The following is a 72089-nucleotide window of genomic DNA, read 5'->3' as shown; positions in this document are numbered from 1 at the left end:
AAGTACTGTCTTAATATAATAAGATTGTGACAATGCCAGACCTTGAGGAGTCTTATGGATCTTAATTCCCAGAATTAAATCAGCAACTCCCAAGTCTTTCATATCAAACTTGCTATTGAGCATACGCTTAGTAGCATTTATGTTGGCAATGTCATTACTCATTATCAGCATATCATCCACATATAGGCAAATAATGACTATGTGATTTGGAACATTTTTAATGTACACACATTTATCATATTCATTTATCTTAAAACCATTTGACAACATTGTTTGGTCAAATTTCGCATGCCATTGTTTGGGTGCTTATTTTAGTCCGTAAAGAGACTTAACAAGTCTACATACCTTCTTTTCTTTACCTGGAACCACAAACCCTTCAGGTTGTTCCATGTAAATTTCTTCCTCCAACTTTCCATTTAAGAAGGCAGTCTTAACATCCATTTGATGAATTTCAAGACCATACACTGTAGCTAATGCTACTAACATCCGTATGGACGTAATTCTTGTAACTGGAGAGTATGTATCAAAGTAGTCTAGACCTTCTCGTTGTCTATACCCTTTGACTACGAGCCTTGCCTTGAATTTATCAATAGTGCCATCATCTTTGATTTTTCTCTTAAAAATCCATTTAGAACCCAAAGGTTTATTTCCAGGAGGTAGATCAACCAATTCCCATGTATGGTTGTTCAATATGGATTCTATTTCACTATTGACTACCTCTTTCCAAAACAATGATTCCGAAGAAGTCATAGCTTCTTTAAATGTTTGAGGCTCATTCTCCAATAAGAAAGTCACAAAATCTGGTCCAAATGAAGTAGACGTTCTTTGATGTTTACTACGTCTTGGATTCTCCTGATTACATGTACTTTCTTTTGTTTCTTCCCGAGGTCGTTTAGATCCTTCACCAAACGACTTACATTCCTTTTTATACGGATATATATTTTCAAAGAACTCAGCATTATCTGATTCTATAACCGTATTATTATGAATGTCGGGATTTTCTGATTTATGGACCAGAAATCGGTATGCTTTACTATTTGTCGCATATCCTATGAAAACACAATCAACGGTTTTCGGTCATATCTTTACCCTTTTGGGTTTAGGAACTTGCACTTTTGCCAAACACCCCCACACTTTAAAATAATTCAAGTTGGGCTTCCTTCCTTTCCATTTTTCATATGGAATGGATTGTGTTTTGCTATGGGGCACTCGATTTAATATTCGATTAGCCGTAAGAATGGCTTCCCCCATAAGTTCTGTGGCAAACCAGAACTTATCAACAACGCATTCATCATCTCCTTTAATGTGCGATTCTTTCTTTCCGCAATCCCATTAGATTGGGGCGTGTAAGGGGCCGTTGTTTGATGAATAATTCCATATTCTAAACATATTTCTTCAAAAGGAGATTCATATTCACCACCCCTATCACTTCTTATCATTTTTACTTTCTTGTTAAGTTGCGTTTCAACTTCATTTTTGTATTGCCTAAATGCGTCTATTGCTTCATCTTTACTATTCAGTAAGTAAACATAGCAATATCGAGTACAATCGTCAATAAAAGTTATGAAATACTTCTTTCCACCGCGAGATGGTATTGACTTCATGTCACAAATATCTGTGTGAATTAAGTCTAAAGGATTTGAATTCCTTTCAACTGACTTATAAGGATGTTTAACATACTTAGATTCCACACATGTTTGACATTTTGATTTTTCGCATTCAAACTTGGGCAGTACTTCCAAGTTAATCATTTTCCGCAAGGTTTTATAATTGACATGACCCAAACGTACATTCCATAAATCATTTGACTCAAGTAAGTAAGAAGAAGCTGAAATATTATTATTATTTTCAACAACCATTACATTTAGGTTGAAAAGGCCCTCGGTGAGGTAACCTTTTCCCACAAATATTTCATTCTTACTAATTACAACCTTGTTGGACACAAAAACGCACTTAAAACCGTGCTTAACAAGAAGTCCAGTAGAGACTAAATTCTTTCTCATTTCGGGAACATGGAGGACATTGTTCAAAGTCATGACCTTGCCAGAAGACATTTTCAGAAATATCTTCCCATATCCTTCAACTTTTGCTGTTGAAGCATTTCCAATATAAATTGTCTCTCCGGGTTCAGCAAGAGCATAGGTAGCAAAAGACTCTCTAACTGCACAAACATGGCGAGTGGCTCCTGAATCAAACCACCACAGTTTAGGATTTCCTACCAAGTTACATTCAGAAAGCATGGCACACAAGTTATCAACATCATCATGGTTTACTACCATATTTGCTTGACCTCTTTTCTTGTCTTTCTTCGGAGAATGACACTCCGTAGACTTGTGTCCGGTTTTCCCACAGTTGTAGCAGTTTCCACTGAACCGCTTCTTGCTTGGGTTGTATTTTGGACCAGAAGCCTTCTTCCTCTTTTTGTTAGCTTCAACAATATTTGCTCCCATTATTGTTGAATTTCCACGGCCTCTCCTTTCAGCAGCTTTATTATCCTCTTCGATTCTCAACCGAACAATGAGATCTTCAAAGGACATTTCCTTTCGTTTGTGTTTCAAATAATTTTTGAAGTCCTTCCACAATGGAGGCAACTTCTCAATCATTGCTGCTACTTGGAATGCTTCGTTGATGACAAGACCTTCAGCAAGTAGATCATGAATAATCACTTGCAATTCCTGGACTTGGGTAATAACAGATTTGCTATCTACCATTTTGTAGTCCAAAAATTTTGCGGCAACGAATTTCTTCATCCCGGCATCTTCAGTTTTATATTTCTTTTCAAGCGCATTCCACAATTCTTTTGACGTCTCCACGCTATTGTATACATTATACAGATTATCATCCAGTCCGCTAAGAATATAATTCTTGCATAAAAAATCAGAATGCTTCCACGCTTCAATCACGAGAAAGCGTTCATTATCTGGAGTTTTATCTGGCAGATCAGGAACATCTTCCTTGATGAACTTCTGTAGACATAACGTAGTTAAGTAGAAGAACATCTTCTGCTGCCAGCGCTTGAAATCAATCCCGAAAAATTTTCCGGGTTTTTCTGCCGGTGCCAACGCCGGTGTTCGGCTTGTCGATGCGGTGGCAGTTACCATCGGCACAGCTTGGTTTTTGCTTTCAGTCATTATTTTTTACTGTAAAAAAATGACACAAACAAACGTTTAATACACGTTTTCAAACTGGAGTAAAAATTACGTAGATTTTAATATCCAACAAAACGCCACTAAGGCTTAACTCTCCAAAACGGGAGTACACAAAACCACAAAGGTTTTAGTTTGCAGAATAATAAGAATAACACAAATACAGAAATAAATATTAAATTCCTTAAGATTGTTATTCCCGCCAATATTGCTGTATTTGTAAATAATAATTCTGCAAAATATAAGTTAACGTTATGAAACAATAATAAATTCGAGCCCACTGAATTCACAGTGTTTCCTTAAGGAATTTAATCCCCTCCTAGTACCCAAGGTAATGGATTATTTCCTCTCAGGATAGAATGAATAACGCACTGGTGTAGCGGTACTTCAAACCCCAGTGTTTCAGCGAACACAAAGTTTGGTAGCAAATCACACTTACAGTTGCTTTGTTTGAAGTTAAAAACAATGCAGAACGAAGGAGTATATACTCAGAAAATCGTATGGAAATGCTGAGAGGAAGGAGTGCAATGTATAGCCAATTTGTTGAGCGAATTGTATGTTGAGTGTTGAGTGTCTTTCTTCAACATCTGCTGCACATATATATAGCAGCAAAATATTGAAGAAGACCAAACGTCCACCCTCCATGGTGGAGCAAGCATTACATGTTTGTGGAGCAAGCACTTCATGTTTGTGGAGCAAGCACATTCATGGTGGGAAGACCATTATCCGGCTGCCAAATGATCAATAAACGGATTGAAAAATATCCGTTACAAATACGGATAATCTTACGTTAATATTTACTATTAACAAATAAATTTGGTCCAAAAAATTAATCAATCAATCGATCATTTGACCAAATCCAAATCCAAATCCAAATCCAAATCCGAAGCCGAAGCCGAAGCCGTAGCCGTAGCCGTAGCCGAGCCGAGCCGAGCGAGCGAGCGAGCGACGACGACGGCGCGAGGCTTGCTTTCTTCTTAACTCTTTAAGAGCTACAAGAAGAGCAATTATATATATACCCACCAAAAATGTCTTCCTCTTCCAATATGGGACAATGTCTCATTGTTAAGAGGGGAAACTTAAAATTTTACTCAAAATTTTATTTTTCCTCCATTTCCCATTCACCCTCATTTTAAGAATATTCATCTTAAAATAATTAAGAATATTCATCTTAAAATAAAACCTCAACAAGAATATGTACGAGTTAATGAGGGGTGATTTCCCAAAAGTGCAATGGAAGAAGCTAGTTTGTAATAACTTCGGATCTCCTAAATGGATATTCATCTTGAGATTGGCAGCTCATAGTAGATTGGTAACAAGAGATAGGTTGATGAATTGGGGGATAATTGGTAATCAGGAATGTCCGCTATGTGCTGCTCAGCCAGAAACTATTGCACATCTCTTCTTTAAATGTGACATCTCTACATATATATGGAACCAGTTACTGAAATGGATGAACATTAATAGGATAGCTATGACATGACCAAATGAGCTCAGCTGGGCAGAAACTTATGCCAAAAGCAGAAATTTATAGAATGACATTAGCAGCTTGTGTATACCCCATTTGGATTGAGAGGAATCGAAAAATATTTCAAGCCAAGCAATCAGATTCTAAGGGCATCATCAGGAAAATCATCCAAGAAGTTATCTACAGAGGATCACTGAGGACAGGCTTGCTGCAGAACTTGAAAGGCTCAATTTTTACTCTTGATTTTATAAAATTAGTAACAGAGAGTATTGGTAGGTCAGATGTATAAGGTGCCAAACTGCTAGTTGGGAGATCTCCATATGCAGTTTTTTTCCTTCTTGTAATGATTTACTATTGGTAATAAAAGTTTTTATTTACCCAAAAAAATAACTTACATTGATATGCAAAGGAAATTACAGTGATGAAATTAACATAGAATTGCAGGGAGTAACAACTAAAAGAAGAAGAAGGAGATGAGAAGTAGAATTACAGAGATATAGATGAGAAGAGAATATTTTCAATAACTTCTCCCTAACGTTTCCTAATCCACTACTCTGCCTTATATAACCAACTCCTATAACTGCATTACCCACGTCCCACTACATAATCACGTAACTTTGAAGGCATTTGTCTCAATCGTTTGCCCCTTCCCGTATTGTCCTCAATAGCATCCTTCGTGGACTCCACATCAGCACCCAACTCGACAGCTCCGTCAACAAGTTTATTTTGTGATTCTGGATTCATAACATTACCCCCATCTCCAATGAGAACATTGTCCTCAAGGTTCAGCCCTGTAGATCTTTCATTATCCACAAAATCAGTCAAGTGAAGTGGCGCGTAATCTGATTATTTGGTTGCTCTGAACATTTCCTAAGAAGTGATATACGAAATACTAGATGGAATTTTGCAGCTACTGACAATTTTAATTTGTATGCCACTTCTCTAATTATTCTGAGAATACGAAATGGACCAAAGTACTTTCTTCCAAGTTTGTGCTGTCTTTGAAGTCGAATTGATGCTTGTCTGTATGGTTTGAGCTTTACAAAGACCCAATCTCCTACCTCAAAGTGAGGTTTAGTTCTTTGTTTATCTGTTAGCGCCTTTATTCTTCGCTGAGCTTTAGCCAAATTTTATTTAAGTATATCCAACACCTCGTCCCTTTGGATTAAAAATTATTCAACAAGATCACTACTGCTGCTGCCCAAAATATATCTAGCAATTGTTGGTGGTTCTCTTCCATAAAGAGCTTGAAAAGGAGTCATGCCAGCTGATGTTTGAAGTGATGTATTGTACCAGTACTCAGCCCATGGCAGCATGGACACCCATTCTAAAGGACTATCTGCCACAAAACATCGAAGGTATTGTTCGACACACTTATTTAGAGCATCAGATTGTCCATTGGTTTGCGGGTGATAAGTTGTAATCTGATAATACCAACCACAAAAGCCTCATCAACTGTACCGGCAGAAAAAGTGGACGGTAAAGGTATAAAATGCCCGAACTTTGTGAGCCGGTCAACCACTGTCATTATGTGATTTTTCCCTTGGAACTAGGTAAGGAAGTAATAAAGTCCATCGTTATATCCTCAAATACCATATCCGGGATTGGTAGAAGTTGTAAGAGACATGCGGGGTGATGATGAATGTCTTTCATTTTGCTGGAAGATCTAACAAATGGACACAAAAGACTGCACATCTTTCTTCATGTTTCTCTAGTAAAAATTAGAGGCCACACGATGATAGGTCCTAGCAACCCCAGCATGTCCACTAACTGTAGAAGCATGGAATTCATGTAACAGTTGCTGACGAAGTGGTGAATCTGCAGGAATTACCAAACGTCCCTTATAAAAGAGCAACCCCTCTTTGAAAACATAATCACTGCGCAACTCGAGATGTTGGTAAAGTTGTTGCTGAATTTCCAGTAATTCGGGATGGCTTAGGTCTTCTAATAGCAGTCTCACTACAACATTGTATGCACTCCATAAGAAAGTGGTTTGGCACCTATCGTGGCTAATGAGCGGGAAGTGAAACCAAAAGTAATGGTCAAAATCATATGAGTTGCACAAAAGAAAAAAAAATAAATAAAAAAAATATCTGGCATGTGTGGGCACTAAGATAAGCCAAGTATTCATGTAACAAGTGGCAGAATGACTAGGAAAGGCAATTGCTCTCATTTAAGAAAAGTTGAGAAAGAGCAAAAGGAATTATTCGATAAATGATCCAGAGTTAGTTACGTTATGAACGCACTTAAGATTTTGGAGTATTGCCCATACATCATATATGTTGACAATCATACAGTCGTAAAAGACTCTGGTACAAGTTAAAAGAAAGAATTGAGTCCAGGTCATAGACAAAGGATTGAATTGATTAGAAGATTGTATACTGAATATTCCAAAGAATCCATGAAGGGCTAAAGTAATACCATGAGCCGCAGATCGGAAGATAGCTTAAGCCTACATAAAGGCTGATCAGAAGAAAGAGGAAACTAAAGAGTTACATCAACGAAGTAAATCAGGAGTTTGATTAGTGGACCCAGAAAATTATAGAAATCGTGATTTAGAATATTGCAGAATTAGTCTTAATATCATAAGCACAAGAGAGATAGTATAACAATCATATGCTATAACGGCTCCACGATAAATCCAGATAGAAGAGTACCAGCCTCATAAGAAGTCAGTATGAAGCTCTTACAGAATCATGTAAAGAGGTGCAAGTATTATAATAGAAGTTCAAGTTGTGGATGTGAGTTATACCTAGGTGAAAGGGAGGTCATGAAAGAGATAGAAGATATGATGCGAGACTTTAAAGTTAGTAAGGTAAAGGTAAATAACGTACGAGATACTCAAATACAAAAGGTTGTGAATAGTTCATACTTCGGATAGAAGGCTAAAAGCGCGGAGATTCAATATCTAGGAATGATAGCGGCATCGTCAGTGACATATCTTCAATCCTATGGTTTCTAGGTACCGAGAAATCTAGCCAAGAGTGTAAAGAAAAGTAGGAGACGATGTGATGTCTCGCTTGATGTTCCAGAATAGTATAAGGAAATCTATGGTGCAAGCAAGTTGAAGAGAGGTTACGAGTAGTATAAATAGATATGTATCGGTCGCAAGCTAAAGTATAGTAAAGCGACAAGGTTTTATGACAGGAGTAAGGATAAGAAAGGGCGAGTGGGGAGGTGACAAGAAATGTATAAGTCCTCAGGATTAAGCCCATGAAAACAAGAGAGAAAATGGTTTCTACAAGTTATAGAAATCTGAGTATAGCCTGAATAAACTCAAAGGAGTCTAATACTAGTAGCATTTAGCAGAGATGGAATGCTACCCTGCTAGTAGAATGAGGGTGTAATTGTGATAGATAAAGGATGATGTTTGGGCCTTCGATTGAGTAACGATTTCATGAAATGTACAGGATTAAAATACCCACGCAAGGTAAATCACATGGGGATACTATGAAATAGGGTTATGGAAGTATAGTATTGCCCCTAGGCGCTAATTACTCCAGATGTCCCCGATGAGACGTGAGCCCTAGTGGCAGTGTTACATAAGAGATCAAGTTATCAGTGGTATATTGTAGATTAATATTGATGTGAATCAATAATGGATGGACAAAAGTCACAAAGTATGAGATGAGATTAGGTCGTCATTCTTAAGATGAACAATAATGAGGAAGCATTAAAGGACTTAGATTTATACATATGGGATAAGCAACGAAAGTAACCTGGAATTTGGTAGCAGACCTCAGTAACAATAAATCAAAGTAAGAATTATGGCAGTAAAGTCATACGGATGGATAAACGGATCTATGACAAAAGGTAGCAACAATTGCGAGATTGGAAGAATTCCAACCACAAGTCATGGTGTGAGAAAGAGGCCTAAAGGGGGAATGTCCTGGTCTTTGGGATCCATTCACAAAACAGTTGCCTAGATGGCAAAAGGAGTACCAAAGTATTCAGAAGACATAGGTTATAAAAATGATAAGTGCATCAGCCAACATTCGAGGACGAATGTGCCAAAGGGAGGAATGATGTTACACCCCACGTTTTCGTACGTAAAGGTACGCCATAAGTAAATTGATGAAAGTTTGAAAATGAGATGTTGCATCCCGTATTCTCGTACGTTAAAGTTTCATCATAAGTTAATCGACGTAAATTCAGGAATGAGATTATTTTGGGATTATAAGTATTACGCTATTTCAAACAAGTGATAAGTAAATTCGTGAAGGTGAAAGGGTAAGCGAATTGAAGGAAATAAATTTCGTCAAAGTTTGACATTTTGGGATAAAATATGGCCCGAGCTAAAATACCCGATATTTATGGACTTGTACCATACAAGGTACCACATGACCATGATAGTAAGGTGTATAAGTGTGTTAAAAAAGAGTAGTATTCTAAGTAATTTGAGATAATTTTTAATTATGTAGGTAATTGATTAATTATTGGTTTAATGGGAGATTAACCATATAATTAAGGATTTGTGGATAATTAATAAGTGGGGACAAAGGCCCCCACGTGGCAGCCCATGAAATGGTTAATAAAGCCACCAAGTGACTCATATGATATGAAGAAAGGTGTCTTTTTAAGAAGAATATATGTGGCTCAAAACCTCAAACTGAATATCCACGTATCATTGGGTTACTTTGGTTCTTTGTCTATTCTTCGGGAATTTTCCAAATTTTAACAAGAAATATCAACTAAGTTACAACTCTGGTCTTTCAAGAAAGGGGGTTCATCTTCATTCGGTTCAATTTCAAGCTCTTCTTTAGCATCCTGATAACCTCATTCCCTTATTTATCAAACATCGGATGTTCCTTCATGCAAAACACCTGCGGCAATTCGTCTCCAAAGGATAAATCTGGTGAGTTGTTGAGAATTGGTTTTAAGGATCTTGTATATGATATTTACATATATCACCACCAGAGCTTCAGGCAATGTTATTTGCTTCAGAGACTATCATACGAAGTTACACCGCATAATAGCAACGGGATTTTGCGATTCTAAGGGAGTATGGTGCAATCTTTCTCAATAATATCATACGGATTTTTCCCTACTTCGATCCGCCATTACGTGTTGTCGCAATTGACGTGCGTTAGAGGGATTGTCAAGCGAATCGGTTCAGGTATGTTAAGGCTATCCCTTCTTTCTTTTAGCATGATCTATACGACACAAACGAAACAAGCAAATGCACAAATTTCATATATGACTCTATTCATAGAAATATTAGAGATGCTTATGTTCTTGATTCCCCATGTGTCATATTATTCTATCATCTGTTCATGGGTCTCAGAAAATACGTAACTTGATAAAGTTTATTTCGTGATATTAAACAAAGGCATAATGGTCTTATGACACTCTGAAAGATTTTATTGACGTTCTTCTCATGCATTGCATTCATTTACAATGACTCATGACCAGATGGCGTTATATACGCGTATATATATATATATATATATATATATATATATATATATATATATATATGGGATATGGGAAAAGGTTACGGCGTTATATACGCACCACCACCTGATCAACTGGTATACATTGATGATTTGCCCACAGTGGTCGAAATGATATGATGGGATGCCCTCAGAGGCTTGATGATGTTATGAACGCATATACCTATGCATGGTATGACATTTATATGCATATGTATGACATTATAAAAATAAAACGATTCACAGAGCGATGCAGACATACATGTCGAGTCTATTACTCTATGTTTCTCTCATGTCTATTATTTATTGATTTTCGTTCCCTTCATACTCGGTACATTATTTGTACTGACGTCCCTTTTACCTGGGGATGCTGCGTTTCATGTCTGCAGGTCCCAATAGACAGGTCGAGAGCCCTCCAGGTAGGCTATCAGCTCAGCGGAAGATGTTGGTGCGCTCCATTTGCTTCGGAGTTGCTTGTTTGGTTAATATGATTTAGACGTGTATTGTTTCGTATGGCGGGACTCTGTCCCGACCTTTATAAAAATTTTGTATTCTTAGAGGCTTGTAGACAGATGTCATGTACGTAAAAGATTGTATGGCCTTGTCGACCTATGTTTTGTGTACGAGTGATTATTTTGGTCTTATAGGCCTGTATGTCTTATGTATAAGTTGGTATTACATGTTGTATTCTACTTAGCTCATGACAGCCTTCCGGCTCAGTTATCTATGATAGTATGACATGAAATAATACGTTACGTAGGTACTCGGTTGAGTAAGGTACCGGGTGCCCGTCGCGGCCCATCGATTTGGGTCGTGACACAATTAGCCCTCCTTCACTAGAGTCCGCAAGATGAACTCCCAAACTAGCCAATCGGTAAACCTCCTTGGCCAATGGCCTTTTATATGCCTTCAAGTGAGCCAAACTACCCATAGATTTCTAGCTAAGAGCATCCGCCACAATATTCGTTTTCCCCGGGTGATATAAAATATTGATGTCGTAATCCTTGAGTAACTCAAGCCATCTTCTCTGCCTCAGATTCAGCTTCTTTTGTTTGAAAATATATTGAAGACTCTTGTGGTCCGTGAATACATCCACATGGACCCCATACAAATAATGACGCCAAAGTTTCAATGTAAATACCACCGCCGCAAGTTTCAAGTCATGTGTCGGATAATTCTTTTCATGATTCTTGAGTTGCCTGGAGGCATAAATGATCATCTTGCCATATTGCATTATTAGTGGAACATCTATATCAGATTTCTCTTTCATATGACCTCCTAGGAATTGAGTTCTACAAAAATTTTCTTGATACAGTTACAATCTTATTAGTACTTGCAACTTGTTTTTTCCAAATTTCTCAACAAAAGACATTACTAGGTCAGTTTTCTTATGGGACCATCTGTTTCAAATGAATAACATCTACTAGCTTGCGCGCACACCCTGATAACATCAACCTGCATGGCATTGCCTCAATATGTGAAGTAACATCGTGCTCAGATCTTTCTTAGCCACCCTCTTTCCTCATTATAAGTCTTATAGGATTTTAAGAAACCACTCTACTTCCCTTGTGAACATTCTCACGATTCCTCTTTACTGCTAAACACTTCCCAAAACACATATCGACACCCTTCATATATATATTCAATAAAATAAAAAAAATCATTGGCTCGAACAGGTCCTTTTCTGAAACTTGAGATCCTCCTAAATTCTTCAACGATGACTTCTTGTTTCCCTTGTAAATGTAGGACTTAGTCAACCTGATTCCATCCTCGATGAGTAACTCACCTTATTCCAAGTATTGTAATAACCAATAGTGTTTCCTGGTATTGCAGCCTAACAGCTATCATGTTAAACATGTTTGGTTCGTAACAAGTATTCATCTTCTCTCAGTCTGTTTCAAACATTTCCCCTTTGGTCTAGACAATATGTTGGTACTATGTTTCTTTTGTGACTGGAGCATTCACTCCCATCCCATTTTGCCCTTAATTCATAGTTGACAACCTTATTGTGCCTCACGCTTGTTTGCCTCCCATGAACTCGTAGTATCATTGTGCCTGATTTGTTGAGTTTATCACACCACCACTTCATCACCAGCAGTCTCACTTTCCAATGTAATATGTAGACGTGAACTCCCTCTAAATCTTTTTGTTGATATTCATTGCCACTCAAGCCGGCTACATTACAGTTGATTCTTTATATCTTCTATTAATATGTGTGCTCTAGGCGAGTCCACCATTCTGATACGAACTATTTTGAGATAACCATGGCCATCTAAATTTATAAGTTTTTTCTTCCAATTCTTCTCGCCTCATTCTTACCTAGTTAGTGAATAGATATGTGCTCTTCCATACGCTACGTGGTCTTTTCCCTTAGTTGGGAATTCATCATGCTCGCCTCTCACCACTTGTTGGGATATCCTTGGGAAAGTGTGTTCATCCATGTATCACTTAACACTTCCTTGCTTTTAAGATTCTTAAAAGACTCTCCATCAATTCCCAATTCACTCTTGGGTTATTATAACATCACATTTATCTCTCTCACTCGTTCTATCTTTCTTAAAGCCTTGGAACTTTAGCTAAATCGCAAATTCGTGATTAACTCATTCTAAGTTTTCGTAAGCCTTTCACATTTGATCTGTAGTACTTCTTTGAGTTCCATCGTCCCTGACTTTCTAACAAGTATAAAATCCTTTTGCAAACCTTACTCTTAGTTTCTAGTACCGTTGACCCTGTTATGCATATTGTCACGTACGAAGAATTTACATTTCTTAACCTTCCACATTATTTTCGTATTAGTAGTTTATCATTTGCATATCCTCTCAGAAAATCACGTTACTCCTTACCACTTTTATAGACTAAACATGTCTTCAACAAAATATCCAAACATCATAGCTACATGGCCCTACTCTCGTTTTATTAAACTTAAGTAGCTTCATCATGGCCCTTCCCTCCCCACTTGGGGTGAATGTTTCGCATTTCGACAAAAGTCTTGAATTTAGCAATTTGAGGGTCACATGTTTCACATATCTAGTCCTCCTGCATATGATTGACTATTAGGGAGATTTAAGTCCCCATGGTATTAACCTCATAAGTCCTCTACTCTTATTCAGCCACATAGGCTTAGGATCCAAATCCCTCGTGTCAATATCCTTTTTGGAGTGTAACACCACTTCGCACATTTCTGGAATTTTTATAATATTCATAGTGCTAGGGTATTCTCATTGTGGGTTCACTTAACTCTACTTTCATAACTTCTTGTCTCTCATGAAAGACCTACACATTTATCATTACTCACCAGGCCATACCTTTCTTATATCAGGTGCCTATGTAACAAATTTACATCTTAGAATCATACACATGGTTCCCACACTATTCACATGTACTAGTTAATATTAGGTCTCATTTATCACGTAAATTTCTCTTAGGAGGTGGGTAATCACTTCTAGCACTCTTCTCACATAAAGTATGCTCATGGTACTATATACTTGTCTCATATGGCCATACCATTCATTCAACATAGTATATGTGCCATCTGTTTAATATTCAGACCTTTACCCATTCGTCATGTCACATGACAACATTACTTGGAATAAACCAAAAGAACATTTAAATTTACCTTGAACCTCAACGCACGAGTTAGAGGAAGAACAGTTCCACAATCAGTTTCATCGCACGATTCAGAATATCAAAAAAGGGTATTATTCCTAAATGTCCAAGTGGCATCCAACTTATAGATGTGGTCGACAACACACCGATAATAAGGACTCTACTAGACACGACTCTGAGACATCCTAGTACACATTAAAACCTTAGGCTCTGATACAAAGTTTGTCACGCCCAAAACCGAGGAGCGCGACCGGCGCTCAGCCGAGTAAACCCGGCCGAGCAAGCCTGTTAGATCCTTTTTACCCAATTCACCCATAATCAAGAAAAGACATAATTTCATAAATTATACAGCAAGAAGTTCATACATACGATTCTAAATCATTTGATTAGCCATTGCGCCTTTAAGTCTCAAAATACATATTTCTTCTAGTTCGAATGGAACAAGTGATCAAACACAACATAACTGGTTTAACATTCTCAACACCCATATACAACCCACATAGTGTCTACCGAGCCTCTAAAGATATAAAAGAGAGTAAAGATGGTGCCGGCAATAAGGCCTCGGCTATACCTCAAAAAGGATACATAAAGTATAAAAGATACATGACCACGGGATGAAATAGGGCTCACCGAATCTGCTGAGAAGATGATGATGTACCACTAACTGCGATCAACACTGTCTGCTATGTAACCACCTGCATCCATTTAAAGATGCAGTGCCCCCGGCAAAAGGGACGTTAGTACCGTGGAATAGTACTAGTATGTAAAGCTAAAATACCATCTCAATAGAATGGACAATAATACAACAGGGAAACAGTCATGAGTTCAATAAGAGCTTCAAAACAATACTAAAACATCAAGTAAGGATCACATAAGTTCCCAAGTCAATTTCCATCTTATTAGGTTGGGTAATCTTTAGTAACATATGCCACAATCCAAAATACCACCGTGTTCTTACACGGAGTCCGATCTCGACCCAATCGGGTAGGTAATCTCATTTGAGACATCACCCATATCCACAATTTTAATTATTATTTCCAACACAGTTACCACTATGTGTGCGGCATGGCGTCCGATCACGGCCCGATCGGTAGGCTATCTCACTTGAGACATCAACTATAACCATAATTTTAATTATCTCACATCATAGTTCTTTCATATTCTTCGATTCATTGGCACTAGTAATCATGATTACAAAATCATTCTTGGCACTTGGCCGTATTTCATAATTTCAGTCCCCTTTTTCACATTTAAATATCATTATCATAATCATAATCATTATCAACAACAATAAGGCTTCTCATTCAAGACAGTAAGTTCACATAATACAACAATTTGGAAATCTTAGGCACATATAGGCTTTTCATACAATTTGGCATAACAACCTTTATTTCGATCTTGACATGAAGTCATAACATTTCTAACACATATTCCACATTTTGAATATATCCTCAAATGGCAAGATGACATGATAAAAACATTTAGAATAAATATTGAACATATATATCCTTCGACACAACCACATTAGGAATAGCCAATTCAATAATGATCAAGGTCTTACTTCAATTACATGAACACCGTGAAATTCGATTCTAAGAAGAAGGAGGTTTAGCCATACATATCTCAATTGAGCTTCCTTAAACTCTAAAATGTTTCGAAATTCTTAGCAACTTCAATCTATTGTAGAAATACAACAAATTAAACTAAAATTAGGAGGATGATTATGGTTCTAGCTCATTTGAGCATTTTATCAAACACTAGGTGTACATAAGGTTTCAAGGTCCTTTAATGGAGGATTCCATCATCCCACAGCCCAATCTTTACCATTTTTAGCTCAACAATCTTCCTACACTCTTTGATAACACATGCAAGAAAATAAACAACTCTCATACCCAAGAATTGTCTTGCTAATTTCTCACTTTTAGATAAAATTCAAAATTGAGGGTTAGGCTGTAGAATCTTACCTCTAGTATGAAGACCTAGTGAGTTTTCCTTCTTAATCTTCCAAAACTTGAGCAAGAATTAAAAAACAATTATTGAAGAATACCTTCTCACTCTAGGACACTCTCTCTCACTCTAAAAATATCAGATTTTAGGCCAAAATGACTTAACCCCTCTCAATACCCAGCCTTGGGGTTATTTAATGAGTATCCACGTGCGCGGCCGTGGATTTGGCCGCGCGCCTGAGGCAGAAACTCTCAAATATGCACGGTCGCGCATCTGGTCGCGCATATAACACATGTTCAGTAAAATGGACATAACTTTATGTATACATATCTAAATGACAAACGGTTTAATGCGTTGGAAACTAGATTCAAAGAGATTTAATTTGATAGGTAGATCACCACTAAGTCATTATATTGAGGGGGTTCTATTCATTTGAAGTTGGGTCTTATGCCAATTAAAATATCCTTTCCACTTAATGTGCCCAACTTGTTCCACACAAGTTCTTGTCATTCCCAAAATACCTTAGTATATTCAAACACACCCTAAATATACATTATCAATTCAACATGATGTGGCTCTATCCCATAGGTCTCCTTTAATACTCAAATACATTATTCTCAAATACCGTTGGCGCACTTTAAAATTGTAAATTATTAAAAAATAATTACGGGGCCTTACAGCATTAATTGACTTAGTTCGGTGTAGCTATTCTCGGCGTATTTATTTAATCATCACATTCCTATTATTGTCATTGTTTTTGTTGTTGTACTCATTGTTGTTGAGCCGAAGGCTTGGTGTGGTTGTGGTATCGAAATTATTTTTAAGAAATGTGTATTCATTGTGTTTGTTATATATTTTGAGTAGCTTGTCTTGTTGTTTCGATGAGCTATTTGATATACTTGATACTTCTTGTTGATTTGGGTTGTAGTAGTACACTTGAACATGCATACACTGTAACATACTACTTATATTGGCTCATGAGTACGAAACTTGACATTTATTGATTATTTGCATGTACTATGGTATTATCCTTCTCATGTTGAGATCGTGAGCCTGTGACTATGCCGGGCAGATTATATTATTGGCATATGAGTTGTCCGCGTAGCACGTGAGTTGTCCATGTGGATCTACATATTGATATTATTGGCACGTGAGTTATCCGTGCGGATCCACATATTGATATTATTGGCACATGAATTGTCCGTACAGCACGTGAGTTGTCCATACAGATCCATATATTGATATTATTGGCACGTGAGTTGTCCGTGCAGTACGTGAGTTGTCTGTGCAGATCCACATATTGATATTATCGGCATGTGAGTTGTCTGTGAGATTATAATTTGAGATGTGGGCACGAGGTACCGTGAGATTTTGATAGTAGGTTAAGACCCGTATTTTATGATTATGAGATGAGATATCACAGAGTCACTTTGTTTTGAAAAAACTTGCACTTGAAAGACTTAATTAATTGGTTGTCCTTGTGTTCTTTATTTGGTTGAACAATATTTTTGGTGTTCTTATTGCATTGTTGTTTATATCACTAGTTGATTCTTGTTGCCATTACTGCTTCATGTTTTCCATTATTATCGTTATACTGCTATACTGCATAGGTTTTTTGACTAGTGAGTGTCTTAACTATACCTCGTCACTACTCCACCGAGGTTAGTCTTGGTACTTACTGGGTACCAACCATGGTGTGCACATACTACACTTCTGTATATTTTTGTGCAGAGGCAGGGATCGGAGATATCGGACTCGGACAGAGTTAGCTTGTTGATCGCAAGGATTCAAGGCAGAGTTGCTTGGTCGTCGCAGTCCCTTGGAGCCTTTTCATTTTATTGTACTCTTAGTTATTATTCGAATGGTATTGTATTTTGATCCTTGTGATCATATCATGTATTCAGTTAGAGTTCGCGACTCTGTATTACCAGTCTTGGAGGATGTTATAATTATTTCTGCTTTTGGTTTCGGTATTTATATCATCATTGTCAAAAAAAAAGGCTTGAATTGTTATTGTAATCAGCTTACCTAGTCTTAGAGACTAAGTGTCATCACGACGGCTGTGATGGGATTTTGGATTGTGATAATATAGTTATATACATATTCAACACTTAAATAATTTATATTTCCAACCGAAATATTAGAGTTAAGTTCTAATAATTACAATTTAACTTTGCACTCAAGTAATGCATGATTCAGATATCGTCTAAACTCTCTCCTTCTCTAGCTTCTCCATCCGTTGTTCCTTTCTCAGGAAATGAAGAAAATTTTTATGTGACCTGATAAAATTATTAGTATATAATAAATACAACTAAAGAAAAAATGAAATTTAATGTAAGTCGAGAATTTGTAATGGTTGCTGGTCTTTTGGCCCAGAAATGGTGTCAATAATCTATATTTCTTGCACGTCTCTTGGAAGACTAATGAAAGACTGGAAAATAATTAATATGGACAAAATAGTTTAGAATCAAACAATCCACTACTTGTCTGCTACTCAATCGAACATTTTCTTTTCTCTAAAAAAGTGAACATTGTTCTAACACGAAGAAAATAGATGAAGAAAATCAATTTGAAATAGAAGATCAATAGTACAATTCTGGGGTAAAATGGATTTTAATTAATACATGAAGGATTATCACTGAATGTGATGTACTAACTAAGATTGCGATATAGTGGTAAGTACTCCTTTATCCTAAACTAAATGTCTCGAGTTCGAGTCCTATGCAAGGATGGCTCAACCACATGTGTGGTCTAAAGCCAAAATTTAATGTGAGGCCTAAATTTATTTTTTTAAAATTACAACATATATTTTTATTTGAAGTATATTCTTCTAACTTTTTGAGATATAAAGTTGTTAATTTTTTTTTATAATCCATTCCTATTAATAATCTTTTTTAATTGATAATATAGCTAACACATTTACGTTTTCTTGAGACATTATTGATCTTACTTAAGAAAAAGTCTACTCTTACATTAAAAGTGCTAAATATTTTATTTTAAAATACCCACAAATCTATTATTTCTAAAAAAAGTATGACCCCCAATTTGGGGGCCAAAGACACAAAAACGCATTGTCACGGGCCCGTTCCCTAACACTCGCCAACGGCACCGATTTGCCTTTGCGGCGACTGCAGTTTCCCTCGTTGCAGGCCAACCTTCGTCCTTTCCCAGGTTTTCAAGCACGATCTTGTGTCTGTTCGTGGGACTCGCCCATAGGGCTCACCCCAACTTGTACTGCCCGTGAATATCTAGGCACTTGGCCCTAGACATGTCGTGGCGCTTCATCTTAGGATCACAATCCATACGCGCCCCGGGGGATTGGCTTAGGACATGTCTTATCCGTCGCCAAAGACTGAGCATCGCTCTCGCGTGCACATCCCAATCCTCATGCTTGACACTCACCTGGTGCATCCGCAACCAGCTCGTGCCTCGCCCGAGTAAGGCAACCTTTAGTCCTTGGCTATTGTCATGTGCGTCTTTCATGCCATGCCCATACATAGCCCTCGCGACACACTTCCATCCCGTCTAGTGCAGTGTCGCCCCACAACTGCACGTTTAGGCCAACGGACCCTTGCTTGCATGGTTGAACCCAAGCCATGCTCACAAGTCGACACACGATGCCCCTAAGATAGGTGCATCAAGTATCCAATCGGCACGGAAGTCTCCTTCCAACATTTGGCAGCCCGCGGGGCTGGCCGTCCCACACATCGAGCCTCCAGCACCACTTTGGTGCCCAACGCTAGCCCGAAGGCGTTGCGCCGTCCATAGAGTTTCCTAACTCGTATGGAGACCTAGGACACTCCTTTGAGTCATCCAGGCAGGACCTTGAGGTTGCCCCCAAGGTAGCTCATTCAATACGGCTTGGTGGAAGCACCTATGGAGGAGGCAGGTCGGAGCTTTCATCATATATACCCACTTTATATATGCTTAAATTTAAAAGTTCAAGTTGCCCGAGTAGACAGATCTACGTCAGACAATCAGAAGAGCCTTTTCTCACCAGTTCTTGGCCGAAGTCACAACCCCAAAGTGCGGGTTGTGACATCCTCCCACACTCATAATGTCATCGTCCCCGATGACACATCATGGCCTAAGACATCCCGGAGTCTGCCCCCTCAGGTATGTACTTCGCGGCTCCCTTGGTCCTGTGGGTTGGACTTCCTCAAAGTCCTGTCTCAAAAGTAGTCGTGCCCCATGCACTTCTCCCCCAAGTATTTTCCAAACGTGCCTCTGCACTTCACCTCCTTTTGGTGTTCACTTGGAAAGTGCCTTCGCACTTGCACCCTCTAGTGTCTAACTTTGTGATTGACCCACACTAGTCAATCACACCATGACCCTCACGGCCTTCATGTATGTCTGAAGATTTCCTTCACTGGTAAGCACATCAACGTGCTCTTTGGCGCGGCTCTAGTAGCTCAATCGCTCACATAGCCTTCAAACGCCTCCGGCATAGTTCCCGTAGCCTTCCGCTCCCGTAGCTTTTCCTTGCCCTCATTAACTTGAAGCTGTGTTGGCTTCTGGACTCACTATTTTGCCCTTATGCCTCTTACATAGGCGGGATCCTCCCACACTCAATGTGGAGGATACATCTTAGCGTTGTTATCTCACTTGGCATTCGGCCAGCTCTTGGGACGACTCTTGGTGAGTACTACATTCTCAAAGTCATAGCATCGCCGCATTCCCGAACAAAGCTTTTTGTTTTCCAACTGTAACTTTCTCAGCAAGTACCCAATGCTCCCGGTAGTACTTCAATACTCGCCCTATAGACAGGTACTCTCTTGGTCCTGCTAGCACGGCTTCCCGATTCGGTTGTGCCTCACACTTGGACTCTCAACGGTCCTCTGATCATTCGGCGTACCCCTTTCCAGAATGATGACACCTTCTAACTTGGAAATCCGCCCAATTCTGAAGCTTCGCTATTCCCTAGAATTCGTCTCCTCACCTTGGCAATGCCCTCAAGCAGCTCACAAGTCTATCCCGTATGAAAGACACTCAACTGATGTGTTGCACGCATCCTTGGCAAGATCTCCGCTATGATCATGCCCAAAGTTTATAGTCTACGGCTCCCACTCTTTTGCAATATGGTTGCACGACCTGGCAAATATGGCCTTCTCTTGACCATCCGACTCATCGGCATATTACCCCATTCAGTAGCACCCTAGACTTTTCGAAAGAAAGTGGAATCACCCATTTCTTTCTTGGACCAGCAGTATCGGGTTCTCGATCTCTGGTGGCACATGAACATCAATCTCTGCTTTGACATGATCTCCGCACTGACATCCAAAATGCACTCGTCATATCCACCCTTGCCTTGACATTGTGCCATGGTATAGTATGGCCTTAATCATCTATGATACCATGTGTCACGGGCACGTTCCCTTACGCTCGCCAGCGGCACCGATTCGCCCGTGTGGCGCCTGCAGTTCCCCTTGCTGCAGGCCAGCCTTCATCCTTTCCCAGGTTTTCAAGCACGATCATGTGTCTGTTGGTGGGACTCGCCCATAGGGCTCGCCCCAACTTGTGTCGCCTGTAGGATATCTAGGCACTTGGCCCTAGACATGTCGTGGTGCTTCATCTTAGGATCACAATCCATGCGCGCCCTGGGGGATTGGCTTAGGACATGTCATATCCCTCGCCAAAGACTGAGCATCACTCTCGCGTGCACAGCCCAATCCTCAAGCTTGACACTCGCCTAGTGCATCCGCAAGCAGCTCGTGCCTCACCCGAGTAAGGCAACCTTTAGTTCTTGGCCATTGTATACGCATCTTTCGTGCCATGCCCATACATAGCCCTCGCGACACACTTCCATCCCGTCTATGCAATGTCTCCCCACAACTGCACGTTTAGGCCAACGGACCCTTGCTTGCATGGTTGAACCCAAGCATGCTCACAAGTCGGCACATGATGCCCCTAAGATAGGTGCATCAAGTATCCAATCGGCACGGAGGTCTCCTTCCAACATTCGGCAGCCCGCGGGGCTGGCCGCCCCAGTAACATCGAGCCTCCAGCGCCACTTTGGTGCCCAACGCTAGCCCGAAGGCATTGCGCCGTCCATAGAGTTCCCTAACTCGTATGGAGACCTAGGACACTCCTTTGAGTCATCCAGACAGGCCCTTGAGGTTGCCCCCAAGGTAGCTCGTTCAATACGGCTTGGTGGAAGTACGTATGGGGGAGGCAGGTCTGAGCTTTCATCACATATACCCCCTTATATATGCTTAAAATTAAAAAGCCCAAGTTGCCCGAGTAGACGGATCTATGTCAGACAATCAGAAGAGCCTTTTCTCACCAGTTTTTGGCCGAAGTCACAACCCCAAAGTGCGGGTTGTGACACACATGCCTTATTAGGTATATGTTGGTTCTGGCCCTGGGTATGAAGTCGTCTTTGTTAGAAATGCTTTGCCCTCAATGTAGAACTTTTCAGCGTGAATTCGGATATAATCGGACCACCAATGTAATACCGGACATCGGATGAGAACCAAAAAAATCACTGAATATGGTGTTGAACAAGATTTGTATACTTTTCAAGAGTATATGTATTCCGACAAAATATAACACGCTTGATTACATGAATACGATTTGTTTTTTCTTCACGTATAAATACGGTATTCATTTTTCTCTTTTTGGGACAAATGAATTTGAGAATAGATTACGTTTTCCAAAGAAAACAAAAAGGAAAAGATTTTGAAAAATGAATGTAAACAAAAAGAACAAAAATCAATCTAATGACTCAAAAGGAAACATGCACGTCCAACTTGAAGGCAATGGGCCAAAATTTTGCCCTGTCGTACAAATAACGTTCCCCTGTCCAATGTCTACTAGCCTTGCGGGTTAAACGACATCAAACAATGAAACATTCTCCATACGCTATTGTCAATCAAGAGCAGATTCAAGAATTAACGAAAATATTAGATTCAGATAAATTTGTTGCCTAAAAACTGCATCTGCTACACCACCTCACCCCCCAATACAACACACAAGGAGTACAAAAATGCAGCCATAATTATATCCGAAATAAGTTGAAGTCGGTTATATAAATGTTTACTATCGTCTATGTCACTATATTTAAACCTCCAAAAAAAAAAGACAATTGAAAATAAGATGTAGAAAAATCAAGATACAGCTGTTGCTTGAAACTGAGTCTTTGAATTCTTATGTTAGATCAAAAGCAGAAATGTCTTTTGATTGCGAGAGCTACTGGGATATCAATTCAAAAATATCAAAATCCAACTAGTAGAAGGAAAAAAAAAGGGGAACTTGTTTTGTGGTTCTTTTGACTAGTTAATTGACTTGAATTCATGTGATAAATTTCAAAGAAACTTCAAAATTGCTCAGGGTTCTACTTGACTTATTTTTCGATAGACTACTTTGTAGACTGAAAGATTACAAAATATTTCAACTCACTTAATTTATTAAAATAAATAAACCTTATGTATGGCTAAGATTAGTAAAATTTATACTTAATCAATTGTCTAACATTAAGGGGTAATTTGGTTCAACGCATTATCTAAAATAATTCTACGAAATTTCACATAAATTTACAATGTTTGGTTGATTGCATAAGAAAAATTGTCTCTGACATAACTTATGTAGTGTTTGTCAGACGATATCAAACTATGTTGTTCCAATACATGTATAAGTTATTTATGCCAATATCTATTCATAATTTTAGATAATTTGATAATTTAAAGGTTTTATATGTTGGTGGTGTATAGTAGTTTAACTTTTTATGGGGGGGCTTCATGCATGTTTACTTCCAAGACTTCTATATGTATCTTTTTGTTTTGATCGCAAAATTATGAAATATTCATATTGTTCATATTCACTCTCCAATTTTGTGTGATCATAAATTGTATATGTATGCTTTTATGAAATTTTTGTGTTTTTTAGTTCATAACATATATCCCGTCAAAATATGTTTATGCATAAAAATTTAAAAAATCTTACCCAACGTATAAACTTGACATAGATGTCAAAATATAAAGTTTTCAAGAAATGCTTAAATTTTTTAATCTTATACATCTTCAATAAAGCATCTCAAATTGATCATATGCTTTAATCGATGTTATTCAATTAAATACTAATATTTGAGAAAAAGGGATAAATCTTAATATGGGAGCGAATATATTAATCTATGAACATTGAGATGTTCCCTCCAGGAAAGAGCTAATAAAGGAGGCCTAGGAGGTACTCTAGGTGTTAGATGGGACTAAATTTTCATCCCAACCCAAGTAATTTTTGGGCGGGTCAATGACCGGCTCATTTATTGACTCAACTCATTTTAATCGGCCTAAAATCGATTCAACCCGCCCATTTAACACCTCTATTTGTGAACAGCATCAAAGGTAGATTAGTAAGCATTGTGAGTTTTTTTGCATAGGAAAATCCTTCATAGTCGTGAGATTTGATGTTTTTCCCATCGAAAAATCCTTCAAAAATGAAACTGCTCCTGGACACGTGTCGCACACACAAAGGTTGATCATGTTGATCAATGCGTTCTATCGACGCTTAGTAATTATGTATGTAGGTTAAAACTATTTTTCCTTAATCGATTGTCAAATTCGTAATGACGGTTGCATGTATATTTTCACCTCGACCTTTTCTTCTTTTTTTTCTCCTATTGTTTCTCCTCGCCCTTGCGCTCGTGTCTAAAAAGGAAAGGAAAGCAAAGAAGAAGTTTATAAAATTAGCAACGGTGTGTCTTTCTGTTACACATTTGGTCAAGTTACCAAAATCTAGAGGGATAGATATCTACTTGACAATCATGATCGGGATAGTTGCCACTACTGTGATAGCAGTGTATCGTTTTTAATGTATTGTATTATACAGTATTGTTTTGTGAATATATTGTTTGAATAGATTAAATCGTTTGTTGTGATTTAGTAATAGTTTTATGTTTGGTTTGACTATATTGTATTGTACAATAACTGATAAGTTCACTAAAATATCCTTCGGGTTAAACGACATCAAACACTATTTGAGAAAAATCCTGCATACGCTACTGTCAATTAGCAACAATTAACGAAAATATTAGATTCAGATGAATCTGTTGCCTGAGAGCTGCATCCACTCGCTGCCAACACCACCTCACCCCCCAATACAACACACAAGAAGTATAAAAATGCAGCCATAATCACATCTCAATCCGAAGTAAGTTGAAGTCGGTTGTATAAATCTTCATAGTCTAAGATAGAGCTGTTTCTTGAAACTGAGTCTTTGAATTTTCATCACAAGCCAAAGGCAGAATGTCTTTTGATTGAGAGAGCTATTGGGATGTCAATTCAAAATTATCAAAATCCAACTAGTAGAAGAAAAAAAAAAAAAGAGACTTGTTTTGAGGTTCTTTTGACCAGTTAATTGACTTGAATTCATGTGATAAATTTGAAAGAAACTTCAAATTTGCTCAGGGTTCTACTTGACTTATTTTTCGATAGACTAAAAAACCTTCTGTACGGCTAAGATTAGCAAAAGCTAGCCTTCAGGTTCCTACTCAATTAAGTAAAATAAAAAACCTTCTGTACGGCTAAGATTAGCAAAAGTTACACTTACTTGATCAATTATCTAACATTAAGGGTGGTCATTTGGTTCAATGCATTATCTAGAATTTATTTGAGCAAATAAAGATCTACTTTTTCAACACGTTAAAACTTAAATTAATTAAGAATAATTAACTTAAATAGCAGGTCACTCAATTGCTTAAACAAAAAATAGCCGGTGGAAGTATAATATATGCATAATTTATGCACTATATGTGTATAATTATGTATAATCAATATATAAACTATATATATGACTAGAAAAAGTAAAAAATGAATATGGTCGGCTATTTATATAAACATCCCATTAATTAATTATGAAATGCCACAACTGGAAAATGTTGGGTTAGTAAAATTTGGGCTCCATCTCCCATGGGCCTTTATTAAGCAGATTTCGGGGTAAGTGCATAAATAACCATTTTTCGCAATTATTTTATTCTGAAATTTTAACTTCAGGATAACTCATAATATTTTTGTTCTAAAAAATAAACTGAAAAATTGAATTCAGGACGCACTGACTAATACCTAGATAGCAGCCCATTGGAGTAGCTACATGGTGTCATTTTTGTACAGATTTCAGACAACTTTATTGCACTCATTGTACCCACTATTTTTCCAAAATAGTCGTTCTATGCGAATAATTGACGAGTAGAGAGTGATCACACATACTACAAAATATTAGATATAAATTAAGTGAAATGAATTTTACTGTTATTTGGTTAATTTAAATAAAATTAGATATTAATAAGATTAATATATACTACAATTGGGTGATAATACAGAAACTTAACTAATTCCCACTTGTATATAATTAATAACACAGTATTGATTAAACAACTTACCCTTAGTTTGGAACGTAGCTCAATTGCTCAAGGTAAGCGCAAATGGTGAAAATAATCATAATTATTATTTTTGAATTAGGTTAAGAGAATAATAGTATAAATAAGAAAATTTGTGGAGTTCCATTGATTTTTCGGCAAAGGGCCAAATATACCCATGTACTTTCGAAAATGGTCTAAGAATACCCCCTCGTTATACTATTGAGTTATCTATACCCCTACAGTCATACTTTGAGTTCAAATATACCCCTCATTTAAACGAAGGGACATGTCTCATCGTCTTGTTGGTCAATTCTAAATATCTCATAATTAATTAAAAAGACCCATTACCCATACCCGAAAAATAATTTTCTAAAGCAATTTTTTTTTTGTAAAATCTGGAAAAAACTGTTACTAAAAACTGAAAAAAACGAAAATATTTTTTTTTTATAAAAAACTGCTTTAAAAATACTGAAAAATATTTTCTAAAACAATATTTTTGTAAAAACTGAAAAGCAATTTTCTAAAGCAATATTTTTGTAAAAACTGGAAAAAACTGAATGTTTTTTTAATAAAAACTGAAAAAATCGAAAATATGTTTTTCCATATTTTAGAAAAATATTACTTTAAAAATCCAAAAAAATAATTTCTAAAGTAATGTTTTTTGTAAAAACTAAAAACAAAACTGAAAAGCAATTTTCTAAAGCAATATTTTTGTAAAAACTGAAAAAAATAAATTATTTTTTTTTTTAGTTTTTAGTTAAAAAAATTTCAGTTTTTTTCCAGTTTTTAATTGCTTTAGAAAATTGCTTTTCAGTTTTTTTTTCCAATTTTTACAAAAATATTGTTTTAGAAAATATTTTTCAGTTTTTTTTAAAGCAGGTTTTTTGTAAAAACTGGAAAAAAAATATTTTCATTTTTTTCAGTTTTTAGTATTAAAAAAAATCAATTTTTTCCAGTTTTTACAAAAAAAATTACTTTAGAAAATTATTTTTCGGGTATGGGTAATGGGTCTTTTTAATTAATTATGAGATATTTAGAATTGGCCAACAGGACGATGACATGTGTCCCTCCGTTTAAATGAGGGGTATATTTGAACCCAAAGTATGACTACAGGAGTATAGATAACCCAATAGTATAACGAGAGATATTCTTAGATCATTTTCGAAAGTACAGGGGTATATTTGACGCTTTGACGTTGATTTTTTGTTCTTTTTGTAACTTGGAATCCAAAATAAGAAATCATTTTCCAACTCTTAACCTATCTTTCCACTTATGCTTGCCCTTTTCATTTCCTTCCCTTGTTTACTTAAATCTTTTAATTTTTTCTAAATTTGTTGAAATCGAATCTAATACTACAATTTGGTGAGCTCAAGAGTTAATAGACAACTAGACAAGTGAAAATGAACTAGAGGCATTATACTAAGCTAATTTTAGAATAATTTTAGATGTGGAGAGAGTGAAAACTAAAAGCATCAGAGTGAAAAGAATATTGTGATAAGTTCAACAGCCAAATTCTTGTAAAAAAAGCTACTTAGGTTTTATGACCTCATCCATACAAAAAAAGAAAGCAAAAGGGAACACTCAAAGCCTCAATTAATTACACAATCAGTAATTACAAGCATGGATTATGACCTCATCCATACAAAAAGGAAGCAAAAAGAAAAAGAAAAAAAAAACTTAACTATACAATAAGAAGGAAGAAGAGAAAACAAAGAAAAAGGCAGCTTGGTGTACCAAGTATCCCGTGTTCGTGGAGGGATCGAGAAAAAGTTGTACCTTGTAATATTGACAGCATACCCTAATACAAACACTAGTAGTTGACTACTCGAACCCCGTGGCATGCACAAGTCACATGTAAATAACTTTACTGTTACTTCAAGATTCCCCTTCAAGAAGAAAAATGACTAGATATAACACATAACGTCTCAAGTTCGAGCCTTGAGAATGAAAAACTCCTAATAAACAACACTTCCTCTTCAATTGACCTATGTGAAATGAATCTAAGGACTACTAAATCTTAGATACCAAATGAAAAGGAAATGACCTAAAAAAAAGAGCATTTTGAAAACTTATGATCTATCCATCATTTCTGGAATTTCAGGGCTCTCTGTAATACTTTCTAAAGATGGTTTCCATCCACAAGAAATTTTGCCTCTGCTTCTTTCAATTTCTCCCAAAACATCCTCCAAATTTTTCCCTTCTTTGAATTTAAGGTGAAGTAATAGCCATTCCAATTCTTCTTTAGTCAAAACTATTTTCAATCTCATATTAGTTTTGCTCTTTTCCATCCCAATATCTTCTTCCTTTGAAAAATCCCCAGTTTTTTCCTCTGTTTCTTGTTTTTGCATCCTTAATTCCTCTGTATTTTCTCTTTGTAAACAGGCCTCTACACAATTTCCCATGATTTTAATAGTGATTTTGTTGTTTCTGAAATGTGGAAAAAATGGTTTGTGAATAAGTAAAGAGGGAAGGAGGAGGACGAGAAGCCAAATCAATAATTTTGAGAGAGAAAGGAGAGAAGTGCTAACTAGAGTTTGCATGTGAGAGGGGGGGAAGAGAGTTTTTATAGATGTTGAATTGAACTATTAAAAAAATCTGGATTAGGTAATTGCAGCTGTTATTGATTTTACTTTTCATAATTGATAGATTTTTCCGAGTTATGGACGAGAGTTAGGGGTGGAATTATAAGTACTATTTCATTCTTACTCATAGGTCTCGGGTTTGAGTTCTGGGTATGAAGTCTTCTTTGTCAAAAGCGCTTTACACCTAATATGGAACTTTTCAATATAAATCGAATTTAATCGGACTCTGATGTGAGTACCGGACTCGGATGGAAAATCAAAGAAAAAATAGATTTTTCCAAGTTTGGCCTTGAATAGTACTAATATTTACTGAATTAAGAAACTAGTTCCGTCCTTTTCCGGACCATGCGTGTCCTTTTTAAATTATAAAAAAAAAAAAAAAAAGAACTAGTTCGTCCATAGTATTTATAAATATTGAATTTCAGTATTTTATAGAAAATTTTGTTTGAGGAATTTTTTTTTACTCACAAATCTTAGCTTTTTTTCTGAGTGAAACTACATCCAAGTACAAAACATTCAAATATTCTTTTTCAATTTAGATCATTTATTGACTTAACTCTTAAATATTTTGAGTTATAATTTTGTAATTTGTTATCTCTAATCAAAGAGTAATAGTGTATTAGCGGTAGTACCAATTCTCTATATGAAAGAAAGAAACAATTGATTTCAATTTTGGAATATGTATGTGTATGTGTCTGTTTTTTCAATTTCAACATTCTCGTGTTGAATAGTAGATAAAATTAACAAACCCGTGACTTATAGCGTTTTAATTAGTCGTAAATAGATTATAGAATGAGTACAACTAGCATTTGGTATATTTATTTATTTTTCTTCAATCGAGTATTTAATTGGTCGAAAAAGAATTTTAAAAAAGAGATTAGGCAGGAGAATATGTCGGTCCTGAATTTCATGGAAAGAGACTATTCCTAATCCAAGATTCTATTATTGTTGAATTTTCATAATTCAATTGCTAGAACAGTATATAACCAATCAAAATTTCACCTAATGCAAATTTTTAATGTGTTTGCCTCATAATTTATATACCCTCAATCTATTTATCCTCACGCTGATTTTACTTATTTATTTGTTAGTAAATTACTAAAATAAGATGCTCATATCGAGATAACGATCTCTATTTGAATGTAGGATACGTGAGAGGTGGTGATACGATGATAATCAATCCGGAAGGACCATTCTTTCATCTAAGGATGCTCAACTATCATAACGTTTATTCGGGTAAGATAGAGATGCTTTATCCATGCAGTCAGGGGCGGAACTAGAGCTTCGGTAACGGGTTCGGCCAAATCCAGTAGCTTTAGTGCAAACCTTATATTTCTCTTAAGAAATCCGTTGAATAATTACAAATTTTTACTTTAGAACCCAGTAATAACATAAAAAGGATAGAATCCCGAACTCAGGAACTTCAAATTCTGACATCGTTGTTCGTACAATATAAGCAATTATATGAATAAGATACTTTACCCATAAATGTTTCTTTAGCCTTGCAAGAATTGTATGAAAGTCGTCGTCCTCGAAGGGACTTCCCAAATGGTGGTAGCCAGGAAATCTGTCATATTTAACAATGTTAATAATGCTAAAAAGTTGATCATGCTAATGCATAAATTATATAAGAAAAAGAAACTTAGGTCTTTAAAAAGTGTTTCTTCACAATAGTTAACCTGATCTTGCATATTGGAAGTCAAATTAGTCTTTTGAAGATCTAGTTAGTGGGGTTAAAAAAATGTTTGTTTGGTGTTACCTTCTTTTGATTTATAACACTTTAGGTTATAAAGGCCTCACTTTACCTTTAAATCCATGATTGAAGTGAATAAACAGTAGACAACATTGACATTTTGTGGAAATACAAAAGGTAGAAAAAGGAAAAAGACTTATATCATAACTTATAAGAAGACATCTTTCAATGCTGCATGTGACTGACCCCAACATCTTTGGCAAAATTGGTGGTCTATTCTAGTCCCACACACAATAGTACCCGCCCCCCAACCCACCCCACCCCCCACCCACCCAACAAATTGAATAGGAGCGTCTTTAAGTGCCAGCAAGGTCACATATCCTGTCTTTTCTTTGTAAGAGTGTTATTAACAACAAACTCAATATAAACGCGCGAGGGGAGTCCGAAGAGGATAATGTGTACGTATACCTTACCCTTATTTTGAGGGTAGAAAGACTATTTTTGATAGACCCCTGGCTCAAAGAAAGAAAAAAGAAAACAGTAACAACCAGCCATAACAACAGCAAAATAATAAGAAAACAAACAGTAACAACATTAAGATAGTAAAAGAACAAGCAGTATCAACAGTAAGATAATTAATAAAAAAATATGTAGTAATAAAGATTACCAATAACCGAATACACGACTAACTACTAATACTACTGGTATGGAGAAGACACACACTCGGCTACCTACTAACCTTTTACCTTAATTCTCGGCCTCCACACCTTCCTATTATGGTCATGTCTTCAGTGAACTGAAGTAACGCCAAGTCCTACCTAATTACCTCTCTTCAGTACTTCTTTAACCTATCTCTACCCCTCTTCGGACTAACCAAGGTCAACCTCTTATTATCAGTTAAAACATAGCCAGATGAAAAGAAACCATTTAGTATTATTTTTTTCAATTTTTTTTACTAAGATTTGATTCCCTAAGCTTTCGTAATTTTTATACCATTTTATTGACCGTTAAACCAAAACGTTTAATCTGTACAACAAGCTCACATATTCTTAGATCTAACCATGTGAACTCAAGATTTTTCTTTGAGATACGATTAGAAAAATGTTAACTCCGAAAAGAAATAGAAACTATAATCTTTTGTCAAAATCTTCTAGTAACAAGCTGTTAAGAACACTTACTTTGTTCTTGTATTTTGTTCATAACTCATCACCCTTTTGCAATCTCAATATAAAGAAGTTGAATTTAAACGAAAAGTAAATTGCCTTTGTGACTATTTTCTTTTTGAAAATAATTTTTAACTTCTGCTTTTGACCATTTCATCACAAGAAGATATGTAATATTATACAAATTTTTAAATAACCATATACTATATGAATTTCCATAAAGTGAAGATTTCTGTTTCTGTTTCCTAATTTCCTGCCTTAAAATGGTCAAAAGGTTAAAGTCCATTTGGAAGTGTTAGGCAAAAGAATCAAAAGATCAAACCCTAGAGAAATAGATATTATGACCAGCTCTAAAAAATTTAATACAAGCTGACAAAATATAGTTAGGAAAATACCATTTAATTCTTTCTTTATTATGCATGGACAGATGTAACATTCTTGTACGTGGACTAATTTCATGACTTAATTTGTTGACTGATTCTTTTCATTCTTCAATTTTTGTGGGTGTCTGGTTCTAGGGATCTCTAAAGAGTCAATATTTTGCTAAGTAGGCCTTTGAAAAATATTAGTACTTGATTTTTTCTTGATATGGTTCACCTTGTCTATGTGTGATCTATAGAGCAACGGTTTAAGCTGTGAAATTGACTATTGGCGCTTGTATTAGAGTAGACTATTTATATTATATTTTTTGAGGTGGGCCCTTTATCATACCCTGCCTGCGTAAACGTCAGATATATTTCGTGCACTGGGATGTGTTTCCTCATCTTGTGATTTTTAAACATTACTACATTGCTTTGATTTATTACTTTTAGTTTATGCAAATTGACATATCCATGTCACTATATGGGACCTTGTGACTTTGTTAATTAGCTGGTGGTCCAATGTAATATATAGGCACATGATGTGGCTTTTTTGCGCTACTCAAGGCTATGATATAGCTGTAATCCTCATAGACTAGATGAAAAAAATAGTAAATCAGACCAGTAAAAAAGTGAAAGATAATTCTTAAATTAGCTAACACTTCAAAAAATAAGAGAGGCTATTGTAGATTTATGCGAATAGGCAAAAAATTTAACTTGTCGTACAAGATTACCTATCTTATTTTCCAGATTACTACCATTACAGACATGTACATATAATTACATTTTAGATGACTTGATAATATAAATTTTTTCTTTCACTGTCCGTGTATAAAAGTTAAACTCGTGAGTTTAACACCGGTGGCAAAAGTTACCATTCTAAGTTAAACCAACAAAGTCAGCACTCAAAGTTGTTTCTTTTTTGGATTAATTGACTGACCAGGGGCGTATCTAGGGGGTTCCATGGGTCACGTGAACCCATTCTCCCCTCTCTAAATCATGTATAGTAATGTTATAGTTTTTCAAAAATATTTAAATATATGTGTGTGCACTTATGCTCAAAGTATTATATGATGTGATGATTATTAGGCGTACCTCTCTAGGTGAGGTTATGACTTCAAATCTTATGTCAATCTTGTTTTTTTTCTTTAGAACTAGACGCTCACGGGGGATGGACGTGTCTGGTGTCTCTTTTTGGAGAGTCATTAAGTACCTTTTCTTTTTATTTCTTTAATTGTTTGGTTTATTCTTTCAAAATTTTCAAACATTAAAATTTCTTTTCTTCTTTTGTCGTTGTAAAATCTTATATGATTAAATAAAATGTGTATTTTAAAACTAGCAACAGTGTATGATGTAGCATATAGTCAATGGGTTCAACTGATCCCAGTATTTTCAACATGAAAAATAGAAATAGATGTAAGAAAATTACTATTTTTAAAGAAAAATTAATTTTGAACTTATAATTCCAAAAGTGTAATGAGTGCGCAATAGTAAGAAGTAAAGGTTAAACCCGTAAAAATTATATTTTGGATCCACTTCTTCTTAATAGTGCACACATCCTGCCAAAATCCTGAATTCGCCTCTTTTGACTCCTTGTACTCCCTCTGTTTCAAATTAGATGAGGTACTTTCCTTTTTAGTATGTTCCAAAATGAATGACACATTTCTAAATTTGGAAATAATTCAACTTTAAACTCTTTATTTTACTAATTTTACCCTTGATAAGAAGCTTTTATAACCACACAAATATCATGGCCCCACAAAGCTTTATTTCAAAAGTCGTCTTCTTTTTTCTTAAACTACGTGTCGAGTCAAACTACTTCGTCTAAATTGAAACGGATGGAGTAATATTTTCTACTTGGAACCAGAGCTAAATGAGGCTAAACAAAGAACAAATTCTTTCAAATGGTTTGACAAGTGAAGACTAATAAGTCCTATGAAACCAGACGTTTATTACACAAGTCTTACTATATGACCTGAAAAATACTAAAAACATTAGGAGTATAATTCTTCAATTTGTATGGTACTTATTAAATTCAGAACAAGAGAGTTGGTTTGCAGTCACATTTAATTTAAGATGCACCAATGGTTCCAAAGTACTGTTGCTGCTGCTTAAGACTTTTGAACTTAACACAATGTGAAACGTTTTTATGAAAGGCATATTTCTGGTTTGTGAGTGAGTTTATTTAATAGCTGCAGATCTAGCAAAATTATTTTACATTTATGTCATGTTCAAGTAGGTAAACGCCGGTCTTTAAATGTCTTTATCTTCTCTCTCTCCTGACAAGTTACCATGGTCTCAGAATCGTTTGTGTATCTGCTACCTTCCCTCAGCACAAATATCGGCAGGTAGTGATAACTCGATCGGTACGGCAATTCATGATAAGAAACCACTTAATATTTTTGTCTCCGTTGGATTTGAATCAAAAACCTCATAATTCTCAACTCACTTTATTAACTAGCTTCACACCTAAAATTACTACTTGTGCATACCAATTTCCTTCTGTCGGCTATTTACATATAGTAACTTTAAAATTCCTTTTAATGAATAAGGAAATTAACGTTTACATGTGATGACGAATTCAAGATACAATATAACTTTTACCTGTTGCAAGATTACTGCTAGTACCATCTAAATGTATATCATATAGATACTTAAGGTACTAACTTTTATCTGTCTTCCCAAGTCCATAGAAGAAGAAAATTGTTTTATTCCGGATATTTTTTTGTTAGACGGGAGCCTTAACAGAACAGCAAGAGTTAATTATCCTGTGATCAGAAGATTGAGGGTTCAAGTAGTAAAAATAATTTCTCGCAAAATAATGTATGATAATAATTTCTCGCAAAATAATGTATGATAAGGCGCATACAATAGGCCTAATGTGATTCGACCCCTTCTGAACCCGTTTATAGTAGGAGCTTAGTGCACTTGGGTTTTTTTTTTTTTTTTTTTTTGGTCACGTTCTTCCCAATGTCCTATTTTTGCTAAAACTAGCATCTATGATATCATCCTAATTTCTGCATGTATTGTATGGGTTTAAATTATTGTATGGAGTCATGGCAAAATATGGATAAGCATGTACGGTTAACGTATTGATGGGGTATGCAAATTAAATTAGCTTATCTAAAATCATTTTGTTAATTAATCTCAAAAGGAATGAATATTAATTTTCCGCAATTGACATAATCATGACGCCAGTCTAGCGTCATGGATCTGTACATTGAAATATGAAACTATGCTTGTCGGGAATTTAATGCTTTTTTAAATAATTTAAATTAAATAATTATATGATTTCGTTAAAAATCTATTTGTCGTAATCTTGAGATTGAGAAAAGGGGGATTTATTTCTTTTTAAAATCGACACCTACGGGTATAGTATAGAAAATATAGTGGTCAATGAAGTGAGTTTAAATCATGAATTTTTATATTTAAATCTCGGGGAGGCAAAAAATACTCTTGATTTCTTCCCAAATTCCCGAGCCCTATACGGTAGAGTTATTCGATAGTTGATAGGAGATAATAGGTGCGATGAAACTAGTTGAAGTATGTGTAAGCTGATCCAAACACCACCCCGTTCTATTTTAATTTTAAAAAAAAATCGAATGGACAATAATCATCACTAGACAGTCTTCAAAGTTTAGGTGAGAAGATGAAGAGTGACTGGTTGTGGAAATCTTTTGAGAAGACCCTTTTGACTTGTTGGAGCCAAGCACAGCTACCTTTCACTTGTAATAAAAGAACATAATTATAAACCTAATCTTGCCCCCACTAGTTGGGATCAATTGTTCAACATATTAACCATTTTACCACAAGTTTTCAGCAATAATTGTCTTTGATGCAGTTGTCTAACCATTTTAATGTCTCCTATAACACGTCCAACATCTTTTCTTAATAGCAATGATGTACGAGCAAGCTTGGGAATACCTCAATTAGTCTACTGATACCGGCTACCTTCTGTCAACACAAGTATCAAGCAATTCTATCCACCGCACATGTATTAGATAATTCTAGCCCGGGCATGTGCACCTTGTTACATGCGGTGTCACGAGACACCGCTTCGTTGAATTTTTTTGCTAGATATGTATAAGAAAAATGAAAATATTTTGAGGATAAATATAAAATTGACACCGCTTATCATTATAGTAATTTGTTCATTGGTCCACTTGTTCAAATTGTGATACCATTTATGAAATATAAACAAATGGTGAGAAATTAAATCATTTACATACCGGGCCACATTCAATATATGACAATCTACACATCTCCTTCTTGATTTGAATGACTTGTGATCGGCTACTCCTTGAATTGTTCTCTGCACAAAAATCATCAAACATTAAAAAAAAAAAAATGAAGCTAAATTCATCTAATAAATCTCTTATTCTTTCAATATTAAAGCGGCATTCCAAAGAGACCTCTTAACTTTATACTGCATTTCAGTGTCAGAATCTTTCATGAACTATACTATTGTTACTACTCTAGCCAATGCCCCTGTGCGTTATGCAATACTACAACAAACAACAACATACCCAGTATACTTCCACAATTGGGGTCTGGTGAGGGTAGTGTATATGCAGACCTTACCCCAACCTCGTGGAGGTAGAGATGTTTCCGAGTACCCTCGGCTCAAGGACAAAATGAAAAGGAGCAGTAACAACATCGATATATAAACAGCAGCGTTATGCAGTACTGAATTGTACAAACTACTACAAGAAGCTTGAAGCTAGAATAGGGACCTTGTAAAGGAGAAGGAAGAAGAATGTGAAATTGCGATCCAGCAGAAACATTCTACAGCAATTTCCATTGCGCAAAGGAATTCTTTCAGCTTAACAGTAACATGATAGCATTGTCTAACCATAGAACATACTACTATAAGCTAAGAGTTAGATAGTAGAATAGCAACATTAACAATTCTCCTTGTACATAGAGCAGTTAAAATACTAGTAAATGTGTAGCTGCCTACTAGTACATCCTTGAACATCCAAAAGAACTTAAGTTACCCGCCTACGCTAATATTCTCAAAGATCTCCTGAACATCAGCAGCTGTAACTGGCTTTGATGAATCAAAGGATGCCTGTCAAGGAAACATGGATGATCAAAAGCTATATTATTATCTAAAATAAATGGGACATGCCAGTTAAACAGTAATAGTGAGAGACAAGGGAAAAGAGGATCTCCTTCATCCAATATCCATTTAGATACCATTTAAACCAGTGCAACAACGAGAAGTGGTTCTAGTTTCGCATCTCCTTCAACTAATATTCGTTTAGATAGTTGTACCACCATAGGCGACAACTAATCTCAATTTGCAGGCTCGGTCACCTTCTCATATCCTATTTGAAAGAGTGCTTACTTTGAACTTTAAGATTTCAGATTCCACGGATTAACTCCAATTACAGTTAAGATTTAAGAAATGCCAGTATACAAACTTTTCTTGTTCATGGGGAGTTAAACATGCAAAATTGCCGATAAGACACATGAAAACAAACTAGCTCTTTACATAGTTAACCAAAATATGGAATGAGTTATTCAACACAGTTGACATGAGCATATTTGGTGTCTTTATCACATTTATCTGACAGACACAAAAATGCTCCTAGATGTGTCTTCCTTCTAGCTGACGGCAAATAATTGTTCCAAACTCAACAAGATATGATAAACCAGATTTATACTAATTATATTTACATAAACATTTGTTAGCCTGTTCTTTTCTGATTAGTATACAGGAACAAATCAAAATATTTCATGTACCTAATCTTTTTGGATGAGAAAGACCGGAGCAGAATTCAATGTAACTTACACTAATTTCAGTATTCAGTTCCTGGCAATATCAGTTTTACTTCGTTTTCTGGGTAATCCAGGATTATGTGAGGGCCATTGGCAAGAACACATTCCGCTGCTGCCACAGTGCCACCCCCCTTCAGTTTCTATCTTATCTGGTGCTACTGTTGGGTCGATTATCATAATTCAACTTGCATCAATGCTTTTTAAGAGCAACAAGGAGAAAAGAGAATCAGCGTTCAAAATAAAGAGTATAAGCAGAAAATGCACAAAACATTCACTTTCAAAACAAGACCATTCCTCTGTTAGTGAGTCCAGCTGAACTATTCAATAACATCTCGAGAAAGCCCAATGGCCTCATCATTATCAACAACAACAACAACCCAATGGGATCCCACAAGTGGAATCTGAGGAGGATAACGTGTACGCAGACCTTACCCCTACCCTGGAGAGCAAAGAAGTTGTTTCCGAAAATCCCTCGGCTCGTGAGGAAGAACAGAGCAACTAAACAACAACAAGGCCAGGAAAATAATATCAACAATGTAAGGGCCGGAGAAAATAAATGGAAGAAAGCAGTAGCAATAGCAATAGCAATAGCAAAAGTAATAGCCACAAGTAGTAACAAGACGGGGTACTAGAAAACCGAAGCGGAAGATAGTACTAAAATAACCCTAATACTGGCATTCTAAGAATCGAAGACAATGTACTAGTCAGCTAGCTCTAATAAACCTGAAACATATCAGAAAACACACGACGGCCTATTACCCTTCTACCCTAATATTCGACCTACATACCCTTCTATCAAGGGCCATGTCATCGGTAAGCTGAAGTCGCGCCATGTCCTGCCTTATCACTTATGCCCAGTACTTCTTAGACCGCCTTCTACCTCTTCTCCTACCTGCCAGCGCCAGCCGTTCACACCTCCTCACTAGGGCATCTAAGCTTCTCCTTCTCACATGCCCTAACCATCTAAGCCTCGCTTCACGCATCTTATCTTCCATAGGGGCCACACCCATTTTCTCCTGAATAACCTCATTCCTAATCTTGTCCAACCTAGTGTGCCCGCACATCCATCACAAAATCCTCATTTCGGCTACGTTCATCTTCTGGATATGATAGTTCTTAACTCGCCAACATTCTGCCCATACAGCATAGACGGTCCAACCGCCGCCTTATAAAACCAACCCTTAAGTTTTGGTGGCACATTCTTGTCACACAGAACGTCGGATGCTAGCCTACATTTCATCCACCCCGCCCCTATACGATGTGTGACATCCTCGTCAATCTCCCCGTCCCCTTAGATAGCTGACCCGAGATACTTGAAACTTTCTCTCTTGGGGATGACTTGTGAATCAAGCCTCGCGTCTATATTTGCTCCCCCTAACACTACGTTGAACTTGCATTCCAGGTGCTCCGTCTTTGTCTTGCTCAACTTGAAACCCTTATACTCTAAGGTCTGTCGCCAAACCTCCAACTTTTCGTTGACACCGCCTCGCGTCTCATCAATCAGCACTATGTCGTCAGCGAATAACATACATCATGGCACCTCCCCTTGAATATGAAGCGTCAGCGTATCTATCGCCAAAGTAAATAAGAACGGGCTGAGCGTAGATCCTTGGTGTAACCCCATCCCAACCGGAAAATGTTCCGAGTCTCCTCCCACTGTCCTCACCCGAGTCTTAGTTCCATCATATATGAACACCTCTAGCCTCCAAGCATCTCCAAAGGACCTCCCGAGGGACCTTGTCGTACGCTTTCTCTAGGTCAATTAACACCATATGCAAATCTTTCTTCCTATCCCTATATTGTTCCACCAACCTCCTAACAATATGGATGGCTTTCGTAGTCGAACGTCCCAGCATGAAACAGAACTGGTTCTCGGAAATAGACATCGTCTTTCTAACCCTCGCTTCTACCACCCTCTCCCACACTTTTATAGTGTGACTAAGCAACTTGATACCCCTATAATTGTTACAATTTTGGTAATTGTTACAATTTTGGATATCTACTTTGTTCTTATACAACGGGATCATCGTACTCCACCTCCACTCCTCGGGCATCTTCTTCGTCCTAAAAATAGCGTTAAATAACCCAGTTAGCCACTCCAATCTAGCCCTACCCGCATACCTCCAAAATTCAACTGGGATCTTATTTGGCCCGGTCGCTCTTCCCCTGCTCATCTTACGCACCGCTCCCGCAACCTCCTCGAGACTAAAGCGCCTACAGTACCCAAAATCACAATGGCTCTCAGATTGCTCCAAATCGCCCAGCACAATGCTCCTATCCCCCTTCATTCGGGAGTTCATGGAAGTAAGTCTGCCACCTTCGCTTGATTTGTGCCTCCTCCATTAAAACTTTGTCGTTCTCGTCTTTGATGCACCTCACTTGGTCCAGATCACGAGCCTTCCTCTCCCTCGCCTTAGCCAGCCAAAACAACTTTATGCCCGCCTTTGTCCCCCAATTCTTCATACAAACGAGCAAAAGTTGTTGTCTTAACCTCCGTGACTGCTAACTTCGCCTCCTTCTCAGCCTTCTTATACCCTTCTCTGATGTTCCTCTTCTACTCCTCGCTCGTGCTCTCTATTAATTTCAAATATGCTACTTTCTTGGCTTCTACTTTCCTTTGGACCTCTTCATTCCACCACCAATCTCATTTGTGGCCTCCAGCGTAACCTTTAGAGACCCCTAACACCTCTCTCGCAGCCTCCCTAATACAGTCCGATGTCCTCGTCCACATACTACTCGCGTCCCCGCTACTCCTCCATGCCCCTATAGCCAACTTCTCTTGCAACTCCTAAGCCTTGTCCTTAGTCAGAGCTCCCAACCTGATCTTCGGTCGACCACACCCAACTCTTTTCTTCCTCTTCAGCACGATGTCTAGGTCCACCACCAAAAGCCTATGCTGGGTCGTGAGGTTCTCATTCGGAATAACCTTACAATCAGTACACAGACCTTTATCACACCTCCAGAGAAGGAGATAGTCGACTTGGGTCTTGGCCGTCGTGCTCTTGAAGGTAACCAAGTGCTCCTCTTTCTTCAGAAAACTCGAGTTTGCTATCACCAAATCAAACGCCTTAGCGAAATCCAACAGCGACGTACCTCCTCCGTTTCTGACCCCAAAGCCAAAGCCGCCATACACCTCATCATAGCCCCCAGCAGACCTACTAATATGCCCATTAAAATCCCCTACTATGAATATCCTTTCAGTGGGCGGAATATCATGCACAACCTCATCCAAACCTTCCCAAAAACGCCTTTTAACCTCCTCATCCAGGCCCACTTGGGGCGCGTAAGCGCTAATAACATTCAAAGTACGCCCTCCAACCACTAATTTAATAGCCATCAGCCTATCATTCACCCGCCTAACCTCTACCACTAGCTCCCTGGGATATTTGTCCACCAATATGCCCACTCCGTTCCTACCCATCTTACATCCTAGAGTGCCACAGTTTAAACTCATCCGCCTCCCGCGCCTTAGACCCTACCCACCTAGTCTCTTGGACACAAGTTATATTAATCTTTCTCTTCTGGAGAATCTTAGCTAATTCTATAGATTTCCCTGTCAAAGTCTCTATGTTCCAAGATCCAATTCTCAACCTAATAGTTCCCTTATGTCCCTTACCGCCCAATGGCCTCATCAACCTTTTTATATCCTCTTGGCGCAAAAAAAAACTGAGAGTTCGAGATTTTAATTTAAACTCTAGCTGAATTGGTTGAGAAAGGAAGACATGGTAGTGCTTACAAGGTCAAAGTTGAGGTAACATCGGTCAATAGGATTAAGAGTTTGTTAATTTCAAAGGATGATCCAGGTCAAAGTTAATGTCACATCGGCCACAAGGATTAAGAGTTAGGCGATTTCAAAGGATGATTCAAGAAGAGGATGCAACAGAAACATCAAAATGAAGAACCTCAAACATTGCCTTGTTGCTTTTACTATTCCAAGCAAGAGAAGCTAACAATTAAACTAATACAAGCAGAATGGCAGTCCGTTCAAGCATCTCCATCATATATTTATTCTTTGTATGAAACTCATTTTACCTTGTAATAAATCAATTCCCACTTGGACTTAAGCCCTTAAAAATAACTCTGAAACACATTTATTGAAGCAGAGTAATAGAAGCATCTTACACCCTCTTTCTGTTCTATAGACAGCTAGAATATGGTTACATCTCCTACTTTTGTGTTTCAGTTAGCATATCAATTGCAAATTGCATGGTGATTGCACATCAATATTATTAGATCATGAACGGTTTCCGGTAGGAAACTTGAGAACAAGGACAATACTGATATAGAAAGAGGTTTCGAGGCTGTAATTCATTCCAACACAACATACCATGAAGCAAGGAACAATAACAACTAATGGGAGTACCTTGTCCAATTATATGGATAATAAGAAAGATAAATCAATCAAGTCTGAAGGTAAATGGCACGTTTAGATGTTTTAAAAGAACTTGACTTTTAGGGTAAATAAAACATATAGCATAAGAGTAAATAAAGAAAGATGACTCACTCAACACAAAGTTGGTGTGACCCAAAGTGGCAGACAAACACGACTGAGGGAAATACCCTCGTAATGCGACTGGAAACTTCCATCTGCTAAGTTGAACACCCCCATGTCCGAGCCGCCTCCTTCTTCAAACTACGTGTGCTCAATCAAACAATTATCTGTAAAATAAATATGATTGCGCTTGATTCCTGGAAATTGAGAAGCTTGGACCGAAAGAGAAGCATTAGCGCTCTGAAAAAAAGCTTTGTCCCCTAAATCCCTGGTCTCAATCATTTTGCCAACAGCTAAATCTACCTGGAAAACTTGAATATTTGTTGTCCGATATGTCCACTTCACACTATCTGTGGCATAGATGGGCGTCAATGGAATCCTGTCACGATCATCCTCGACTCTCTTTATTACATAATATAGCGTAACTACAAATAATGATCCTAATGATTCTAGGATGTAACACTCCGCATCTGGATTCCGTGGTAACTTTGCTACGAAATGACTTTTAGCAGTCCAGAGCCAGCAACACCACAAACATAGACACAGCCGCTATAAGCAACCGTGTAAAAGAGGCCATCAAAATATACCACATCACTAACATGTTGGAAAGAGGTTCCATTCCTAATCCTGGTCCATAGTAAATCTCCTGGTCTCCAAAAACTGAGGAATCGGTTGGGTCCCTCAATGACCATGAGAACATAGTCAGATGTCTGAGAAGGATTAGCTAAGAGAACTGCTTTCATGATAAAGGTCCATGGTTCATCAGTGTCGTTGAGTTCATAATAATCTTCAGTGGTATTTTGATGGGGCAATTCGATCTGAACACCAGAGAAGGGATGTAACAGACTGATTTCACCCTCGTCTTTTCCAACTGTGATAAGCCATCCCATAGACTCCACACATCGTTTTCCACTGGCTCCTGGAATCCGCTTCTTCAAAATCATGCCATTATAGAGACTGAAGAATTTTCTACAGGTGTTATCATCCTCCTCCTCAGCTAACATCAGCCACGGAATCCTAGGCAAGTCACTGTTAAAATTGGCCTTGGTGGCCACATAGTGCCACGATTTGCAGACCATGCCGAAATTAAGGTAGTCTTCAATCAAATTTAAACGTCTAACTACTAGAACCAGCAGATCATGTTGAAGGTCCGACCAATCAGCCACATCTTGCAGTTCCGCCACACAACAACAACAACAACCCAGTGAGATCCCACAAGTGGGGTTTGGGGAGGGTAGTGTGTACGCAGACCTTACCCCTACTCCGGAGGAGTAGAGAGGTTGTTTCCGGTAGACCCTCGGCACAAGATTGCAGTTCCGCCATATTATCACAAACTCTGTAAACAGAGTTTGGCATGAATTTCACTTTTGGTGTAGTTACAGTTCTAAATTTCAAACACGACATCTAAGGCAAATAGATACTCCCTTCGTTTCAATTTATATGACATGTTTCACTTATTAATCCGTTTCAGAAAGAGTGACACATTTATATATTTGGAAACAATTTAACACTTTTTATTTTATCCAATTTATCCTTAATGAGAAATTTTTATAGTCATCCAAATTGAGGGCCCCGCAAAAGCTTTACCTTCTAATAGACCATAAGTTTCAAAAATTTCTTTTATTTTTTTCTTAAACTTTGTGCTAAGTCAAACTAACTCTCGTAAATTGAAACGGAGGGAGTAAATGAGAGAAATACACAATTAGAAAATACGAGTAATCGTCATTGTACATCAGTATATGACGCCAGTAAACAAACACCTATCAGTGGAAGCAAACAACTAAATGAATCATTAATTGAATCCATAAAGTAGGGTTTAATTAGCGACCTCGTTAACACAAAATTTTTCTATAACATTCAAATATGCACGAGACAGCATATGCAAGTACAATTAGATTTTCAGAAATTAAATTTTCTCACCCTTTTTTCGAACAGCTTCGCCGGCGGCCACCAAATGGGACACTTCTCAGGCTGAAAATCTCAGCCTATAAATAATGAGAGGAGAAGAGGGAAATTAGAGGGAAAAAAAGGAGAAGAAGATGGACTTGGGTTTGTAGTTGAATTGTTTTTCAAATCCCTAAAAAAGAGTGAAAAAGAATTGGCGCTGGGTTGAGACTTGTGTTTGAGCGACCTATGACAAATAAAAATATTTATAGCGAAATTTGAAGGTTTCGCACAAATTAATTGAAAATTTTAGACCATAATCTAATAATTAAACTACTTATAGAAAATATTAGTCTAAAGTTGTCAGCAAACACTAGCTCAAATTGCTATAGGCCAAATATAATTAAAATAAAATAGAAAAGAACAGTAGCTCCAATTCTCCATTTTCCAATTCTGTAACACGTGAATCATATTTATAACCCGTTTGGCCAAACTCGAAAAATTAACTTATTTTGAGAATTATTTTTTTCAAAAATACTTTTGGTGAGAAGCAGTTTGTGTTTGGCTAATTAATTTAAAAAGTACTTCTAAGTATCAATTAGTGTTTTGCCAAACTTTTAAAAAGTGTTTCTAAGTGTATTTTTTTCAAAAGTGTTTCAGGGAAGAAACTACTTTTTTTTTGCTTCTCCTCAGAAACACTTTTTTTTCTCCTAAAAGCTTGGCCAAATACTTCAAATTTGAAAAAAAAGTACTTTTTTTGAAAAAAAAATGTGCTTTTTAATTTGGAAAAACTTGGCTAAACGGGCTATTAATACATAGAAAGGATTACAAAGATAGACAAAATATAAACACCGACCTAAAAAGGGATTATTTGTGCACTTTCTGCCTTTTAAGTTGGCTAAACCCCAGGGCAATAACGTAGGGTTTTAGAGAGGAGAATCATAATTTTCATGCAGAGAGAAAAATGAGGAGATCACCAGCGGTACTAACTACTTAGTGCAAAGAGTAGAACATTTCTCATAGCAAATCAAAACTTACATGGTTATGCATTTCTTCCTAGGGTACTACTCAGTAATCGTTCATCTGAATATAATGTGTTCAATGCTAAAAATTTTAAAAATTAAATTTATAGGATTTAAATTTTGGATCCGTATTGGTTCTAACGACAACAATGAAAAGGTTGAGGAAATAGATATGGAGGACGATGACGTGAGTGAGTATTCAAGACATATTTATATACTCTGTTTATGGTATGCATAATGCACCTGAGAATTCCTATGCTTTGTGGGATTTGGTGAAGCATATTGGAGAAAAGAAGGCTGGAATCTTGTTTGTGTTGGTTTTAGCTAAAAAATGGTGTGAATGAGAAATGGACCGAGGAAAAAATAAAATTTTGAACTTTCCACCTTTACAAAGGAACGTTGTCTTATATTAGACGAAGAAAAGATATTTGGAGGGTTTATATACAATTGCACGTCTTCTATCTCTTAAAAAGTTGAGAAGAAATCAAGCATCGCATCGTCGTTGTTACCTTGGCGGCTTCATGCTTAACACATTATTCATATATTTTTAATATTGGGTCGGGGAAAGACTGCATTTGAGAACTTCAATAAGTTTGATGATTTCGAATATCTTCCGGATGCTACAACATACTACAACTTAAACATTAGAGTTTTTTGTAGGCTTTCAACTTATGACAAATCGAAAATTGAAATTTACAAAGATTTGGTCAACTGCTAGATAAAGAAGTCAATGCTGAGTTATAAATCACATTTGTAAAAATGCTACTTATAAATCGTTCATGCAATGCGACCTATTTGGTAAATATCTAATTATAAATCAATTTGCATTTGACAAATGATCATAAAAGAAGCAAATGCATTTCTGAAGCCCTTTATGTCTTACAGTTAACTGTTTTTATTATCTCGATTTTCTATTTCTGTGGCCCTTTTATTTCTTACAAATTATTAACTATTTAATTGTCTCGTTAATATGATACAACAAAAGATAGTAAAATGATTATACCGATGGTAAAGAGTACAATTGGATGTCTATAAAGGCTTAGATCGGTGAACTTTATTCAATTCAATTTTCAAATTAGAGAAGCATAATTGTATTTATTTTCTAATATTGTGGATTGTACCAGTAGCATTGCTCCTCTAAGAGAAACTATTTAAGAGGTTCCCTTGAAAGAATAGTTACTTTAATTTGTTCAGTATAAAAGCCAAGCTTTTCCGAAATCAATTTTTATGTTATGTTATAATATATGTTCTCTATAACATCCAAAAATATTTGAAACAAACGAGGCTGTTGTAGAGAGATTTGACTTTACTACAAAAAAGCTCCTTTCTTGGAGCTAGAACAGGAACTTTGTAAAGGGGTAATAAGATGAACGAGAAATTTTGATCCAATAGAAACTTTCTAGCATAAAGGAGTTCTTTGAGCTTAACAACATGATCGTACTCTCACTATAGGTAAGACAATATGATAAAGCTAAACTTAGATAGTAAAGCACACTAAGAATTCCCCTTGGTACATATATAGAGCAGTTAAAATTGCTAGTACATGATTCAGTGTTGAGCAGCAAAACTAACTACACTCGATGTGCAGTTGCAAAGCTACTTTTCTTGAACATTCAAAATAACTTAAGTCATACGCCTGCGCTTCTGGGCAAGATTCTCAAAAATCTTATGAACGTCAGCAGATGTAACTGGCTTTGATGGATCGAAGGATGCCTGTCAAGGAAATATAAAGGTAAAAGAATGCTCGAGAGCTATATCCCGATTAATTGGGAAATACCAGTTAAACAGTATCAGATAGGGATGAGGGACATACCAGGTAGGTACCGATCTCGTCTTTAAGGTCAGCAATGCCAGTCAAAACCTCCATTTTCCCAACGTGGCCCAGTTTATTAAGCATCTCAGCACTAAGTTCTTGCTCATGTTGAGCTCTCTTCTGCTTTGCCATTTTCTCATATTCTGCAATTGTATCCTCTCTTTCAAGTAAGAAGGCAAGCCCTTTCTGTTTGTAGAATTCTGTGCAATTTGGACACCTACAGAGAATTTCTCTCCAGTCGTTAGAAAGGAACATTGGCTTGCTTTTCTCAAGGCGAATTGGAGCTTCTAACAAGTTCAGTCCAAGGACACATTTGGTACTAGGACCAGCAATTTGGTTACACTGATTCAGAATTGTGTTTGTTGCAACATTTTCTCCAACAACAGCCTTCCCGGTGAAGTCTTTTTTAGGACTATCCTCAGTTACAGGAGTCTCAATTGAGGAACTTCCACTGTTAAGCTCCTCAGAAGATCCCACAGTCGAGGGTGCATCTTCAACCACCTCCTTGTCCTTCGAAGAGTTTGTAGCAGTGTGCTGCTGAACCGGTGCATATATAGAATGAGGATATAGCTTTAGAAAAGAACAAATAGCTGCGCATCCCTGGCAGATTAAATCCTCAAATTGAGGCTCCCCATTTTCATCCCTTGGAACCTGTAATAAAAGCACAACGATTAGTAGCTTCTTTTAACTAATGAGTCATAAGAGGTAAATTGCAACCAACTTACAGATAAGGAAACAAGTAATGCATTAGACATAAGGAAGCATCTGATCTCATGACTGATAGGGTATACATCCTTCGTGATGGACAAGAATCAAGGAAATAATATGAATGAATACAACATTTTTCAGAAGCTACAATCGACGAAACATCTCAAACTAACTCAGTTTCATAAATCATGAAGTTATCTCACATAAAAAAGAGAGTTGAAAATGATGAGCAAAAGTTAAGCAAGAAGAACAAGGGCCACCAACCATATCAGAGGACTCAAGACCAAGATGCTCCTCATGAAACCAGTCCTCACAGATACAGCATTGGAGATTCTCCAATTGGTCTTCAACATCAGGATCAGGATATGGCCGGCAACATGTGCAGTATGAACCTTTGAAATTGTGATTATATGAATTCTCCGTGTTTTCAACATCTTTGCTAGCGTCAAGCTTGCAGAAGAATTCCCCGAACTTTGAATTTCCACAGTCACACCTAAAGTTTCTCTTCGTCCAAAGTTCCAAAATCTTGTTGAACCAACATTCCGAAAATTAAGATTAATATATCTCAATGTAAAAAGTGAGATAGTTAAATTATCACCAGATAGAAGAAAAATATGAAGCAGCACCATAGTACTCAATTAGAAATCTTGCGACTGAAGTAGATAACATTTCTTCAACACATTAGAGTCATGGCTTCACGAAAATATTACAACATTGCCACACAGTTCATCTTTGAAAATAAAAATCTTAAGTTAAATTCAAAAACATAACAGCTTTATTTCACCAGCCTATGTACACTAGAGTGACAAAACCAAGCAGCAAGTTGGATTAAACAAAGATAACATTAGAGTATAACGCATCCGCTGAAGTACACCAGCGACCTCCCAGATATAGCGTGCAAAAATCATAAACTGCTACTGTATGACAAGATATCCTCATTCTTTACATTTTAAAGGACAGAATGGCGACATGGGTATTCAACATTTTCCCAGGTAGTCCCGGGTTTTCAGAATATAAGCAGAAAAAATTTACCATCAGCAGCCTGAGATCATTATTCACCTAATCATTTATGGTAAGCAGGAAAAAGGCAAGTCCTTAGATTAGTGAATACCTCATGACCATCATGGCAAGAAAGGCTACAAGCTGTGCAAACCCCAGCGTTCCCATCTGGTGTGCATGTCAAACAAGAAAAAATAGCTTGTCTCTTCATATAACCTTTACTATAGGTGCACTCCTTGCCTTCATCACCACCTAAGACCAGATCCGCCTCCTACTCCAAGATGATTTATCCCCAAAATAAAAAATCAAGCATATACTGGGATAAAATAACAGTCAAATTCAAAACAGCACGATCAACTAACATTTCAAACATTTCGTAATAGATTAAGGTTCATATCTTTCTGAATAATAAATGCTCTTTAGGGGGGGAAAAGGGGGTTCAACCTGTACATATTTGGCCCCAAAAAACCACACCACCCCCACCCCACACAAAAGGAAAACCCATGCTAATTTGATGCTACCGCAAGCCATTATCTTATCACGGGATTAATGGTACTTGAGAAAATCAACAGTAGTACATGCAAATGAACAAATCACGTTTAGCCAGTTAAAAACGCTTTAAGTGAAATTATGAATATAGAAAGCATTTAGTATAAAATAAGAGAGTACAAATTAGAGCTGCAGTGTTTTTAAAAACAACGAAGAATGAAAATACTCCCAATGATTCTATAAATAAGTACGAGTATATTCAGGATTTGAGCAAATTTCCTTCTAAAAATCCTTTAAGGAAGCACTGAACGTACACTCCACCACTGTAATCAATTATTTCAAAGTTCCAATTCACTGCTTAAATTTGACAGTGAATAGCCATTATGTAGCACAGCTCCTGATGCCATATTTATCTTCTTATGTAGCACAGCTCCTGATGCCATATTTATCTTCTAAAAAATAATTATTATCCAGTTTTCAGTAGGTCTAGTGAGGAAACTATGAAAGTCGCAAGGACACTAACTCACCCGCTAAATGTCTGAAGAAAGACCTCAAAAGTCACCATGTGATTATACAAGATAGAGTAGCTTTCTCATCTATCTGGCGGAGCCAGAATTTTCACTAAGGGAATTCAAAATATAAAGCAGTAAATACACTAAAAAAGCCAAAGGAATTCATCATCTACTATATATATAAAAAGAAAATAATCTTAACCTTGTATATACAGTGTATACAGTGTAATTTCCAGTGAATGGGGTTCGGATGAACCCGCTTCTGCCACCCTAGCTCCCCCATGAGTCACACAGACATAAGAATAGAATAATTAGCTAAGGCTCCTGCCTATACATTCATCATCATCTACACGTCAAACTCGATCTGGTTGTGATCAGCTATATGAACCATTTCTATCATTCTACTTTGTTTTCAATATTAAAAAGATTAATCACAATTTGAATGTTCTTACAATGGCCGAATAGCCTTACCAACACCCTCTTACTTTATCCAAGCTTGAGATTAGCAATACCTACCTATAAATTATATTAACTTATTAAAATTTATATTTGCTCTAGCACCTATCTCAAATTTACATGTAAAGTGCACTTAAACATCTATTTATCTAACTCTTCACAGTCAAAGTCTTTATGCAATTTATGCATGGAAATGAAAGAAAATTAACCCAAATTGCACGTTCAAACCTTAGTTTTCCTTAGTTAGTATGGCATATGGATCTAAGGTCTCAAAAAGTCAGAAAGTATGACTATCATAAAGGATGCACAATATACAATCATCAACTCTATTTCCAATGCAAAAGAAACTACCCACCTAGCATCAGATGAGGTCAACTCCGAAACATCATGCTAATAAGATGTGCTCCACACAAACTACTGATTGAATTCATCTCAACACCCATATGCTCAAATTTCAGACTAATGGTAATGGAATTCAAGCAATGATTAAGCTTATACAAGACTCCGTTTAACATAATGAAAAAAAAAACTGAGTAGAAGACATAAACCCACAAAAGACTCAACTTTATAGAATAACATCTTGTGATGCACACTACTATCAATCAACAAATCGGTCAATTAAGTCTCAATACCCAAATTAGGTGGCGTCGGATAGATAAATTGAAGTCTCAATCCCAAATTACTATGAGGAATTATCATACTCTTACTATCCTTTACAATGTGTATATCTCATGTAAATTCAGCAAATGAATAAATGCAGAGGCGGATCCGGGATCTAAATTTGATGGGTTAAACCATCAAAATTTTAGGTTCGGGATAATATTTGTCGAAATTTTGTTGTTTTTCACATATACATCTACATCCAACACTGAATAAATGTGTATCTGACTTCGAACTCTACAAATCAAAAGAAGTTGAACATGATTCTACTAACCAAAATGGGCGGAGCCGGGTGGCGAAAGGGGCCAAATCCGCTTCGCCGGAAAATTACATTGCTTATACACAAGGTAAAAAATAATTTTATGTATAAATATTAGCCGGTGAATCCCCTTGATTTAGTCACACTTTTTTACTTTTTTTATTTTCTGAATCCCCTTGGTGAAAATACTGGCTTCACCACTGCTAACCCAATTGATTTAGTTTTTGTTCTATTAAGTATAACATATAGATACAACGATTGCAATATAACAAGTTAAATGGTATAAGAATACAGAATATCAATATTTTGCAAAGTGAAATTACCAGCTCCTGCTCTTCGAGATCTTCGAGATACTCATTAATCGAAACAGTCTGATCACCTTCCTCTTCAAATGCATCAGCCATAATCAAAACCTAAATTAATCTAACAAAAAAGCCACAAATCAAACTAAATTAAACAGCAAAAACACCGTTGGAAAACCCTAGGGCACACGAAACCCTAATTTCGTGAAGAAGAAGAAAGGTGTCTACAGGCAACGATCAGTGGAATCCGTGAAAATACTATTAGTATCCATGGGGAAATTGAAGAGAATACGCAACGAATAGCTATTGCTCTGTAAAAATTAGGTTAGGGTTTTATTTCGAGGCAAAAAGGGCTGTAAGGACATTTTCCCGCCATTTTGAGCTACATTGATTTTTTTCCACTAAATATAAATTCATGGTATGGTGGGCGTTGTAAGTCTGGATTCTTCTAGAGAATGATACATACAAGCTGAGAAAAATAGGATAATTTATTTAAATTAAACCAACCAATGAATATATGATATATGTTTTTTCATTTATAAATTCATTGTTTTACCACAAGGTTAAATTATTTTTATTTTGTATAAACATTTTTATCAAATATTAATGTCCTTAATCAACTGCAAATGTAAAGTTTTGAGCCAGCATTATATAGTAACCTGAGTACGTACCTAATCTTTCGTCACAATAAACTTGTGTGCCCGTTAAAGGTGAATTTAAGATTTTAAATCAATAAATTTGACAAATCGATGATATTTAATACTCCATTCTTTTTTTGATAAATTGAAATCCAGTGCATTACAATACAAGATACACACATACATAGCTCAAAATGACATTTGCTGCCTTCAAAATTGCATTTGCTTGTATTGTCATTCGTCGATTAGACCTTTGTTTAGCCGTAAAACGGTACAGTTAAATTTATACGTGATTTCTAGACAAGTAAATTAATTTGATCCTAAAATAATAAAATAATTGAAGAATTATGCAAGACTTAGCCTTGAGATGGAGACGAAATAACAGAAATAGCAGTTTCGGGAATAGGGTTTTCGGGCACAACAATAATGAAACCAAAAGGCAAGAAGATAAGATTGTATTAAACTTTGAATAGAATGTTGCATGAGTTTGTCCAAAAAATTTCCTTTTACAATGATAATTGAGCTCACCGTTTATAGCTACGTTTAGGGAAGGAGGTCATAGGATCGTGCCCCTCTTTAATGTCAATTATGAGGGTCGTTGATAAAGATGTAATGGTGAATATTAATGCCAAATTTCTTGTAACGGGCAATCGTTCTTAATGCCACGGAATATTCTCTATTAAATGTTACTCGGTGAAGAGTATTCATCTGTAAGACCCTATAAAATTTTACCTAAGACCCGGAGTTTCGTGGTGCCGAAGTAGGCTTATGTGTTGGCGATTGTAGAGATTCTTCGCTGCGAGCTTGCGAACCGCGGTTCGGATTTTTTGGGTTGAACACTGCGTTGGGGAGTTGAAGAAAATTTTTGAAAATGCAGGGCATTTCTGCGGTCGCAGAACGGATATGCGAACCGCAGATCAAGGCAGAAAACTGGGGCAAAATTTTGGACCATTATGTGGCCCATTATGCGGGCCGCATAACTCATCGTAGACCCAACATGGAATTTTTCGGAGGGGAGTTGTGCGGCGCATTGTGCGATCGCAGAATTGGTCTGCGGACCGCAGACTGATCGCAAAGTGGGACAAAATTGCCCAGTTCCGGAGAGTCATTATGCGGCCCATTTTGCGGACCGCATAAGTATTATGAGGTCGCATATGCGACCGCAGATTTGTGACGGGGCTCTTATTTTTCTACTTTTTGAACCCGACCCCATTCTTATAAAACACCCTTGGAGATCATTTTAAAAGGGAAAAATATATATTCCTAGAGAGAGGGAGTGACATAGAGTGAGAGGGGAAGTTCCTAAGCTCATCATCCATCAATTCTTGCTCGAGTTGAAGAATTTGTAAGGAGAATTCACTAGGTCTCCATCCTAGAGGTAAGGTTCTACTTCATAGCCCTTAATTTCGTGATCTTAATTGTAAATATGTAATAAGCCAAGCAATTTTTGGGTGTAGGAGTTGTTTATTTTATATTCATGTACCATCTAGGGTAGTGGGAAGATTATTGAGCTCTTTTGGATGAACTTTGGGTAGTGGGGTGAAAGAATCTACCATAGGAGGGCCTTGAAACTTTAATGCACACCTAGTGTTTGATAAAATGCATAAGTGAGCTCGAACTATGAACTCCTTCCTAATTTGTGTTCAATTTTGCTATTTCTCTAAATAGATCAAAGTGGCTAGGATTTTCGGAACATTGTAGTAAATTAAAAAGCTCGAGGCGAGGTATGTTGGCTAAACTTCTCTCTTATAATTGAATTTCCACGATGTTCTAGTAAGTCCCGAGTTGTCTATTACGAATTAACTTTTATGAATAAATTTGGTGTCGAAAGATGTATTTATATGAATATGTTCAAAATGTGTTCCTGAATATTATTATCATGTTATATTATTTTTCGGGAGCGGGTTCAAAGTATGAGTATGTATTAAAATATCGTGACCTTAAGTCAAGCCCAAATGAAGACGATCATATCAAATTGTGTAAGAAATCACATGTGCCAAAGACCCTAAATTGCTCAAATGTATGCTTAAAGTCTTGGATAGAAATATTTGTTGTTGACAATCCGTGTTTATGTTTAAAAGTGGAATAGTGAGCATGAATTATGAAGTACGGCCAATGTGCCGAGAATGATATTACGTTATGGCCAATGATGCCAATAAAATGAATGACATATAAAAGAATATGAACTGAGTGGTAAATACTTTTGATAATAAATGCCTTGGGAATATCTTTTAGCCACCGAGGAAGGGTAGTTTAACGATCCGGCCGGTCATTTTGAGTATTACAACCCCATTTCTCCATTTACTTCTCAATTTGTGTTTTATATTTGTTATATGACTTACCGGGGTAATTAGTTCGGGTCCGGTGAGGTCTTGGAATGAATTGGAACACTTAATTCCAAAGTTTAAAACTTAAGTTGAAAAGTTTGGCTGGATGTCGACCTATGTGTAAAGTTTTTATGATTTCAATAGCTCCGAATGGTGATTTTGGACTTAGGAGCGTGTCCGAAAAATTATTTGAAAGCCTGTAGCTAAATTAGGCTTGAAATGGCTAAAATAGAAATTTAAGTTTGGAAGTTTGACCGGGGAGTGGACTTTTTTATATCGGGGTCGAAATCCGATTCTGAAAATTTGAATAGGTTTGTTATATCATTTATGACCTGTGCGCAAAATCTGGGGTCAATCGGACTTGATTTGATAGGTTTCGGCATCAAATATAGAAGTTAAAATTTCTTAGTTTTATTAAACTTGAATTGGGGTATGATTCATATTTTTAGCGTTGTTTGATGTGATTTGAGGCTTCGACTAAGTTCGTATGATATTTTAGGACTTGTTGGTGTATTTGGTTGAGGTCCCGGGGGGCTCGGGTGAGTTTCAAATGGTTAACGGATCAAATTTGGACTTATTGGCGAAAAAGTGCATTTATGCGGTCCATTATGCGACCGCATAATCACTCTGCGGGCTGCATAATAGCCGCAGAAGTGAGCAGGAGAGGGCCATTCTGGAAGCAGCTATGCGGTCGACTATGAGACCGCATAACTGTTATGCAGTGCAATTTTGGTGCATAACTGTTAACCATGATCATCTTCCTAATTTTGGTGCAATTTGTTATATTTTTAAAATAGATTGAAGTTGCTAAGAATCCGGAACATTTAGAGTGTAAGGAAGCTCAAGTGAGGTATGTTGGCTAAACTCTTCTTTTAGAATTGAATCCCACGATATTCATGTAAATTATGTAAGTTCCGAGTGATTCATTATGAAACTGGCTATTCCGAGTAAGATTGGGTTGAAAGATATATGTTCAATAAGCATCCCAAATGCTTTATTCATGTTATGTTACCAATTGAGGATATGTTAAAATATGGGCTGTGCATTAATAATGTTTTGACTTTAAGTCAAGTTCAAATGTTAGCTATTATGCCAACTTTTGTGAAATATCTCTATGTGCCTTAGACTCTAAATTGCTCACATGTGTACTACACACCTTGATTTGAATAGTATTTATTGTTGATGATGATAATGATATTCGAAATTGATAAGGTGAGCATGAAATACTGAATATGGCCAACGTGCCTAGAATGATCTTATAATTATGGCCACTAGTGCCAATGAAATGAAAAGATTTGAAAGTAATATGAAATGCAATGATTGATATAAAAAGGTTGATGTCTCAAATAAGACAGCCTAGCCGGTCGGGTCGTGATCGGACACTATGTCGCACACATGGTGGTGATTGTGCTGGAAATTGTAATTGAAATTGTGATTGTGGTCGATGTCCTTAATGGATAGCCTAGCCGATCGGGTCGTGATCGGACTCCGTATTAAAGACGGTGGTATTGATATTGAGAGAAATTATGGTTGATGTCTCTAATGAGATAGCCTGGCAGATCGGGTCGTGATCGGACTCCGTGCTAAGAGTACGGTGGTACTGGTTTTGTGAATAATGGTATTGTGGACAATGGTCTATCGATACTAAAAATCTACCAATGTGAGATATGGAAATTAATTTGAATATTGTCTTGATCCTAAATTAAGGTTTGATGTTGATTAAAGCTTCCGTTGATATTATGATAATCTTGTTCGTATTATTTGTCATTCTATTGATAGGGTGTTTAGTTATACATACTAGTGCTATTCGACGGTACTAACATCCCTTTTGCCGGGGGCGCTGCATCTTTAAATGGATACAGGTGGTTCCACAGCAGGAGATATTGATCAGTGATAGCAGTACACCTTCTTCCCAGCTGACTTGGTGAGCCCCACTTCACCCGGGGTCATGTATCTTTTGTACTTTGTGTATTCGGTTTGAGGTATAGCCGGGGCCTTGTTGCCGGCATTATCATTGTACTCTTCTTTATCTATAGAGGCTCCGTAGACATAGTGTGGGTTGTGTATTGGTGCTGAGGAAAAACAAACTATGTTATGTTGTGGTTGTATTACTTGTCCATTTGAGACTTTAAAAATGATGAAACTATTAGAAATGAATTGGTATTGTATACATGAACACATTTTTGTCTAATTAATGAAAATATGTATTATCTCTATTCGTGGATGAGTTTGCGTAGAATGAAATCTAACAGGCTTGCTCGGTCGGGTTCACTCGGTTGAGCGCCGGTCGCGCTCCTCGGTTTTGGGGCGTGACAATTTTGGTATCAGAGCCTAGGGTTTTAATGTGTCCTAGGATGTCTCGGAGCCGTGTCTAGTAGAGTCCTTATTATTGGTGTGTTGTCGACCACATCTATAATTAGGATGCTACATGGGAATTTAGGAATAATACCCTTCTTTCATGTTCTTGATAGTGCAATAAAGTTGGTTGTAAGATTGTTCCTCCTTTAATTCCTGAGTTGCTCTAATTTTCAGTACATGGCACCTAAGAAGAAGGCAAGAACTGGCCAAAGAGCCAATGTCACCCCAGGAGTGACAGTTGATCCTATAATTGATGATGCGGGTGAGCACCCGAGGAGTGAGAATATTCCTCTAGTTACTACACTGCCTGACTCTACTACAACTGATCAGACCACACCTGTCCCTACACCTACTGAAGGTGCAACAGTTCCTCCAACTGATATACCAGTTCCACCTCCAGTTCCAGCTTCCTATTCTGGTGTTTCTGATGTTGATCTTAGGGGAGCCATAGAGATGTTGACTCAAATAGTGGTTTCCCAGACCTAGAGGTCATATGTTGTACCCACTTCTTCCAGTCAACTAGGGGATTCTACTAGTTCCAGGGTGAACAGGTTTCTCCAGTTAGATCCTCCAGTGTTCACGGGTACTAACCCAGAGGAAGATCCCCAGGATTTCATTGATGAGATGCACAAGACTCACAGAGTTATGCGTGCTACTGAAACAGAGGCAGTGGAATTGGCCTCCTACCGCCTGAAAGAGGTGGCATATTCTTGGTTTGAACTATGGGAGGAGTCCCGTGAAGAAGGGAGCCCTCCTACGAGGTGGGGTGAGTTTACTGATGCCTTCATTAATCATTTCTTGCCTACTGAGTCTAAGGCAGCCCATGTTGCTGAGTTTGAGAACTTGAGGCAAGGTAGCTTAAGTGTGTGGGATTACCATATGAGATTCGTGTACCTGTCTAAGTATGCTATTTACATGCTGCCCACTATGGAGGCTATAGTGTGCCGATTTGTACAGGGCCTTAGTCCCTTGGTAATTAATAAGGCTGCTACAGCTGCCTTGAATTCTGATATGAACTATGAAAAGATGGTGGCATTTGCTTAAGCCACAGAGACCGACAAATTAAGGAACATAATGGAGCGAGAGGGTAGTAATAAGGCCCGGTCTACGAGCAACTTTGGTGGTTCTTCGAGTGGTGGCAAGTCAACATTCAGAGGAGGGTCGTCAGGGCCATCACAGTCCTTTGCTCAGTCTTCGGCTAGTGCACCGCCATCAGGGCCTAGTCAGCAGCAACAGTGGAGCCGTTTCAGGCTCAGTCAGGGCAACATGGGCTCATATCAGCAGGGTCGTCATGGTGGTAGATTCTAGCAGCAGAGGAGGCCCCCATGTCCTCGTTGTGGAAAGATGCACCTAGAGGCCAATTCGCAAGGCAAAGGCATAGTGGAATAATGAATTACACTGTTTGGGGTAAGTACCACTTCTAAACTTGGTTCTAAGGGTATGAATCCCTGAATTTGATGTTATATAAATTGTTTGGAGGTGACGCACACGATAGGTGACGAGCGTGTGGATGTGCACCGTAGAAATTGTGACTTGAATAAATCCTGTGAAGTTGTAAAATTAAAGAATCATGTTATTATTCGCACATCCTTCACGTGTTAGGAAATTGAGCTGAGACTCGTATTAAAGATCATGATTTGTCTACGTGCCGATATTTTGGGACCCACAGGGTCGTGGTGCTGTCGAATTTAATTGCGTTAAAATGTATATTTCATAATCAATCATGTTCATAAATGTGAGGATATTTATGAGATCGAGGATGCCCGCACAGCAGCAGGCCATGTCGGCTTTATATATATTATTATTATTATTATTATTATTATTATTATCATTATTATTATTATTATATAGGCTTTATTATTATATGGATCGTGGCTGCCCGCCTGCAGCAGGCCATATCAGCTTTATTATTATACGGATCGGAACTGTCCGCCTGCAGTATGCCATATCGGCTTTATATCACGCTTGGGCTGAAGGAGCCCCTCCGGAGTTTGTACACACCCCAGTGAGCATAGATGATTATATATTCAGGATGGACTTTCGAGGGCATAGACTTGCCTTACTTATTTATATTGTGATGAATTTCCCTGGACATGGATCTCGTCCGTATCAGTTACATCTGAGGATAAATTACCCTAGAACTGGATTGGCCTTATACGGTACTGAGTGACTGACTGTCAGTCGATGTGTATATATATATATATACGGGATGGAATATCCCTGGGCTGAATTGGCCATAAACAGTAATCAGTAACCGAATGATTAGTGACCAGTAGTACATGAGGTCATTCCACTAAGATGTCATGTTCCTCATATCATGCAATATTGATCTATTTTATTTGTATTGAGTTTAACTGTTGAACTTGAAAGCATGCCTACATTTATATACCATTATTTATATAGTGGACTGTACCTGCGGAGCTCGTCACTACTTTCAGCCCAGAGGTTAGTCTTGTTACTTATTAAGTTGGTTGTACTCATATTACACTCTGCACCTCGTGTGTAGATCCATGTGCTTTCAGACACGGCGACTGTTAGATTTCAGAGTGCTATCAACTGGAGACTATCAAGGTAGTTGTCTAGCGTCCGCTTACCTTGACTCTCTTTCTCTCAGTTATTGTACGGTTCTATACTTTCGGACAGTGTTTTTTATCAGTTAGACTTTGTATTCATTTAGATGCTCCTCATGTACTTAGTGACACAAAGTTTTGGGAGTGTTTTGTATCTGAAATTTGTGAGGTTTTCTATTAAACCCAAATATTATGTTTCAAATTAAAAAGATATTGTGTTTCATTGAGGTTGTCGACTTGCCTAGTATTGAGATAGGCGCCATCACGACAAGTATGATTTTGGGTCGTGACAAGTTGGTATCAGAGCCTAGGTTACATAGGTCTCACGAGTCATGAGCAGGTTTAGTAGAGTTTTGCGGATCGGTACAGAGACGTTTGTACTTATCTTCGAGAGGCTACCGGACCCTTAGGAAAAATTTTAGTTTCTTGTATTCTGTCGTGCGAATTATTGATTCCGAAAACTAAATTTCTGTTATCCTATTCTCTTACAGATGGCGAGGACACATACTACCGGATCAGACGATCATCCACCAGTGCCACCAGTTAGGGCCATGAGAGGCTGAGGTGTAGCTCGTATAGTAGATGGAGCAGCACCTGTAGCACCACCAGTTGCTCCAGGAGCAGATTCCAGATATAGCTGAGCCGACAGGACCAGCTCAGGCACCAGCTGTGCCCATGGAGGCTTTGGCTGAGATATTGATAGTTTGCACTGACCTTGCTCGGGTGGTTTCGGCTCAGGCCGCACCTGCCACTTCTCTGGCCGGGGGAGGTACTCATACCCCTGTTGTCCGTACTCCAGATCAGGTAGTGCAGGGACTTAAGATACCAGAGGTACTACCAGCCCAGCCAGTTGCAGCTGCTCAGGCCCCGGTAGTCCCCGTTATGGCAGATGATGAGCAGAGGAGACTTGAGAGATTTGGGAGGCTTCAACCTCCATCATTTAGTGATGAGTCAGAAGATGCTCACGGGTTTCTGGATAAGTGCCAACGTATGCTTCAGACAGCGGGTATTCTGGAGACCAGTAGGGTCTCATTCACTACTTTTTAGTTTTCTGGGGCTGCCTTCAGATGGTGGGAGGCTTATGAGAGGCGCAGGCCGGTCGGTGCAGCACCACTTACATGGCATGAGTTCTCTGTCCTCTTTTTGGAGAAGTTCATGCCGCAATCTCGCAGGGAAGAGCTGTGCAGACAGTTTGAGCAGCTTTGGCAGGATGGCATGTCTGTGACCCAGTACGAGATGAGGTTTTTTGAGTTGGCTTGTCATGCAGTTTAGTTGGTTCCCACTGATAGAGAAAGGATTATGAGGTTCATTGATGGCCTCACGTATCAGCTGCGATTGCTTATGACTAGGGAGAGGTTATCTAGTGCCACTTTTGATGAGGTGGTTGACATTGCTGGCAGATAGAAGTGGTCTGTATCCAGGAGTGTGGTGAGAAGGAGGCCAAGAGGCCTCGAGGTTCGGGCGGTTCTGGTGGGGTACCTTCTGGAGGGAAGTCCTACCGCATCAGGGGTCACCATTACAGGCATGCTCAGACGGGTCGTCCAGTTCACCGCGGTGCATCATCCAGCCATGGTTCATATAGTTCTCATCAGGGTCAGTCATCTCTCAGTGCCCTGCCAGCCAGAGTACGCCCCGTGCTCCTTTAGTTCAGGGATCATTTGTACAAGGTTCTTCTGGTAGTTATTCTGGTTCTCGAGGCCCGCCTCAGAACTCGTCACCATTTTTCGAGAGGGATTGCTATGAGTGTGAAAAGTTGGGTCATGTGAGGAAATATTGCCCCCGCCTTTCGCGAGGTCCAGTTCAGTAGAGGAGTCAGGATACTACTTCTGCACTAATTGCTCCACCACCCGCCCAGCCAGCTCGGGGTGGGGCTCAGTCAGCTAGGGGTCGCCCAAGAGGGGAAGGCCGATCAGGTGGTGGTCAGGCCCGATTCTATGCTTTTCCTGCCAGGCCAGGTGTTGTTGCTTCAGATGCAGTGATCATAGGTATTGTCTTAGTGTGCCACATAGAAGCTTTTATATTATTTGACCCTGATTCCACTTATTTGTATGTATCATCGCACTTTACACATTATTTGGATATGCCCCGTGAGTCCTTAGTTTCACTTGTTCGTGTATCTATGCTGGTGGGCGATACTATTATTGTTGACCGTGTGTATCAGTTGTGTGTGGTAACTATTGGGGGACTGGAGACTTGAGTTGATCTCTTATTGCTTAGTATGGTTGATTTCGATGTAATCTTGGGTATGGATTGGTTGTCTCCATGTCATGTTATTCTGGACTGTCACACAAAAACCGTAACGTTGGCGATGCCGGGTTTGTCGAAGGTCGAATGGAGAGGTTCTCTAGATTATGTTCCCAACAGGGTAATTTCTTATTTGAAGGCCCAACGTATGGTTGGGAAAGGGTGTTTTTCATATTTGGCAGTTGTAAGAGATGTTGATGCAGACACTCCTACTATTGATTCTGTACCGGTAGTGTGAGACTTTCCGGATGTATTTCCTGCAGACCTGCCGAGTATGCCACCCGAAAGGGATATTGATTTTTGTATTGACTTGGTGCCGGGCACTCGGCCCATTTCTATTCCTCTGTATCTTATGTCACCAGCTGAATTGAAAGAATTGAAAGAGCAACTTCAAGAACTTCTTGATAAGCAGTTTATTAGGCCAAGTGTGTCGCATTGGGGTGCACCAGTTCTGTTTGTGAAAAAGAAACATGGTACTTTGCGGATGTGCATCGACTACAGGCAGTTGAACAAAGTTACAATCAAGAATAAATATCCTTTCCCGTGTATTAATGATTTATTTTGACCAGCTTTATGGAGCGAGGGTATTCTCTAAAATTGATTTGAGATCTGGGTATCACCAGTTAAAAATTCGGGACTCGGATATTCTAAAGACGACATTCAGTACCCGTTATGGCCAGTATGAATTTCTCGTGATGTCTTTTGGCTAACCAACGCCCCAACAACATTTATGCACTTGATGAATAGTGTATTCCAGCCATATCTTGATTTGTTTATTGTAGTATTTATTGATGATATCCTGGTGTACTCACGTAGCCAAGAAGAACATGCACAACATTTGAGTATTGTACTAAAAAGATTGAGGGAGGAGAAACTTTATGCCAAATTATCCAAGTGTGAGTTCTAGCTTAGTTCGGTGGCATTCTTGGGACACATAGTGTCCAGTGAAGGAATTAAGGTGGATCCGAAGAAAGTAGAGGTTGCTCAGAGTTGGCACAGACCATCTTCAGCTACTAAGATTTAGAGTTTTCTTGGCTTGGCTGGTTATTATCGTCTCTTTGTGGAGGGCTTCTCGTCTATTGCATCACCCTTGACTAAATTGACGGAGAAAGGTGTTCCGTTCAGGTGGTCGGATGAGTGTGAAGAGAGCTTTCAGAATCTCAAGACTGCCTTGAGTACAGCTCCAGTTCTAGTTTTGCCTTCAGCTTCAGGCTTTTATACAGTGTATTGTGATGCTTCTCAGATTGGTATTGGGTTTATCTTAATGAAGGAGGGTAGAGTGATTGCTTATGCTTCGTGTCAGTTGAAGCCACATGAAAAGAACTACCATGTCCATGATTTAGAATTGGCCGCCATTATTCATGCATTAAAATTTTGGAGGCACTATCTCTATGGTGTGTCTTGTGAGGTATTTACAGATCATCGGAGTCTTCAACACTTATTCAAACAGAAGGATTTAAATTTGAGGCAGCGGAGATGGTTGGAGTTGCTAAAGGACAATGATATCACTATTCTGTATCATCCCGGGAAGGTCAATGTGGTTGCCGATGCCTTGAGTAGAAAGGCGGGGAGTATGGATAGCCTTGCATTCATTCCTATTGGTGAAAGGCCTCTGGCAGTTAATGTTCAGGCCTTGGCCAACCAATTCATGAGATTAGATATTTCGAAGCCCAGTCGGGTTCTAGTTTGTGTGATTTCTCGGTCTTCTTTATATGATCGCATTAGAGAGCGTCAGTATGATGATCCCCATTTGCTTGTCCTTAAGGACACAGTTCTACACGGTGATGCTAAAGATGTTAATATTGGAAATAATGGGGTATTGAGAATGCAGGGTCGTATTTGTGTGCCAAATGTAGATGGACTGCGTGAGTTGATTCTTGAAGAAGCCCACAGTTTGCGGTATTCCATTCATCTGGGTGCCGCTAAGATGTACCAAGACTTGAGGCAACACTATTGGTGGAGAAAAATAAAGAAAGATATAGTTGGGTTTGTAGCTCGGTGTTTAAATTGTCAACAGGTGAAATACGAGCATCAGAGACCGGGAGAATTGCTTCAAAAACTTGAAATTCCGGAGTGGAAGTGGGAGCGTATTACCATGGACTTCGTTGTTGGGCTCCCACGGACTTTGAGAAAGTTTGATGCTTTTTGGGTGATTGTAGATCGGTTGACCAAGTCCGCGCATTTTATTCCAGTCGGTACTACTTGTTCTTCAGAGCGATTGGCTGAGATTTATATCCGTGAAGTTGTTCGCCTTCACGGTATGCCAGTGTCCATCATTTTTGATCGGGGCACGCAGTTTACATCACAGTTTTGGAGGGCAGTACAGTGAGAGTTAGCCACCCAGGTACAGTTGAGTACAGCATTTCACCCTCATATAGACAGACAGTCCGAGCGCACTATTTAGATATTGGAAGATATCCTACGCGCTTGTGTTATAGATTTTGGGGGTTCTTGGGATCAGTTTCTGCCACTAGCAGAGATTGCCTATAATAAACAACTACCAATCGAGTATTCAGATGGCTCCGTATGAGGTCTTATATGGGAGATGGTGTCGGTCTCCGGTGGTTTGGTTTGAGCCAGGTGAGGCTAGGCTATTGGGTACTGATTTAGTTCAGGATGCTTTGGAAAAGGTTAAATTGATTCAGGAATGACTTCGCACAGCGCAGTCTAGACAAAAGAGTTATGCCGATCGGAAGGTTCACGATATTGCTTACATGGTAGGAGAGAAGGTACTACTCTGAGTTTCGCCTATGAAGGGTGTTATGAGATTTGGGAAGAAGGGCAAGTTGAGTCCTAGGTATATTGGACCTTTTGAATACTTAAGAAGATTGGAGAGGTGGCTTATAAACTTGCATTGCCGCCTAATCTATCGAGTTTTCATCCAGTGTTTCATGTATCTATGCTCTGTAAGTATGTCGGGTATACGTCTCATGTTTTGGATTTCAGCTCAGTGCAATTGGATGGTAATTTAACTTATGATGTTGAGTCGGTGGCCATTTTAGACCGGCAAGTTCGAAAGTTGAGATCAAAGAACATAGATTCAATGAAAGTACAGTGGAGAGGCCATCCAGTTAGAGAAGTTACCTGGGAGACTAAGCGGGAGATGCAAAGCAAATATCTACACCTATTTGAGGCTCCATGTATGATTCTAAACTCGTTCGAGGATGAACGTTTGTTTAAGAGGGAGAGAATATAACGACCCGGCCGGTCATTTTGAGTATTACAACCCCGTTTTCCCATTTACTGCTCAATGTTTGCTTTACATTTGTTATATGACTTGCCAGGGTAATTGGTTTAGGTCTGGTGAGGTCTTGGAATGAATTAGAACACTTAGTTTCAATGTTTAAAACTTAAGTTGAAAAGGTTTGGTGGATGTCGACCTATGTGTAAACGACACCAGAATAAATTTTTTATGATTCCAATAGCTCCGAATTGTGATTTTGGACTTAGGAGCGTGTCGAGAAAATTATTTGGAAGCCCGTAGCAAAATTAGGCTTGAAATGGCTAAATTAGAAATTTAGGTTTGGAAGTTTGACCGGGGAGTTGAATTTTTGATATCGGGGTCGAAATCCGATTCTGGAAATTTGAATAGGTCTGTTATGTCATTTCTGACTCGTGCGTAAAATTTGGGGTCAATCGGACTTGATTTGATAGGTTTCAACATCGAATGTAGAAGTAGGAATTTCTTAGTTTCATTAAGCTTGAATTGGGGTATGATTCGTGTTTTTAGCATTGTTTGATGTGATTTGAGGCTTCGACTAAGTTCGTATGATGTTTTAGGACTTGTTGGTATATTTGGTTGAGGTCCCGGGGGCCTCAGGTCAGTTTTAGATGGTTACCAGATAAAATTTGGACTTAGAACAATTGAAACTTGCTACTGCCTACTGATGCAATCACACCTGCGGAAATTGGCTCGCAGAAGCGAGCCTGGAATCGAAGAAGCGTGTGGTCCGCAGGAGCAAACGAAATGTCGCAGAAGCACGACCGCAGAAGCGACCACATGGTCGCAGATGCGGCCTGGGCTACGAGTGCACTAGACCGCAGAAGCGGACGCTTCTTCGCAGAAGCGAGTTCGCAGAAGCGACCACATGGTCGCAGATGCGGCCTGGGCTACGAGTGCACTAGACCGCAGAAGCGGACGCTTCTTCGTAGAAGCGAGTCCGCAGAAGCGAGAATGGCACAGAAGCGGGACGAAAAACCGCAGAAGTGGTTAAAAGTTCCCTAGAAGCGGAACTTCTGGGCAGTGTACAAAAACAGAGGGTTCCGATATTTTTGTCCTTTTGGACATTTTCAACACGATTTTGGGCGATTTTTCAGAGAGAATTACGGGAAATCTTGAGGTCAGTCACTTGTGATCATTGTTAGTCAATAATATTGGATTATCATTGAGTATTTCGATTAGATTACGTGTTTTTGAGGTGATATTAGAGGATTTAGGCCTAGGGATTTGAAAATAAGATTTGAGGATTTGAAGGTCGAGTTGATGTCGTAATTTGGTAAATTTGGTATGGTTGGACTCGTGGTTGAATGGGCGTTCATATTTTGTAACCTTTGTCGGGTTCCGAGACGTGGGGCCCATGGGGGATTTTTGAGTTTAATTTTATTTCTTGGAAAATTAGTATTTTCATTTGGAATTAATTCCAATGATTTGTATTGACTAAAATGAATTAATTGTGACTAGATTCGAGGTGTTGAGAGGCCAATTCGCGAGGTAAAGGCATAGCGGAATAAAGAATTACACGGTTTGAGGTAAGTAACACTTCTAAACTTGGTTTCGAGGGTATGAATCCTCGAATTTGGTGTTATATAAATTGTTTGGAGGTGACGCACACGATAGGTGACGAGCATGTGGACGTGCACCATAGAAATTATGACTTGAATAAATCCTGTGAAGTTGTAAAATTAAAGAATCATGTTATTATTCGCATATCCTTCACGTGTTAGGAAATTGAGCTGAGACTCTTATTAAAGATCATGATTTGGCTACGTGTCAATATTTTGGGACCTACAGGGTCGTGTTGCTATCTAATTTAATTGCGTTAAAAATGTATATTTCATAATTAGTCATGTTTATAAATGTGAGGATATTTATGAGATAGGGGTTGCCCGCCTGTAGCAGGCCATATATATATATATATATATATATATATATATATAATAATTATTATTTTTACTATTGTATGGATCGGGGCTGCCCGCCTGCAACAGGCCTTATCAACTTTATTATTATACGGATCGGGACCGCCCGCCTGCAGTAGGCCGTATCGGCTTTATATCACGCTTGGGCTGAAGGAGCCCCTCCGGAGTTTGTACACACCCCAGTGAGCATAGATGATTATATATTCGGGATGGACTTTCGAGGGCATGGACTTGCCTTACTTATTTATATTGTGATGAATTTCCCTGGACATGGATCTCATCCGTATCAGTTACATCTGAGGATAAATTACCCTAGAACTGGATTGGCCTTATACGGTACTGAGTGACTGACTGTCAGTCGATGTGTGTATATATATATATATATATATATATATATATATATATATATATATATATATATATATATGGGATATGGAAAATCCATGAGCTGGATTGGCCATGAACAGTACCCAGTGACCGAATGATTAGTGACCAGTAGTACATGAGGTCTTCCCACTAAGATGTCATTGTCCTCATATTATTCAGAATTGATCTATTTTATTTGTACTGAGTTTAACTGTTGAACTTGAAAGCATGCCTACATTTATATAGCATTATTTATATAGTCGAATGTACCTGCGGAGCTCGTCACTACTTTCAGCCCAGAAGTTAGTCTTGTTACTTATTGAGTTGGTTGTACTCATACTACACTTTGCACCTCGTGTATAGATCCATGTGCTTTCGGACATGACGACTGTTAGATTTCAGACTGCTATCAACTGTAGACTATCAAGGTAGCTGCCAAGCGTCCGCTGACCTTGACTCTCTTTCTTTCAGTTATTATACTATTCTATACTTTCGGACAGTGTTTTTATCAGTCAGATATTGTATTCATGTAGATGCTCATGTACTTAGTGACACCGGTTTGGGAAGTGTTTTGTATCTGAAATTTGTGAGGTTTTCTATTGAATCCAAATATTATGTTTTCAAATTTAAAAGATATAGTGTTTCATTGAGGTTGCCGGCTTGCCTAGTATTGAGAAAGGCGCCATCACGACAGGTGTGATTTTGGGTCGTGACAGGTGTCGCGCCCCTGTTTCTTGCGAAATTGGGTTTCGACGTCATGACAACTATTTTAAAAAGGGAGGAGGAAGAGTTATTAAAAGAGAGTCGCCACCTAACGGATTAAGGTGCGTTAGGGCACCTATTGTAAATGACTCGGGTTTACAAGTTTGCGTCACCAAAGATAGGGTAAGGGCTCAAATTACCTTAAGGAGAAGGTGATAGGCACTCCTCGAGGTCCACAACGGTGGGTCCCGGCCGAACTTAAATCATGTGAATTAGTCTAAGAGATAATAGAAACATAAAGAATTATTTCAATAAGAGTGGGGGTCCTAAGTGTTTTAGCCTAAAGGATCACCCCGTGCAACATAAATAATACTTTTTAACTCCCTCAAGACGGGGTGTTACTCATATTATTCAGCGGGCACTGACTATCATCTCCTGCTACCCGATTACTATCTTTAAATTTTTTACCTAAAGCGCTCTATTTGGTTCTAAGTCGTACCCTATGCGTGTACTACCCTTCCCTTGCCTATGGCCCAGGAGGCATTTAGACCTCTATTTTGGATGGTTCTAGACTTAACTTAGGTTGCTCAAAATGATAAAACTAAGCAACATACAAAACAAGTTAGACCTTCATGTAAAAGCGAATAAGGGCTCGAGTTAGCCTCCACACTTAGGCAGCAAATGCACGCAAACAAATTAGGCGTTTTGATAGTTTCAACAATTGAAGTCGTTAAGCCCTATAGACATGATTTCTATATGATTCTGGTTTTTAATCATGCGAGCAGTTATGCAAAGTAATTTCTAAGTGACTGCACATTTGTCTACTAATTATAAGCATAATCGGTTAAAACCTATAAACATGCTATCTAGGTGATTTACTCATTATTTGGCAGTAATAAACACGAGAGATATTCAGAATTATTCAGTTGTTCCTATAGGCATGCTTTCTACTGGCTCTCAACGAGCTAGTGTTTTAAAGCCTTATTTTAGTGCTTAGCACAGATAGTGATTACCATATACACATGATTCCTACCCTGGATGATTGAAATTGGTTTTAGTTCTTATATACTAAATGAGCAAATATGACAATAGCATATCAATCAATTAAGAACCCTATGGGCATGACTTCTAAAAATGCATATTTATAAATGACCCTATGATCATGATGCCTAATGAATATGCTGCAATGCAAAATTGAACTTTGATTATTTTATTCCCTATAGGCATGGTATCTAAAAAGCAGAATAGGCAGGTTATCCAAAGAGCTTATTCGAGCAAAATAAACAGCTATATGCATATTATCTAACATACAATAGCAGAATGTATTTGAATAAAGTAAACACCTATAGGCAGGTTATCTAACACAATAGCAGAATGAGCAAAGTAAACATCTATAGGCAGGATTTCTAACACAATAGCAGAATGAGAAAAGTAAACACCTATAGGCAGGATTTATACCCATTCTCATGCAAATGTTAAAATAAACCCACTTTCCCAATTTACTAATACCCCAATTGTTATTACAAATAATTATTACATGCCTAGAATGAATAGAATGAATTACAAAGTAGAATAGCTATAGGGAGCCTACAACAGGCCCAAAGATACATTAGACCAAGCCAGGCCTTCATTCTCATAGTTCATAATAGCCCAAAATTACATCCTCATGGGCAAAAGGCAGCCAAGAATCAAGTGATTCACCCAGTGGGCACAGGGCAGAGTTGAGAATTAGAACCATGGCCCTAGTGTGTCAGAGTTCCCAATGGTTTCAAGAACCCAGGGCAGTGCTCACACTAGGGAGGTTGATAGGGGAAATTCAGAGAAAGCCTAAGGACCAAATCCTAGTATGTCAGAGTTCACAAGGGTCTCAATTGGACCCCGAGCAGTGCTCACACTAGGGAGGTCAAATTATAGAACCTAAGTAGCCTTGGCTTTCAACCGGCTAAGAATAAGAACTCAAAAGAGACCAAGCAATAAGGGAATAGACTAAGGTTAAAGGACAACATTGAAGGATACAAGCAGATTCAAATTGAGCACATAGAACAGGTAGTAGAACATGTTTAGGTTTTGAGAACAGACTTAACAAAGTTTCAGAAAAATAAGTTCAACACATAATGCATATACCAACAAGACAGGTTTGCAAGATTGATGTACACAGACTCATATTTAGAAAAAAAGGGTTCAGATTATGTTAAGTATAGATGCTAGTGTCCCAAGAAGGGATCATATCAATTGGCAACAGAACTTAATAGAATGAGAACAAATTGAGGCCATTATTGGGAAGTCAAGACATGGTAGAAGCATACAAGATCAAACATGCTACATGTCATCACAACAAGTTCAGAAACAGACTTATGCTAAACACTTAGTGAATACCTTCATTCTTAGTCATCTAATCCATAAAAGGGGATATGAAAGCATGTTCAAGTAACGGGGTTAATAGCAAATTTAAACAGTAAAGAGATGGCTAAAGTGCAAAGGTTCTAAACATCAGTAACACATAGGCTAGGCAGACTTAAAAAAAGAAATTAATCAACTTAAAGCAGGTCTAAACATGTCCCAAACTACAAGTGTAATGGCATTTTAGATTAGAAAGGCCTAGAATTGAAGTAAGACAGTCAGGATTGCATACGAGAACAACCCAGAAACATATTGAACAACAACCTTCAGAAGTGAAAACACATACTAATGACAGGTAAATAGGAATGAAGTGACGAAAGTTCAGCAACACACTAGTTAAACAAAAAATAAGAAAGAACAAAGTCCACAGTAGCAAGAACCCAGAATTTCTGGCCTTGGATTTCAGCCGACCAAGAACCAGAATATAGAACAAAAGTGTTTAGAGAACAAAGAGCGATAACTTCAGTTTTTAGTAAACATTCATGATTCAAGTCTGTCCCAAAAGGGGGAATGGGGAGGGGTTTATATAGTAGTAGAAATTAACATCCAAATAAGGAAAATCATCAATCAAACACGAGAAAGGAAAGAATCATCGTATGCAATCAAATCAGTAAGGAAAAGAGAAAAATCTCAAACCCTAATTTTAGGGAAAGTATAAAATCGACAGAAAGCAAAAATAAATAAAAGGTGACTATCACATGCTGCATTGAATAAGATGAACATAGACAGAAATACCTTTTAAAATCAAAGAATCGAACCAGATTTGGTTTGATTTAAAAGAATCTGAAACCCTAATTTTAGGGTGAGTAGGAATCACGGAAATGCACAGAGATTCATACCATAAACGAACAAGAACGAACATAGACGGAAAAGGTCAAGGAAATGAACCATCTTTGGTTCGAAATCGATGAAATCTGCTTTCCATGTTTAGGCAAGCGGTATATAGAAGGTTCCAACACCAAGGGGAGTCGAATATGGCAAGAAGCGGCCATGGAATCCCATGATCAGCGGGATTATGAGCGAAAACGGGGGGGGGGAGGGGGAGATGGCTAGGGTTTAACAGAGAGAGAAGGGGAGTTTGAGAGAGTTCAAGGGAGGTGGGGTGAAGGGACGAATGGTTTAGGGTTTAGGGGGTTCGGGTACAATTTAAAAGGCCGGGTGTAATATGGGTTGTTGATCTCAGAGATCAACGGCCACGATTAGTCGGGGGTTCTAGGTCGGGTTAGTGAAATGGGTCGTGATCGGTTATGGGTTTGGGTTAATTGGTTTGGGCTCAAGTGTTATTGGGCTGGGATTGGGTAGTTAGGTCCGAAATTAAAAGGAATTTAGGGTTAGATTTTAAATACCCAATGTTTAATAAATAAATAGTTTATAAAAGTAATTAATAAATATCAAAATTATTATTTGTGCATGAAAATGATTAAAAGCAATTATTTAACATTATAAAAATATAAAAAGTTATTTTTTGTATAAATAATGTAATTATATGTACATATGGGCTATTATTGCAAAATGTGCAATTTTAGCCTTTAAAATGCAAATGTAATTATAACAAATGTACTAAAAATATTTAAAACCTAATATGGGTGTAAATTATGAGTTTAGATGATAAAAGCATCATAAAAATTATTTGTAAGGTAATTAATGGGTATAAATTGATTTAAAGCCTTTAAAAATTATGAACAATTATGAAAATACTTGTGTATGCTTGTAAATAAAATGATGATGCATATGCACTATTTTGAAAGTATATATGTATATATATATATATATATATATATATATATATATATATATATATATATATATATATATATATATATATATATATATATATTTGAAAAATATGAGGGAAAAATTGGGTATCAACAGCTGCCCCTCTTTACCAAGGAAGGATGAAAGAGTTATCGGGTGAAGAAATAATGTCCGATTTTGACCGAATGGGGTGATTTGAAAAAATATAGGATGTACTCTGGTCTTTGAGCTTCCTACATATCCTTGGTTTTACAGGAATCAGGCCATGTGTAGTTCTGGATCCGACGGTGGAATAAACCGATGGAATTGTTGTAAGAACACACTGAATATTCTGGATAAAATGAATCAGGATTGAGCATGGTTATGGATACTTGAGTATGTATCAGATGAGAATGGGTAATGGACGATGATTTGTTACGTTTGAAATAATTGAAGGATATGGACGCTGAATGGAAACTGAAGC

At 37.8% G+C, this 72089-nt stretch overlaps 3 protein-coding genes and 1 long non-coding RNA gene across 4 annotated transcripts; all 4 read right to left on the bottom strand.

The window, feature by feature from the left end:
- Nucleotides 1-28019: 28019 nt before the first annotated feature.
- On the bottom strand, nt 28020-28352 carry LOC107824601 (uncharacterized). Its single transcript, XM_016651401.1, has one exon. It carries the CDS (start codon nt 28350-28352, stop codon nt 28020-28022), a length of 333 nt encoding a protein of 110 aa, XP_016506887.1.
- Nucleotides 28353-35857: 7505 nt separating this feature from the next.
- LOC107824604 (uncharacterized) lies at nt 35858-44233 on the bottom strand. Its single transcript, XR_001656887.2, has 4 exons — nt 43944-44233; nt 37545-37727; nt 36481-36818; nt 35858-36059 (listed from the first exon to the last, which is right to left on the bottom strand). It is a non-coding gene; the product is annotated as an uncharacterized LOC107824604 (long non-coding RNA).
- Nucleotides 42197-43749, bottom strand: LOC142177583 (putative F-box protein At4g22660). The gene is made up of 2 exons (XM_075246763.1): nt 43737-43749; nt 42197-43359 (listed from the first exon to the last, which is right to left on the bottom strand). Exons 1-2 carry the CDS (start codon nt 43747-43749, stop codon nt 42515-42517), a joined length of 858 nt encoding a protein of 285 aa, XP_075102864.1. The 3' UTR covers nt 42197-42514.
- Nucleotides 44234-46307: 2074 nt separating the features above from the next.
- On the bottom strand, nt 46308-51548 carry LOC107824603 (uncharacterized). The gene is made up of 5 exons (XM_016651404.2): nt 51149-51548; nt 48562-48720; nt 47715-47975; nt 46743-47393; nt 46308-46642 (listed from the first exon to the last, which is right to left on the bottom strand). Exons 1-5 carry the CDS (start codon nt 51227-51229, stop codon nt 46553-46555), a joined length of 1242 nt encoding a protein of 413 aa, XP_016506890.2. The 5' UTR covers nt 51230-51548; the 3' UTR covers nt 46308-46552.
- Nucleotides 51549-72089: the final 20541 nt, after the last annotated feature.

This window comes from Nicotiana tabacum, chromosome 23 (genome assembly GCF_000715075.1).
Source record: "Nicotiana tabacum cultivar K326 chromosome 23, ASM71507v2, whole genome shotgun sequence".
In the NCBI taxonomy this organism is placed as follows: domain Eukaryota; kingdom Viridiplantae; phylum Streptophyta; class Magnoliopsida; order Solanales; family Solanaceae; genus Nicotiana; species Nicotiana tabacum.
This window is presented reverse-complemented; position numbering and strand designations above follow the sequence as displayed.

Bases quoted from the DNA above. Each gene is read 5' to 3' on its own strand.
- LOC107824601 (XM_016651401.1), bottom strand. From the start codon at position 28,352: ATGGGAAATTGTGTAGAGGCCTGTTTACAAAGAGAAAATACAGAGGAA.
- LOC107824603 (XM_016651404.2), bottom strand. From the start codon at position 51,229: ATGGCTGATGCATTTGAAGAGGAAGGTGATCAGACTGTTTCGATTAAT. The intron at 47,394-47,714 runs GTTGGTGGCCCT...CTTTTATTACAG, and splicing joins GTCTTGAGTCCTCTGATATG to GTTCCAAGGGATGAAAATGG. The intron at 46,643-46,742 runs GTATGTCCCTCA...TTTCCTTGACAG, and splicing joins ACGAGATCGGTACCTACCTG to GCATCCTTCGATCCATCAAA.